Raw genomic sequence first — 72,089 nt, 5'->3', positions numbered from 1 at the left:
GCCTGTCTCGCTGCTCAGACTGTGGCCCTAGGAGGGGATGGAGAGATGTTCACTAAATTCTCAAAGGCCAAGAGCTATTCCTAAGGCTTTATCACTGGCTTACAGGCCCCAGATTCAGTCCCTGTCCTTGGGTGGCTCTTAACAGACTAGGTGTCCGGTATGGATCTGAACAAAGGATTGTCCTCTGCCCTCAAACCCTAACCAGTCCCTCCTTCCCCTCCATTTATTCTAAAATTTCCTTCACTAGGAACAAGGCCATCCAGGAAAGAGGGGTCTTACATGCTTGAATTGGAATCTTGCTAGTTCTGTGGCCTTGGGGGGTTGTGTCGCCTGGTTAAGCTTTAGTTTTCCCACCTGTAAAATGGGGATTAATTCTTACCTTATAGGATTGTGGGGATTTTAAATAAAGTATATAAAACCCTGAACCCAGTGCCAAGCACGCAGTATATAAAACACTGAATTGGAGGGTCAGTCCCAAGGGAAGGGGCTTCGGGAAGCCTGAGTGGCCCCAGAAGAAGAGGAGGGAGAGGAGTGGTTGCTAGGAGAAGGGATCCCAGGAGGGGTGCCCTTTGGCCCTGGGGGTTGCAGGTTGGAAGGGCTTCTAGACGGCAGGGGGGAGGGTGGGGGCTCCTGAGGCTGTCCTTGGGCACCTGGAGTATATCCTGGCCCAGCCAGTCACTGCTGAGCCCGTCATGTTGCCAGGCAGGCTGGGCCTCAGCTGTTACCCCAAGTAGGAAAGGTCAGGGACACAGCTCCTAGGATGGTGGAGGGACTCTGCACCCGGAGCCCCCAGCCCAGGGCAGGCCAGCAGTGGCGCTCCCTGCTGGTGCATATCAGAAACTGTATCTCTCACCTCCAGGGCGTGGTCAAGGAGTTCCGGAGCCCACCTGCCCGCTGAACCCAGCACAGAGCACGGATTTCTGCGGATCTGGAAACCGCCCCCCCCACACTGGCCCACTGCTCTAAGAACCTGAGGGAGGGGAACCCCTGGTTACAGGCTGATTCGGCAGACGTCTCAGTCCCCATGTCCCCGGCACTGCTTTCTGCTCGTGAAATGCCTTAAACCAGAGCTGGCCAACGCAGATGCCCACGGGGCCAGGTGATGTGGATGAGCGGGGTGGGCTAGGTGTGGGCAATGGCGAGTGGCCCCGAGCGCCGGAAGGTGCAGAGCGCATGTCCAGTCTCAAGGGGGCAGCGGTGCTCAGCACCAGCTGGTTGTTGCCATGGGAATAGGCAGGCTTGGGGTTGCCAGAGCTTCAGATACTTTAAAAATAGCTTGAAATCTGGACTTTGTGAAATTTTCCAATTGTGTAGGCGACCCCTCCTCCCACCTTCTGGAATCCCTTTGTCTTTTCTGCCTCTACTACCTATCGGAGTCACAGACTCCATCCAGTGATTCCTTGTAGAACAAGGTAGGATTTCCTCGGGGCTGTCCTCACATGTGCTCCCTGCCGGACCTCAGGGTTTGGTGAGAAGGGCTGTCGGGTGTTGGTTCATCCGGCAAACACATATCCAGCACCTGCTTGGTGCTGGGTCTGGCGCAGAAACGTGCGGAGGACGCGAGAAGTGAAAAAGACACAGAGCGTGGCCTGGGAGGGCCACAGAGTGCTGGAAGGAGAGTGGAGGGGACAGGTGTCTGTGGAGCCTGTGCCAGGGGCCAGGCACCCTGAGGACACTGTCCCACGTGCTTCCCCACCAAGGCCTCATATCAGAGCGGTGGTTCCCTGTCTGTAGTCAGCCATGACAGGGGTGGGTGGCTTTGGCTCCACGCTGCGTTCATGTTCTTTTATCATCTTTACACTCACTGTTCCCAAGGCCAGCTCTTCCTCTGCTCTCAGATGTCCCCTCTTCACAGAGGCCTTCCAGGATGGTAGAGAAGGGCCCCCAGCTCTAGGAACACATTCTCTAACAGGCTCCATGTGTCACTGCCCGGAACTGCGTACTTGTTTGCCTCTACCTCTCCTGCCCCCCAACCAGGAGGCCGTGAGGGCAGGGCCTGGCTCTGACCTGTTCGCTGCCAGAGTGGGCTTATGGTAGGAGCTCGCTGAGTTCAAGCACAGCAGGTTCCGCTCTGTCCACAAGCACCCCCCCCCCCCGCCATCTCTTTTCAAGAAGCAGTGTCCGCGGGGGCAGTTCTCAGCCCTGGACCCCATCTGCCTGGGCCTAGTGCCTTCACTTGCAAAATGGGCAGAAGGATAGTAGTTCTAATGTTATGGGGCTGGGAGGAGGGCAGGTGTGCGTAGGTCTGAACCCTGTGTGTGTGTGGGGTGGGTGGCCCTGGGTCCTGGCTGGGAGCTTGGAGCCCATCTCACAACTCCCCCTCCCCCAGCAGCACAGCGCATTTTTCCACTTGCCTTGTTTCCTGCCACAGGCCGGCTCTGCCGTTGACCTCCCTGCACTTGGCAGAGACACTGAGGGAAAAAGATGGGCTGAGGCTCCCGGAGCAGACTGTGCGGGAGAGAAGAAGCCACAGATGCAAGGGGGGGAGGGATGTTCGGAGCCTGAGAAATCCCAAAGCCACTGCCTACTCTTGGTCCCTGGGCTTCCAGTCTCCCCCTGGGGGGATGAATCTTCACCATGGTGTGGGCAAGGGCTCCTGCCTGTAGAGGGAGTGGTCTTGGGGACTGGTTTGTTGTTCAGAGAGGCCAACAAGCAGACATGTAGCCGCCTGGACAGGGGAGGCAGCCTGGAGCTGGAGGCTGCACAGGGGTGCAGGGAGAATGGTCCTGTGATTTCCAGTCAGGTGCCTTGTATCTGCTGAATGTACAGGGCATGGGACCATAGACGGCTGTCTGTCTGGGGTACAGGGGCAGTGGTGGCCTACCCCGGGGTCGCGTCAACACCAGTGCTGTTGACGAAATACAGCTGGTTAAGTTTCTCAGACTCGTAGAGAACTCAAAGCTGAGATTTAAGGTATCTAAGTAGGAGAACGGAATCAGAATCCAAAGGGATTGGAAGGGTGAGTGCTGGGCCTGCCGCTTTCTAGGTATGCCCCTTCAGTCAAGTCGCATCAACTTTCGGAACACTGGCTTCCCCATCTGCAAAATGGGGGCAACGTCACCTCTCCACTGGTGCCGTGAAGGTCGGTGAGACGACCTGTACGTGGCAGCCAGCTCGTGCTGGGGTATGGGATGGCTGCGGCTTTGTCTAGGGACAGTGGGAGCTCCTTGGGGCCAGGGGACTCGTCTTTCAGTGCTGTGTCCCCAGTGCCTGGTACGGCGTGGGCACCGAACAAATGTTTGTCAGATGAACGAACAAGATGAAATTTGACAGGGATAAATGTCAGTTCCTGGACTCGGATCCAAAGACCCAGCTGCACAGAGATGCGGTGGGGGGGCGGGGGGAGAAATGGCTCAGCCATCAACAGCACATGCGAGAAAAGTCGAAGGATTTAAGCAGGCAGAGATATTGGTCAGCATGAGGAAGCCTAACAAAAAACCAGGCAGGGTGAACTCGGGTAGCATCACAAGAGGCCCAAGGCTCAGAAGGAGGGAGGCCATCATGGTCAGACCAGCCTCCAGAGCCCTATACCATTCTGCATTACCCCTGTGGTGTGCTTGCAGGAATCAGGGCACTGAGCTTGGACAAGGGAAGTGCCCAGGGTCACAGGGTGACGCTCAGAGCTTGCCTGTTCCACCTGCGTGGGCGACCAGCACGTGGCTCCAAGCCTCAGTTTCCTTGTTCGGAAAGTGTGCCCGCCACAAGCTGGAGCTCACTTGGCTGCTGGGGAAGAGCAGGAATGGGGGTCCGAGTCTCGCTGGACTCACTCCCCCACACCTGCCCCGCTGATCTCCTCAGCACCAGGGTTGTTCACACGGGAGGACAACGGGCGGGCAAGCTGCGGGCGTCGGCACCTGTCTCTTGTGCCCTTGGAGAGTATTACAGGGCGGCCCCTCCCACCCTGACCTCCTCACTTTCCTCCTTTTGAGGCTGATCCTGGAGTCCAGCCACTTTACCCGCAGCCAGCTTCCTTCTCGTCAGCATGTTTTGGGTGTAGGACTGTGTGTGCAAAAAGAAAGCCTGGGCTCCGGTTCCTCTTCCGCCCACCAACCGCGCTGTGCACCTGCCGCGAGCCTGCCTCGGGGCCCGGTGCGCCCTCTGGTGGCCGTAGGGGGCACTGCGCGGGGCTCTGCGGGAGGTCTTGGAGCGGAGCCCACCGGAACCACGCTGCAACTCAGACAACCTGGTAAAAATCCTGGACGCTATCAACAGATGAATGGATAAATACAATGTGGTATATACACGCAACGGAACATTATTCAGCCTTAAAAAGGAATGGAATTCTGATACATGCTGGAACATGAGTGAGCCCTGAAAACATGCTTAGTGAAAATCAGACACAAAACAACAAGTATTGTATGAGTCCACGTATAGAAGATATCTAGAACGGGCAGATTTATAGGTATAAAAAGTAGAGTAGAGGTAACCAGGGACTGGGTGGGGGGAATGGGGAGCTATTGTTAATGGGTCCGGAGCTTCTGCGTGTGATTACGAGAAAATTTTGGAAATGAATGGTGGTGACGGTCACACAACATTGGGAAGGTACTTAATGCCACTGAATTGTACACCTAAAAATGGTTAGAATGGTGAATTTATGTTATATCTATTTTATCAGAATTTAAAAAGTACTGAGAAAAACCCTGGACCTGCCACTTAAAAGCTGCGTGACCTTGGTTAAGTCACTTCACTTCTCTGAGCCTCCGTGTCCCCATCAATACTACCTACGTCATGGCCACCACCCTGGTGCAAGCCAGCCCTTCCCTCGCCTAGAGGATTGCGAACAGCCTTCGTGATGGTTTCCAGGTTTCCCTCTTGGGCTTCTCACCCAAGTCTTTTTTTTTTTTTCTTTTTAAAAAGATTTTATTTATTTATTTGACACAGAAAGAGACACATAGAGAGAGGGATCACAAGCAGGAGGAGTGGGAGAGGGAGAAGCAGGCTTCCTGATAAGCAGGGAGCCCGATGCGGGGCTCGATCCCAGGACCCTGGGATCATGACCTCAGCTGAAGGCAGACGCTTAACGACTGTGTCACCCAGGTGCCCCATCCTACCCAAGTCTTTTCCAACTAAGCTGCAGAATATCTAAAACTATAAACCAGATCAAGTCCCTTGCCCGCTTAAAATTCTCCCCAGACTCCTCCCGTTGGCTGACAGATCTGGGTGGCAACCCCTCTCCTCTCTCAGCACTTCCTGTCCCCCCTTGTTCCCGAGCTGTCACTCCATGCTCCTTCCTGCCCCCAGGCCTCTGGCCTTGCTGGTTACTTTGCCTCGAACATGGATCTCCAGATTGTCTTGTTTTGCTGACTGCTTGTCACTGGGGTCTCAGCTCCTATGTGGCATCGCTCTGTACCACCCACTCCAATGTTGCCTCGCCTCCCAGTCTTATCGCGTGTATCCTGCTTTATTTCCTTTCTCTGTAACAGCAGCCATCATCTGAAATTGTCTTATCTTCTTTATGGAGCTTGTTTATTCAACTGGCTGGATTTCGTAGGGTGCAAGAGGGAAACAGTTCAATTTTTCTCACCCCACTGCCCTAGCACATGGTTTGTCTCTTCTCTCTTCCCCCTCCTTGAAAATATTTCAGGGGCGCCTGGCTGGCTTGGTCGGTAGAGTGTAGGACTCCTTATCTTGGGGTTGTGAGTTCGAGCCCTACGTTGGGTGGAGAGATTACTTAAAACTAAAATCTGTAAAAAAAAAAAAAAAAAGAGAAAAAACATTTCAGCTAAGTGTAGCTTTATCCATTTCCTTCTGATATTAGAACAATTTCAATTTCTGGCATCAAAAATTCTGATTCTTGACCTCAGCCGCAGCAACATCTTCCTAGGAACATCGCCAAAGGCAAGGGAAGCAAGGGCAAAAATGAACTATTGGGATTTCATCAAGATCAAAAGCTTTTGCACAGCAAAGGAAACAGTTAACAAAACCAAAAGACAACTGACAGAATGGGAGAAGATATTTGCAAATGACATATCGGATAAAGGGCTAGTGTCCAAAATCTATAAAAAACTTAGCAAACTCAACACCCAAAGAACAAATAATCCAATCAAGAAATGGGCAGAGGACATGAACAGACATTTCTGCAAAGAAGACATCCAGATGGCCAACAGACACATGAAAAAGTGCTCCACATCACTCGGCATCAGGGAAATACAAATCAAAACCACAATGAGATATCACCTCACACCAGTCAGAATGGCTAAAATTAACAAGTCAGGAAATGACAGATGCTGGCGAGGATGCGGAGAAAGGGGAACCCTCCTACACTGTTGGTGGGAATGCAAGCTGGTGCAACCACTCTGGAAAACAGCATGGAGGTTCCTCAAAATGTTGAAAATAGAACTACCCTATGACCCAGCAATTGCACTGCTGGGTATTTACCCTAAAGATACAAACGTAGTGATCCGAAGGGGCACGTGCACCCGAATGTTTATAGCAGCAATGTCTACAATAGCCAAACTATGGAAAGAACCTAGATGTCCATCAACAGACGAATGGATAAAGAAGATGTGGTATATATACACAATGGAATACTATGCAGCCATCAAAAGAAATGAAATCTTGCCATTTGCGACGACGTGGATGGAACTAGAGGGTATCATGCTTAGCGAAATAAGTCAATCGGAGAAAGACAACTATCATATGATCTCCCTGATATGAGGGAGAGGAGATGCAACATGGGGGGTTAAGGGGGTAGGAGAAGAATAAATGAAACAAGATGGGATTGGGAGGGAGACAAACCATAAGTGACTCTTAATCTCACAAAACAAACTGAGGGTTAATGGGGGGAGGGGGGTTGGGGGGGTGGGATTATGGACATTAGGGAGGGTATGTGCTATGGTGAGTGCTGTGAAGTGTGTAAACCTGGCGATTCACAGACCTGTACCCCTGGGGATAAAAAGATATTATATGTTTAAAATAAATAAATAAATAAATAAATAAATTAAAAAAAAATTCTGATTCTTTTAGGACATGTACGTTGAAGGATTTAGGAGTGTGCTGTGATGGCTGAAGCTTGCTTTCAAATGGTTCAGCCAAACCATGAACGTGTGTGTGCGCGCGCACACACACACACACACACACACACCCGTCAACAATTTTTGGGTGAGCATATGGGTGTTTATTGCACTATTCTTTCAACTTTTCTGTGTGTTTGAAAATTCTTGTAAAAAGTTGGGCAAAAAAGAAACTATTTTTGCCAAGTTAAAAAATAAGGCTTGTCCTCTCTCAATAGATATATTTATCCTCCATTCAATATCAGCTTCTCCAATGCGAGCCGACTAGGTTCTCAGCAGCTGGGACCTCTGTGGTCACAGAGGGTCTGCTCTCTGAGATTCACCTCCTTCCTCCGGGGAAGGCAGCTGCATTCTGGCTCCTGCAGAGGGGTCCAGAAGGGAGGAAGGGGATTCCAGGTAAAGGGTAGTGCTCCTTGATGACGCTGTTGTCACACAAGGAATGTGGATTGGTGGGCTTGCCCCTTGGAGGGCTCGGCCCGCGCTGATCCCCATGCAGGGAACGTCTGATCCTGGGGAGTGCTCAGACCCTGCCCAGTGCTCCTGACAAAGCCTCTTTCTATGCCTACAGGCAGCCCTCTTGGGTGAGGTCCCTTTGAGAACACTCCAGTCCAGCTCCCTTCTGGATGTCCACTCTGGCCATGGTGGGGGGCAGGTCTCCCCCTGCAGCCCTCTCTTCCCTCTCTTCTGCCAGGCTGGAGACTGTTCCAGATTTCTGGTCTCCATTTCCTCCCATCTTCTCTCCCTGAACTCTGCCCTGGAGACTGCAAGGCTCAGAGGGTCAACGGCTCAGCCAGCGCCATGGATGACAGTGTGGGGATAACACGCCACGGTCCTCTCTGGCAGCCTCCACCCCCCACGGTGGTGCTCCTGAGTCCCTCTCACCTGACTTGAGCGGTGGCGTGTTTTGGGGGTGTGTGCGTCAACACTCTCTCCCTCCTCCTGGGCTGACCACTTCCTTTGGAGAAAGTTCCAGCTCAGAACTGTCTTTCTTGAACTTTTCAACGTCATGGGCGTAGATTGGGGCTGGGGGGTGCGGATAGGACTTGCATTTGTTACCTCTCAGTGAGCCAGCCGAGGTGGCCCTGCGGGCTCTGGGGTCTCAGCAGAGAGCCCCGAGGGCAGGAAAGTCCTGACCGGAGGTGCTGTCTGCTCTAGTTACTTCTTGTAGTCTCTGCAGATGACCAGCACAGACCAGAGAGCTTCATCATTACCCACTACCGGCTGACCGGGAAAGCAGACAGAGGCCACACCGCGGTAGGTCGGGAGGTAGGATGCGCAGACCAGGAGTTCACAGCAGAGAAGCCCGGTGGACCCAGATCCCCGGGCCCGCCCCAGGCTCAGCCTCATCCCCACCTCTGCTGAACCAGCCAGACCCAGTGTTTATTAGGATTATTATTTAAAGTACTTGTTAGAGGGGAATGCCATGCAATCCTAGTTCATTCCAAGCCCACATCTGAGATGCTAGTGTCGGTTAGCTCCTTGTGACATTAAACTTCACGGGCCAGCCCCTCCTCTCAGCTCCTGCTTTGGAGGACATCCCCGCTGAGATGCCACATTGCTTTCTTCATTGGTTTCCTCGCACTCTTCGCTGGTACAGGGGTGTCCTCTGGCTGGGGGGCATGCTCGGCCACTGACTGGCCTTCCTTCTTGCGCACCCCCCCTCCCAGTTTGGTGCCAGTCTGTGTGATGGAGATGTCCATGTTGCTGTTTGCCCTGACCCCATGGGAACCATTTATCTGGCAGCCTCCTGGGGGTGCTGAGATGTCCAAGGTGGGGGCTGCATCTGGCGTTGATTTACTGGCAGCCGCCCAGCCTCAGTACCCAGACATTTGGCTTTACACACACACACACACACACACACACACACACACATTTTAAAGATGTATTTATTTTTATTTTATTTTGAAGATTTTATTTGTTTATTTGACAGAAAGAGAGACAATGAGAGAGGGAACGCAAGCAGGGGGAATGGGAGAGGGAAAAGCAGGCTTCCCGCTGAGCAGGGAGCCCAACATGGGGCTCGATCCCAGGACCCCGGTATCATGACCTGAGCTGAAGGCAGACGCTGAATGACTGAGCCACCCAGGCGCCCAAGATTTATTTATTTATTTTTAGAGGGAAAGAGGAGAGGCAGAGGCAGAGGGGGAAGGAGAGAATCTCAAGCAGACTCACCGCCGAGCACAGACCTTGACAGGGGGCCCGATCTCACAACACTAAGATCATGACCTGAGCGGAAATCCAGAGTTAGACTCTGAACCCCCTGAGCCACCCAGGTGCCCCTGGCTTCTGACTTATAGATGACAGGAGGCCTTTGGTTACATTATAGTTCTAGACACCTCCTCTACTCCTCACCTTCTTGTCCTGGCCGAGTGCCTACAGCCCCTGGGCCCACGGCCAACAACGTGAGCCAGAGAGGTGCCAGGGTGGTTGAGGGCAGAAGCTGGGTTTGCAAAGCCAACCATGAGTGGTGTCGGGTACGTCATTAGCTGCACCAGCTCTACACAGAGTAGGGACTGAATGGTCAAGCAACTTCTTCTGGCTGTGCTGCGCCTGTGTGTGTGTGTGTGTGTGTGCACACGCGTGTACACATGCAGGTGCACAAATATGTGTGTGCACACACACACATCGGGAGGGGTGGATTTCCATGTAGCTGGATCCTGAACTACAAATCAGGTGCTAAAAAAGAGCTAAAGATTTATTATACTGACCAGTTATCTCCTAAAACTCAGCGGCTGACGACAGCAATGATTTGTTTTGGCTTCCGCCTCTGTAGTTTGCCTGGGAGTCAACGAGACCCCGTCTTAACTCTTGCTGGGTTTAGTCAGCTCAACCTGGAAAAGAAAATGGTTCTGATAACAAAGGAGGAGCAGAGAGAGGACATGCGCACGTACTGTTGTGCGCTTGTGCGTGTGTGCGCATGTGTGTGCACGGTGTTGGTGTGCGCACGCGTCTATGTGTGATGGGCATGCGCGCTTGCGCGTGTCCGGTGGTTAGGTTGCAGGGTCAGGGGTGGGGTCAGACAGAAGTGGTGGTGGCTTTGAGGGGGAACGTGTGTTTGCACGGGGGTGTCAGGGAAAATACAAATTAAAAGTAACGAAACAAGGAGCACCGGGGTGGCTTGGTTGAGCATCCGTCGGCCTTCAGCTCAGGTCATGATCTCAGGGTCCTGGGACCAAGGCCCGCGGGGGGCTTGAGCCTGCTTCTCCCTCTTCCTTTTTTGCTTGCTACTCCCCCAGCTTGTGTTCTCTCTTGCTGTCAAACAAACAATAAATAACATCTTTTAAAAAATCCCCCCAAAAATAACAAAACAAGTTTAATTCTCCCTATTGAAAAAAAAAAAAAGGGAAGAGACTTTCTCCCTCTCTCTTCTTAGAGCATTCAGCTTAGAAACCTTGCAATTTTAAGTTCCGCCTCTTTAAAATATATGAAAATCTTTTCATAAGTGAAGACTCTTGCCAGCTCTACATCCCAGGAATGTTTCCTGAAGGACCTGGAATCCATCTCCTTGAAATGGAATCATGGAGGAAGAAAGCGCCGGTTTCCCCCTTTCCGTGGGGGAGTATCGGCCTGACTTCACCGGTGCCGGGTTCCAAGTTGCAAACCTACCTCCTGTCATAGAGATGGGAGGAAGGTATTTTTCTTCTGCGTGAAGGCAATTAGCAAACACAGGTGACTACCGTAATTGCTAGGAACGTTTAGCATGAACTGTGTGCGACTTGCTGTCAAGTCCTCTTGGTCGGGGATAGGTTGTGTCTATGTGTGTCCATGTGTGTACTGGGCCATCTACCTGGCCTTAGAAAAGGAGCGAAGTCTTCCTTTGCCGTCTCTTTGCCGGTCGCCCGTGATGTGCAGCGCATTCCTGCTGAACCCTTATTTAATAATAAACCTGCGTTCCTTCCCTTCTACTTTTGCAGAGAGGTGTTCTGGGTTGGCAGGAGATTTTGTCTAATTTGTATTTTCGCAGTCAGTGTCTAGGCGCCCTCCAGCGATTTTTTGGTGCACGAACGTGCATCTTTTCCAGAGAGAGAGAGGAAGCAGCATGGAAGTCTCCCAGCCTCCAGGGCCTCCTGGACCACTGGGGCCTCCTCCGCCAGCCTTCCTGGAGGCAGCCTCTCCCAGGGAACGGGGGGGGGGGGGGGGCGCCTGAATGAACGGTCACAGCGGCGGCTGCGCACCTCGGCGTGCCTCGGCCCATCAAGCAGTAGAAGCCAGCCTGACCCGGGCCCAGGACAAGAGCCCGGGGTGGGATCGCCGCTGCTGAGCGGTGGGAGGCGCCCACGCCTCCCCCGCGGAGACCCACAGCCCCGCGGCGAGGGAGCCCCGCCAGCCTCCGGATCGGCCCGGGACGGCTCGGCAGCGACGCCGTGTGGCCGCGAGGGGCGCCAGCGGCGGGACTGCCGCTTCTCTCCGTGTCCAGACTGACCCTGTGGACAGCTTCAGCTGGGGGCAAAGGACGATAATAAGGCAGCTGGGGCCCTGATCAACCGACTGGGGAAAACAGTCGCTATCATCTAACATTTCCTGACCACCAGCGAGTTATAGCGCGACAGGCATCCCTCATCCCCACCTGGGTCGGGGGATGGGGTAGGGAGAGGCTTGAGTTTGGCATCAAAGTGCCTGTTTCCCGCATTATTTGATATAATGCATCGACTGTTCAGTGACGTGTGTCGTGGGCTGTGTCAGGATGTCCCTGAAACAAAACGGCAGCACCAAAGCAGCCTCAGGAAGGCGTCTCACACCCCAGAGGCTACATCCCTTAGGTCAGGGACGGGAGGGGTCCCAGGGCCACTGGGCTGCATTCCTGGAGCTTTCCGTGCTGTGCTCCAGGGAACATCTTTTCACACATAGAGTCCGTGAAGCGGTGCCTCCCATTGGCAATGTGCCTGCGAACACAGGCCAGTGAGGGTTGGGCCCTCACTGGGTGTGGGAAGGGAGAGGATGGCTCTGATGTGTCCCAAGGATCTGGATCTAGAGGGCAGGTGCTCCTGGCACAGGAGTGGTACATGGATAATTCCTCGTGTACTAATTCCTGCCCATGGGCATACGTTGGGAAGCATTCTGTGCTTGGGTTGGGTGGGAAAGAGTGGTTGATTGGTTACTGTATGAGTTTGCCAAGGCTGCTGTAATGAATTTCCATAAATGTAGTGACTTAAAGCAACACAAATTTACTGTTACAGTTCTAGAGGTTAGAAGTCCGAGGGAGTCTCACTGGGCTTAAATCAATGTGTCAGCAGGGCTGTGTTCCTTCTAGAGGCTCTAGAAGAGACTGTTACCTTGCCTTTTCCAGCTTCTAGAAGCTGCCCACATTCTGTGGCTTGTGCCCCTTCCAGCAACCACATTGCTCCAACTTCTGCTCCCATCATCACATCTTCTCTGACTCAACCATTGATCCCATCCAGATAATCCAGGATGACTTTGATCCTGCAATTTTCTTGCAATCTCAAGACTGGCAAAATCCCTTTTGCCCTGTAAGGTAACATATTCAGAGATTTGGGGGATTAAGATGTGGATACTACTGACATTATTCTGTCTACCACAATTTCTGGTGTCTGTTTCTTACTTTGGGCTCTCTTATAAGCATAATGAGCCTGAGACATGAGCAAGTGGTTTTATTTAGGAGGTGGTCCCAGGACACACAAAAGGGCAGTGGGGAAGTGGGATGGGGAAGGGAGGGGGACCACTAGAAGGTGTATCATCAAGCCAGATACCCCTGTGGGCACCTGGAGCTGAATCCCACTGGGGAACTGCAGGAGACAGCATGGAGCTTGTGTCTGAGTTATTCCTGCACCCAGGCTGAGGGAGCTGCGGTATTTTGACATGAACTCTGGGCAGCGACGGGTGACAGATATTGTGCAAATAATTAATTCCTCTGCACTTGGAGGCTGCCCTGTTTGCAGAGAGCAGGCTCCAGGGGCCAGAGAAAGCCTGTTGGTAAGGCAATAGGGAGTCAGGCCATCAATGACTAAAATGGCCAAGACCAATGGGCTGTGGTCAGGGTGTCGACAGTCTCTGCCGGTCAGCTGTGGGTAACGGAGGAGGGTGTTGTGGTAGCATAGCAAGGCTCTGTGCACCTCTATATTCACAGGACTCCTAGGAAGGGCATGTGGCCAGGCCCACGAGTCAGTCCACCTGGTTTGCTCCACGGGTGGCAAGGGAAGCAGGTGTAGTCACCATCCCCTCTCACAGCCTGTTCACAGACACCATCTCATCTGACCTTCCATGAAATAGAGAACCCTGATAGGACCTTTGCTCACTTGGAATCAGGGTGTGAAGTTTCTGGCACCCAGCGGAGAAGGAAGGAGTGTGGGGATATTGCAGGAGAGGTGTGAAGTGGGGGGGTGCAGAGAGGTTCTCACCCAGTGCCTCATACCTCAACTAAGCCTTGTCTGCACTCACCGACTTTTCCCAGTGACCGTTCTTCCTCATCTTCTCCTTCCCCTCCCCCTCCTTTTCCTCCTTCTCTAGTGTGCATTTTTAGAATTACCATTTTTTGTCACGTTATAATTAGACTACATACTAAACACATGTCCAAACACCAGCTCTGACTTGTACCATCATTTACTATAACCCTTCCTTATGGAATTATTCAAACATATATTAAGATCACTCAGCTTCAACATTTATCAACATTTGGTAAATTTTGTTTCACCTATCTGCTCCCCTGCTCCATTTTATTCTCATTATTTAAAAGGACAATTTAGGGATGCCTGGGTGGCTCAGTCAGTGAAGTGTCTGCCTTTGGCTCAGGTTATGATCCCAGGGGTCCTGGGATCGAGTCCTGCATCAGGCTCACTGCTCAGCATGGTGTCTGATTCTCCCTCTCCCACTCCCCCTGCTTGAGCTCGTGCTCTTTCTCTCTGACAAATAAATTAAAAAAAATGTAGAAGGACAATTTAACATTACCATCATAGGGAGGAGATGATCTGAAACTGAACAAGGGTTCTTTAAATGGGAGAATTTTAGATGAAGTAGGAATATTTACTATCTTATTTTTTTCTCATTTTACTGCACGCTGTTGCGAACTTTGTCATAGGTCGGTGTTTGAGAACCACTTATCAAAACCTTTGTCCTAAGTGTATAGATAAAAGGACCAAGACCCAGAGAGAGAGAGAGAGAGAGAGAGAGCGCGATATGGCCAAGGTCACTCAGAGAGGAATGGCAGGGTAGACCGGAAGTGTTCTTGGAGCAAAGGCTCACCTAAAGCAAGATTGTGCAAATTATTTTTTCCCCCAGGAAATAAGAACGATCAGGAAGTGGCCCACGATATTATCCCCTCCCTGAATGCAGAGTTTGACCCTCTCTGGACATGAACATTTATTACCAGATTGAGGTGACCTTGAGGAGGTATACCAACTGTCTACTGCTGCATAACAAACCAGTCCAAAATGTAGACGTTTAGGGGTGCCTGGGTGGCTCAGTCAGTTAAGCATCTGCCTTCAGCTCAGGTCATGATCCAAGAGTCCTGGGATTGAGCCCCGCATCAGGCTCCCTGCTCAGCAGGGAGGCTGCTTCTCCTTCTGCCTGCTGCTCCTCATGCTTGTGCTCTCTCTCTCTCACTCTCATTCTATCTCAAATAAATAAATAAATAAAATCTTTATTTAAAAAAAAAGATGGAATCCGTAGCCTTATAATTATTTATTTATTTATAAATATTTTACTTATCTATTTGAGAGAGAGAGCATGCGTGGGGGCAGAAGGAGAGAGAGAGAGAAACAGACTCCCCATTGAACCTGACACAGGGCTCGATCCAGGACCCCGAGACCATGACCTGAGCCAAAGTCAAACGCTTAACTGACTAAACCACCCAGATGCCCTCCGTAGCCTTTTTATAACTTAATCTCAGAAATGACAGCTTATCACTTTTGCTGCTTTCTGTTTCACCCAAACGTTTAAAAACTAACGTTTATGATCCTGAATCATCAGTTACACTGACATCAAAGGCCTCAGCAGGCTCTTGGGTCAGATTGACTTATCCTCTCCTCCCTTTGTATTTGCTAATGAGGAAGGCTTCAAGAAGTTAAAACTGTTTCTGAAGTAAATGTAGCCTGTAAGCCAGAGTTCAAACCTGATCTGCTCAGTTCCATACCCCAGTTGTGCCCTTTCCACTGGGCCATGATCTTCTTGAGGGGAGAGTGGATTCTGTGAGGGACCCTCAACAGCCTATTGGTGGTCGGCTTCTTTTCCACTCAGTTGACTGGAATCAGTCTCCTGGGGGCTGTTGTAACAAAATACCACAAGTTGTATGGCTTGAAGCAACAGAAATTGTCTTGCCGTGCTGGAAGCTACTGGAAGCTACTGGAAACAAGTCCAGTAGCTTCCAGGAAGCAAGTCCAAAATGGAGGTGTCAGCAGGGTTGGCTCCTTCTGAAGTCTCTTAGAAGAGTCTGCTCCATGGGCCTCTCTTAGCTAGTGGTGGCCCCAGGCATTCCTTGGCTTTCAGATGCGTCACCCCAATCCTTCATCCTCACATGACATCTGCCGTGTGTGTGTCTGTGTCTTCCTGTGAGGACGTCTCTGGGGCTGGGTGAGGCGCCCTCACCTCATTCCAGTATGACCTCATCTTCACTAAATACATCCACAATAACCTCTTTCCAAATAAAGTCACATTCTGAGGTAATGGAGTCTGGGACTTCCACATATCTTTTTTGGGGAGACACAATTCAACCCATAACAGACTCTGAACAGAACTGAAAAGAGTAGAATTTAGGACATTTGAACTAGTTGGGAAAAATTACAGGCTGGAGGGGTATTTCCCTCAGCAAGTGTTCCTGTCAAGGAATCCCGAGCTGTTGACCAGGGTCGGGAGGAGAAGATGTCCTTAGGACACCAGGAGTGGGCTTATTCCAAGACATATCTTTGTGTGTGTATGTGCGTGTGTGTGTGTGTGATTTTAAAAATTTTATTTTATTTAAATTCAACTAATTGACATACAGTGTATTATTAGTTCCAGAGGTAGAGTTCAGGCACTCATCAGTTGCCTATAACACCCAGTGCTCATTCACTTGTGATTTTTTTAAAATTTATTTTTTATTATTAACATATACAGTATTATTTGTTTCAAGGGTCTTACATCATCAGTCTTACACAATTCACAGCACTCACCATAGCACATACCCTCCCAATGTCCAGCCCCAGCCACCCTATCCCTCCCACTTCCCTCCATTTCAGCAACCCTTTGTTTGTTTCCTGAAATTAAGAGTGTCTTATGGTTTGTCTCCCTCTCCCGTTTCATCTTGTTTCATTTTTTCCTCTCTCCCCCTATGATCTTCTTCTGCCTTGTTTCTCAAATTCCACATATCATTGAGATCATATGATAATTGTCTTTCTCTGACTGACTTATTTCACTTAGCATAATACCCTCTACTTCCATCCATGTCATTGCAAATGGCAAGATTTCATTTTTTATGGCTGCATAATATTCCTATACATACATACAGACAGACAGACATACCACATCTTTATCCATTCATCTGTCAATAGGCATCTGGGCTCTTTCCACAGTTTGACTATTGTGGACATTGCTGCCATAATGTCCAGGTGCTTGTAATGTGCAGGTGCCTGTTGAGATCACTACATTTATATTTTTGGGGTAAATACCCAGTAGTGCAATTGCTGGGTCACAGGGTAGCTCTATTTTCAACTTTTTGAGGAATCTCCATATTGTTTTCCAGAGTGGCTGCACCCACTTGCATTCCCACCAACAGTGTAGGAGGGTTCCTCCCAGCCATCTCTAAAGCCTCTTGGGCAGTGCCTTTTCAGATGAGGGACAGGCAGCCCCCATAGGAGTGGAGGGTGCTGGAACGCTGTAGAAGCTGGCTCATCTCACTCTGCTCCCGGCCAGGAGCTTGTACAGCAGAGATGAGCGTGTTCTGGAAGAAGGCTTCTTACTTGGCTATACGCACTCTTGGATCAACGATCATCTCAATGTTAGGTGGGATCCTTTCATCTAGTCCCGTGGTGAGTTCTTTAAATCTGGAGTTTATTAACAAAGCAAGAGGCTATATTGAGAGTGATGGAGACTCTGGTCTGAAATGAGAAGTAGGTAAAAATCCTGGATTTCCCTCCCTTTCCCTCAACTCCTCCCCCTCCCATCTAATCCAGCAATGCTGTTGGCTTTACCTCCCCAGTGAAGCCCAGTCCTTCCTCTTCTTTTGTCCTTTACTGCTTCTTTCCCAAGTCAAGCCACCTTCCTCCCTCCTTGGGACCGCTGCAGGAGTCTTCTGACTGGTTCTCCTCCTTCCATCCTTGTTCCCTACAGTCTGTTTTCCACCTAGCCTCCAGAGTGGTGTTGTAGAAACCTGAGTCCAAGCATGTGAGCACTGCATTAAAACCTCTCCTCATGCCCCTTGACTTTCAAAGTCCCACACAGTCTGGTCCCTGTTTACCTTCGTCTGACACCACTTGTATCAATTTATTTCTTCCTCGTTTCGATGCACAACAACCCAAACTTTTAGAATTTCTTTTAAAAAGGAAGCGAGTTTTCTTTGAGCCCCAGTGAAGACAGTTTCCCGGGGTTACACAATCTTCACAAAGAAGAGACTGCTCTGGAGAAGGAATGTGGGATACAGCGCCACATAGTTTTTTTATTGTTGTTCCCTCAAGAGTTACAAATCATCATGATGAAGGGCATTTCAGACAGGGATGAACTTTATCTTATGCTTTTAGCATATGCGCAGTTGCAGACCTCAGAGATGTGGAATGGGACTTGGGGAGCTTTTTAACCGTATCTTTAGTTTGAAATGTTTCTTTGAGGTCATTTGCTAATGAAACAGATGTACAGTGTGTGCTCAGGGCAGAAAGAGAGCCCATGCTTTGAAGTTTGGTGAAGTCATTCTGACCTGGGTAAAAATATAGCTTCACTGGGAGCCCAGGAGCAGGGCCCACAAATATTAGAAGTTGAAAATTAACTTTGTCACTTGATAAGATCTGTTCCTTCCTCCGTCCCTGTCCCCTCTTCCTCCCATTAGAATGTAAATCTTCAAAAGTGAACATCTTATCTGTGTGCTCATCATGAGACACAGAACCTTGCCCGGCACCCTGTGAGTGTTCAGCCAACCTGTTTACCATGCAGGTGACATAAATGAATTTAGGCAAGGAACCATGGTAATTCTGTACTTAGTTCTGACATCGACTTTTGGTCCTTTCCACTGACAAAGTGGTGAGAGTCCTGAGCCAGTGGTAGAAGGCATGATCAGGATTCTTCTAGGATCTGCTGATACTCTTTTAGGCATCCAGACAATGCTCATGTTTCCCACCCACCTCTGGTGCCCCAGGACCTTTTCCCACGTTGCCTTCCTGCTGGCCAGAGCCTGGCCTCAACCCTTACGTCAAGTACCAGATCTTTCCACTAGAGAGCATGCGAGCACAGTGTTAAGAGTTGGGGATCTGAAGGCGGTTCTTGTTTGCAGCTCTTCCCTTCCGGGTGTGTTTCTGAATGCAGACAGTGGGATGAATCCTTTGGGAAGATGATGATGCAGGAAGGCAACAGCCTAGTGATGGCAGAAGTGCAAGATGAGCCAGTGACAATATAATAATACAACACACGCAACGTGATGGTTCAGAATTAGTGGTTTTCCTGTTTTTTTCCTTTGTTTTGTTTTGTTTTGGAAGTGGGTTGCCTAGGTTCCAAAGTGAAAAGGAGAGGAGGGAGCATATCTCTTCTCTTTGAAGACAGTCTAGAGGTTATGCACATTATTTATGCTCACATCCCATTGTCCAGCAAACACTGCTGCTAAGGATACATCTACAAGATAGGCTGTGAGACGTAGCCATTTTTTTCTGAGTGGCCAAAATTCTGTAGTATGGAAGGAAGGGAAAATAGATATTGGAGGCTTCCTGGCAGTTTTGACCACAGATCCTCAAACCAGCTGAGGTTAAAGAAGCAATCTGGGTTGCAAATGAACTGATTTGTAGTTAGAGGAGGGGATTCCTGAGGTGATTCAGATCCAAGCCACTAGGGGCGCCTGGGTGGCTCAGTGGGTTAAGCGTCCACCTTCGGCTCAGGTAGTGATCCCAGCGTCCTGGAATTGAGTCCCGCTTGGGGCTCCTTGCTCAGCGGGGAGCCAGCTTCTGCCTCTCTTGCTCCCCCTGCTTTTGCTCACTTACTGTCTCTGATGAACAACTAAAATAAAAATCTTAAAAAAAGAAAAGATCCAAGCCACTAGTTTTTAGGCTTAGCTTTCTTCTTTGTTTGTAGTTTACTTTGTTACATCAGGTAGATTTTTGAATTTCACAAACTGGATCCTCCCCCCCACCCCCCTTGGTGTTCTTTTAGAATCTTTAGGATTATGCAGAACTGGTCAGTTAGCATTATTTAAATCTTCTGTTTGCCCTCTGAGCATCTTACTATATGTTAATGGAGACAGGTGGAATTTTTATCTCCTAGGGCAAGAGGGATGAAGCCTGCCGGGTCAGCTCTCTCCTTTTTACGTTTGGCTGATTCATCACTTTGGAACACACCCTTGACCCCTGCCCCTTGTAGTTGGCTGTTTTAAGGGACTGCTAGCTGTTGGAGCTCCAATTTACTTGATTTATCATTGATGCCATCCTGTTCTTCATACACTCCATACTCTTTCCAGATTATTTGATTTCTTTCTTTCTCTACTTAGACAAGTGAAAAAATGCATATTAATTATGGAAAGGAATACACCTACACTGGAAGAAACAAAAGGCTCAAATATGTAGATTCTCCTTGTTAACAACAATCAAGTCCTTTTCTTCTGTTTCTCCCCCTCATCGTATTAACCTTTCCTTTTTGAATGTTATTTATTTATTTATTTGAATGTTATTTTAATTCTTGGAATTTTACACACATACCTTCAAAAGTTGAACTTTTTTCAACTAACCATCCTTCCCCTTTATTCTTTTCATCCCATCCCTCCTTCTTCTCTTCCTCATTGTACTTCTTGAGCCAAAATTATTTCAACATTGCAAAAGGGAGCCCCTATAAACTGGTTTGTTGATTCTTTAAACATTGCTGTAGGAATGCCTGAGAGCTCAGTCAGTTAAGCGTCTGAATCTTGATTTTGTCTCGGGTCATGATCTCATGGTTGTGAGATCTAGCCGGTGTCAGGCTCTGTGCTGCGTGTGGATCCTGGTTGGGATTCTCTCTCCCACTCCCTCTGCCCCTCACCCCTCCCCTTCTCCAAACAAAAGAAAAGAAAAGGAAAGAAAAAATAAAATGTTGCCCTAGTATTTTCACAGCATCATTGCTTTCTGGAAACTGGCGTGTTCATCCTGTATTTTTCCTGTTTCCAAACTTAATGTGAACTTTTTTCAATAAGCCCTAGTTCCTTTCAGTGGAGGACAGCATTCGTGATGAAAATCTGGGGTTTTGGGGCACCTGGGTGGCTCAATGGGTTAAAGCCTCTGCCTTAGGCTCAGGTCATGATTCCAGGGCCCTGGGATGGAGCCCCACATCGGGCTCTCTGCTCAGCGGGGAGCCTGTTTCCCTTTCTCTCTCTCTGCCTGCCTCTCTGCCTACCTATGATCTCCGTCTGTCAAATAAATAAATTTAAAAAAAATCTTAAAAAAAAAATCTGGGGTTTTGCATGAGTGTTGGTGGTAGGTAAAAGCACCATTACTGTGGGGCTAATTTTAGTGATAAAGCTGGAAAAGATACTCCTTTTTTAAGTTTAGGAACTCATGCAGTGTTTATGTTTTGTGATATGCCTATAAAAGAGGTCAGTTGTTCAAAAATACTCGATTGGACTCTTAGGGTTGCTTCCATGTCTTGCTATTCTAAATAACACTACAATGAACGTGAGAGTCTGTAAATCTCTTCAACATCTGAGAGAATGATTTCGTTTCCTTTGTGATTGCTGGATTGTATGGCAGTTTCATTTTAAATTTTTTTAAAAACCTTTACTCTGTCTTTTTTTTTTTTTAAACTTGAAGTTAACCCCGGGAAAGGGGATGTTCAAACAGAACTCGCAGAGAACATTCTAGTTTCATGTTGTAGTAAGTAAGGAATTTGACCAATTTAATTGTAGACCTTTTTTTTTTTTAAGATTTTATTTATTTATCTGATAGACAGAGATCACAAGTAGGCAGAGAGGCAGGCAGGGAAAGAGAGAGGAGGAAGCAGGCTCCCCGCTAAGCAGAGAGTCCGATGTGGGGCTCGATCCCAGGACCCTGGGATCATGACCTGAGCCAAAGGCAGGGGCTTTAACCTACTGAGCCACCCAGGTGCCCCTACTCTGTCTTTTATAGTGGCTGTGCCAAGTTACATTCTTACCAAGAGCACACAAGGGTTACCTTTGCTCCACATCCTTGCCAACGATAACTTCTTGCTTTCTGATTAGAGCCCTTCTAACAGGGGTGAAGTGTTACCTCATTATGGTTTTGAATTGCATTTCCATGCTGATGAATGATGTTGAGCTCCTTTTCATGTCACCCTTAGCCATCTGGATGTCTTCTTTGGCAAAATGTCTATTTATTCTTCTGCCTATTTTTTAATTGGATTTTTTTTTTCTTTTTGCTATCAAATTGTATGAGTTCCTTGTAAATTTTGAAAATCAACCCTATATCAGACATACAACTTGCAAATATTTTCTCTCAGTCTGTAGGTTGCCTTTTCATCTTGTTAACTGTTTCTTTTGCTTCACAGAAGCGTTTTAAGTTGATATAGTTTCACTACATAGAGATGATGGTCACACAACTTGTAAATGTACTTCGTGCCACTGAAGGTACACTTTTAAATGATTAACATGGTTAATTTTATGTCATACATATTTCACTACAATTAAAAATAATTACTACACACACAGACATGTATTAATAAATCACATTATAGGAGCCTCGTAACAGTGAGTTTGGCTTAAGAAATTTATCTTCCTTCAACAAAGTGAGATCTACAAAAATATTGAAATGTTGGAGTTTATCAGACACATGAGAACAATAAACCTTACTATAGCTAAAAAGGAAAAACAAGATTGAAAATATTTGCTGGGATAAGAAAATTTATAAAATAACATGATTGTGAAAAAAGTAGGGCTTTAAGAAATGAAAAATACAAATGATGTATTTGGCAGCAGAATGGATTCCGTTTTCCCTGAGATCCTACAGAAAAATGAGCCAACTGAAGGATACAAGAAGAAAACTGTATTATTAGTTTAGTTGACTCCAGCAGTTCTAGGAAAAAAAACTTTCACATTCAAGAGATTTAACATTATAAAAAAATTTCTTGCTCACTCAAAAAGTAAGTACTGTAAGTTAGGCAGATTTCCTTGGCTGTTCTCCTCAAGTAAAGATCTGGATGTCTTTCTAGGAATGAGTTGGACATCTTTGAGTCTTTTTCTTTCTTCCAGACCAGGGTGTGTGTGTATGTGTGTGTGTGCACGCATGCATGTGCACAAATGCAGTTTTTCAATAAGTAAAAACTAAAAAATAGTCTGGGGTTGTAATAGATATTATTAATTTAATTTATAATTAATTTCATTTACTACATTTATTTAAATAGGTTTTGGGGCATCCAAACTAGACATAAAGCTTTCAAAGATGATGTCAGGCATTGTGCTTCATAACACTAGAAAAACCACTTGGCTGATATTAATAGTAAAAAAAATCATCTCTAGATGATGAAAATAGGCAAAGTTTCAAGATGCCATTTTCTCTTCATTGCAGGTGTGGGTAGAATTAATTCTCAGCCAATGAAAAGACAAATTGGATGTAATCATTTTAGATTTTTCTTTCTTAGCATTGGTTTTCAAAATACTTGGGACATCTGGCTATGTGCTATGTAAGAATTTTGTTTAGAGAATTTCCATGAAGATCTAGTTAAAATCTTGAAATGAATTTGCAGAATTACTATCATTATCATGCTACTTATTAACTTGTGTTTCAACATCAGTTTCTCCAACGCTTTCTGTACTTGACCCTCAGTCAATAGTGTGTATAAATGAGACAACAAACAAATTAAAATTCCAAACAGTCCAAACCATCACCAAGAATGGCAGTTCAGCTGAGCGGGAAATTCTCTAAGTCGTGAGCACATTCATCTGCTCTTGACCAACTGTTCCACTTTGTCACACAGAATTCTTTTGGTTCCATTAAAAAAAGACTAATACGTTAAAGCTAGTGTGTTAATGGAGACAGAGGAAAAATTAAGACAGGCTTCCAGTTTTAGATAAGATTTGAAACAGCCATGACCTGTTGGTATCGTTCCTCAAGCCCAGCCCTAGAGGTGCCAGAGAAGTAAGAGAGAGAAGTTCATGGATAAACTCCAGTAAAACCTGGGAGAAAACTGCGAGGAGGCAGAGGAGGTTGGATCACAGAGTGTGGGTGTGTACACTAGCAGGCAGGTGCATAAATAGGCTCTCTGTGAGAAGAAGACTTTTCAGATATATTATTCCTCACCCCATATAACTTAGGGTGGATCATTTTCCTATCTCTACTATCTTATCTTCCCCACCAGCTTTATTCAGATATAATTGACATATGACATTGTGTAAGTTTAAGGTGTACAATGTGATGACTAGCTATATGTACACGTTGTTGAATGTTTTCCACAATAAGGTTAATTAACATATTCTCATAATTACTGTTGTGCAATTACTATTATTCTGATGGAACATTAAAGCTGTTCTCTCACAGCAATTTCCAAGTATGTAACACAGAACTGTTAACTATAGTCACTGTGGTGTACCTTAAATCCATGGAATTTATTTTGTAACTGGAAGCTTGTACCCTTTGACCAACGTCTCCTCATTGTATCCACCACCCCCAACCCTGCTACTGGCAATCACCTCTGCTCTCTATTTCTATGAGTTCAATGTTTTTGGGTTCCACACACAAGTTATGCAGTATTTATCTTTCTCTGTGACTTATTTCACTAGGCACAATGCTCTCAAGGTCCATCCAGTTGTCATAAATGGCAGGATTTCTCTATTTTTGATTGGCTAAATAATATATAATATATCATAATAACAGTACATAAATACTATATATTTTTTAACCATTTGCCCATCAGTGGACACTTAGGTTGTTCCATGTGTTGGCACTTGTGAGTAAGGCTGCAATAAATATGAGAATACAGAGGCACCTGGGTGGCTCAGATGTTAAGCATCTGCCTTTGGCTCAGGTCATGATCCCAGGGTCCTGGGATCGAGCCCCGTGTTAGGCTTTCTGCTCACCGGGAAGCCTGCTTCTCCCTCTGTCTGCCTCTCCTACTTGTGATCTCTCTCTGTCAAATAAATAAATAAACCTTTTAAAAAAAACATGAGAATACATATATCTCTTAAAGATAGTAATTCGATCTCCTTTGGTTATATACCCAGAAGTGGGATTGCTGGATCATATAGTACTTCTGTTTTACATTTCTTGAGGAATGTTTATAGTGTTTTCTACAGTGGCTGCACCAATTTACCTTCCCACCAATAGTGCCTAAATGTTTCCTTTTCTCCACATCCTGACCAGCATTTATTATGTCCTGTTTTTTTGGAAAATAGCCATCTCAGCAGGTGTGAATGATATCTCATTGTGGCTTTGATTTGAGTTTCCCTGAGGATGGGTGATGTTGAGCAATTTTTTCAATACTTGTTGGCCACATTTATGTTTTCTTTGGAAAAAGGTCTATTCGGGTCCTCTGCCCATTTTTTACTTGTTTAATTGTTGTGGTTGTTTGCTGCATGAATTGTATGAGTTCCTTATGTATTTTGGATACTCACCCCTTGGATGTACGGTTTTCAAATATCTTCTTCCAGCCTATAGGTTGCCTTTTCATTTTGTTAATTGTTTCTTCTGTGGTTCAGAAGCTTTATAGTTTGATAGAATCCCACCTGTTGATTTTTTTTCTTTTGTTGCTTGTGCTTTTGGTATCATATCCAAAGGCCATTGTCAAGGAGATCTTCTCCTGTTTTCTTCTACTAGTGTAATCAAATAGAGATAGGTCATACTGGAACAGGATAGACCCTAATCCAATGACTGGTGTCCTTAAGAGAAGAGAGAAATCTGGAACACAGAAGCACATAGGAAAATGCCATGTGATGATGGTGGTAGAAATTGATGGGTCTACAAGCCAAAGAAATCCAAGAATTGCCAGCAACAATCAGAGGCAATGGACGATTCTCCCTTAGAGCCTTCAGAGGGAGTACGGCCCTGCTGTTACCTTGACTTGGACTTCCAGTCTCTAAAATTATAAGAGAATAAATGTCTATGGTTTTTAAGGCACCAAGTTTGTAGTACTTTATTATGGCAGTTGTAGGCAGTCGTTCTCTTGGCATCCCACACTCTAAGCATACTGACCTCTGCCAGCTTTTCAAATATTCAGGCTGTCTCCCACCTATGAACCTTCAAACAACCTGCTTCTCTTAGCTGAGTAACATTTCCATTAATTATTACCCTACCAACTCTCACTACTTCAGTAACTGACAAATATCTTTCAAGGGTCAGCTTAAGCACATGTCTTTGCAGTCTCTGGAGATTTTATTAGGAAACCTGCTACATTATCATTTTACATTCTATTAGTCATGTAGCACAATGATTCTTAACTTTGGCATATTTCAATGTCCTAGGTAGATCTTGGAAATTCAAATCCTCACGGCCATGCCCAGTTTCTTATTTAACTGATCTCACTTGTTGATGTTTGTGAAGATACCATTCAGTTGAGGGAGCTACCACGGAAGTGGAGGAAATGGTGACACTCTTCTGAGGCAAGGGAAACAAAAGCAAACATGAACTATTAGAACTTCATCAAGATAAAAAAAAAAAAACCTTCTACACAGCAAAGGAAAGAGTCAACAAAACTGAAAGGTGGCTTACCAAATAAGAGAAAATATTTGCAAATGACATATTGGGTAAAGGGTTGGATCCAAGATATATAAATAACTTATCAAACTCAACACCCCAAAAAACAAATAATCCAACTAAGAAATGGGTAGAAGAGGGGCACCTGGGTGGCTCAGTTGGTTAAGCATCTGCCTTTGGCTCAGGTCATGATCCCAGGGTCCTGGGATTGAGCCCTACATTAGGCTCCTTGCTCAATGGGTAGTTTCTCCCTCTCCTTCTGCCTGCTGCTCCCACTGCTTGTGCTCTCTCTGTCTGTCTCTGTCAAGTAAATAAATAAAATCTTTTTAAAAAGACAGGGGTTTAAAAAAATCAGTAAAAGAATTGAACTTTATCATGCTGATCAGAGGCTGTCATTCCTTTGTTTCATAATAGTCACTTGTAGGACAAGGTGTAATAAAGATTCTGTTCAATAAATTATCCTGAAGTAGGAGTTTCAAAGCCCAAAGTTGAAGTGTCACTTGAAGATATTAAATAGGTACTTATATACCAAGAGATAAAACAAATTTCCAAGTTTTTTGATTGAAAGAGTTCAATCTTGCAAACAAGTCTACCAATGAGAAGAATAGGAGTCTCTCTTTTTTTGAGATAACATTTGATTTAATTAGAGTTCAAAGTTAGTTTAGCTATCATCAAAATCAATTGTGAATATTATTTATTACTCATGAGATATAAGGAGATTTTGCATATTTCATCTTGAAATACACTGCTAAATACTGACATTAATCCACGAGCATATGATTTTAGTTGAATGTAAATTGCTTGAAAGACATTTGCAGAATTCTATCAAGTGTTCTCTCTCTCTCTCTTTTTTTTAAAAGATTTTATTTATTTATTTGACAGACGGAGATCACAAGTAGGCAGAGAGGCAGGCAGAGAGAGAGGAGGAAGCAGGCTCCCTGCTGAGCAGAGAGCCCGATGCGGAGGCTCGATCCCAGTACCCTGGGATCATGACCTGAGCTGAGCCGAAGGCAGAGGCTTTAACCCACTGAGCCACCCAGGCGCCCCCAAGTGTTCTCTTTTTTAAATTTAATTATTTTATTTATTTATTTATTTTTTATACTTGGAGACTTTAAAAATATTCTTTTAGCAATTGATGTAACTAGTAGCTCCCAAAATTCAGTAACTATAGAGAAAATTTGAACACTATTTTTTTTTAATTTAATTATTTTTATTAACATATAATGTATTATATATCCCAGGGGTACAGGTCTGTGAATCATCAGGTTTACACATTTCACAGCACTCACCATAGCACATACCTACCCCAGTGTCCGTAACCCAACCACCCTATCCCTATCCTCTACCCCCAGCAACCCTCAGTTTGTTTCCTGAGATTAAGAGTCTCTTATGGTTTGTCTCCCTCCCCATCCCATCTTTTTTTTTTTTTAAATATATTTATTTATTTGACAGCAGGAGGGATTACAATTAGGAAGAGAGGCAGACAGAGAGAGGAGGAAAGCAGGCTCCCTGCTGGGCAGGTAGCCCGATATGGGGCTCCATCCCAGGACCCTGAGATCATGATCTGAGCTGAAGGCAGAGGCTTAACCCACTGAGCCACCCAGGTGCCCTCCCCATCCCATCTTGTTTCATTTTTTCCTTCCCTACCCCAACAATCCCCCACCCTGCCTCTCAAATTCCTCATATCAGAGAGATCATATGATAATCATCTTTCTCTGATTGACTTATTTTGCTCAGCATAATGCCCTCTAGTTCCATCCACGTCATTGCAAATGGCAAGATTTCATTTCTTTTGATGGCTGCATAGTATTCCATTGTATATATATACCACATCTTCTTTATCCATTCATCTGTGGATGGACATCTAGGCTCTTTCCATAGTTTGGCTATTGTAGACATTGCTGCTATAAACATTCAGGTGAACATGCCCTTTCGGATCACTACATTTGTATCTTTAGGGTAAATACCCAGCAGTGTAATTGCTGTGTCATAGGATAGCTGTATTTTCAACTTTTTGAGGAACCTCCATGCTGTTTTCCAGAGTGGCTGCACCAGCTTGCATTCCCACCAACAATGTAGGAGGGTTCCCCTTTCTCTGCATTCTTGCCAACATCTGTCATTTCCTGACTTGTTAATTTTAGCCTTTCTGACTGGTGTGAGGTGGTATCTCATTGTGGTTTTGATTTGTATTTCCCTGATGCCAAGAGATGTTGAGCACTTTTTCATGTGTCTGTTGGCTATCTGGATGTCTTCTTTTCTGAAATGTCTGTTCATGTCCTGTGCCCATTCTCGATTGGATTTTTTGTTCTTTGAGTGTTGAGTTTGATAAGTTCTTTACAGATTTTGGATATTAGCACTTTACCTGATATGTCATTTGCAAATATCTTCTCCCATTCTGTCAGTTGCCTTTTAGTTTTGTTGACTATTTCCTTAGCTGTGCAAAAGCTTTTTATCTCGATAAAGTCCCAATACTTCATTTTTGCCCTTGTTTCCCCTAGCTTTTGGTGATGTTCCTAGGAAGAAGTTGCTGCAACTGAGGTCAAAGTGGTTGCTGCCTGTGTTCTCCTCAAGGATTTTGATTGATTCCTGTCTCACATTGAGTTCTTTCATCCATTTTGAGTCTATTTTTGTGTGTAGTGTAAGGAAATGGTCGAGTTTCATTCTTCTGTGTGTGGCTGTCCAATTTTCCCAACATCATTTGTTGAAGAGAATGTCTTTTTTTCCATTGGACATTCTTTCCTGCTTTGTCAAAGATTAGTTGACCATAGAGTTGAGGGTCTACTTCTGGGCTCTTTATTCTTTTCCTTCAATCTACGTGTCTGTTTTTGTGCCAGTACCATACTGTCTTGATGATTACAGCTTTGAAATAGAGCTCGAAGTCTGGAATTGTGATGCCACCAAATTTGGCTTTCTTTTTCAACATTCCTCTGACTTTGGGGTCCTTTCTGGTTCCATATAAATTTTAGGATTATTTGTTCCATTTCTTTGAAAAAAATGGATGGTATTTTGATAGGGATTGCATTAAATGTGTAGATTGCTTTAGGTAGTATAGACATTTTCACAATAGTTATTCTTCCAATCCATGAGCATGGAATGTTTTTCCATTTCTTTGTGTCTTCCTCAATTCCTTTCATGAGTACGTTATAGTTTTCTGAGTACAGATTCTTTGCCTCTTTGGTTAGGTTTATTCCTGGGTATCTTAGGGTTTTGGGTGCAATTGTAAATGGGATCGACTCCTTAATCTCTCTTTCTGCTGTTGGTGTATAGAAATGCTACTGATTTCTGTGCCTTGGTTTTATATCCTGACACTTTACTGAATTCCTGTGTGAGTTATAGCAGTTGTGGAGTGGAGTCTTTTGGGTTTTCCACATAAAGTATCATATCATCTGCAAAGAGTGAGAGTTTGACTTTTTCTTTGCCGATTCAGATGCCTTTTATTTCATTTTGGTTTTCTGATTGCTGAGGCTAGGACTTCTAGTGCTATGTTGAAAAGCAGTGGTGATAGTGGATGTCCCTGCCGTGTTCCTGACCTTAGGGGAAAAGCTCTCAGTTTTCCCCATTGAGAATGATATTCACTGTGGGTTTTTCATAGTTGGCTTTGATGATATTGAGGTACATACCCTCTATCCCTACACTTTGAAGAGTTTTGATCAATAAAGGATGCTGTACTTTGTCAAATGCTTTTTCAGCATCTTCTGAGAGTATCATATGGTTCTTGTTTTTTCTTTTATTAATGTATTGTATCACAATGATTGATTTGTGGATTCTGAACCAACCTTGCAGCCCAGGAAAAATCCCACCTGGTTGTGGTGAATAATCCTTTTAATGTATTGTTGGATCCTACTGGCTAGTATTTTGGTGAGAATTTTCGCATTCATGTTCATCAAGGATATTGGTCTGTAATTCTCCTTTTTGAAGGGGTCTTTGTCTGGTTTTGGGATCAAGGTAATGCTGGCCTCATGAAATGAGTTTGGAAGGTTTCATTCCATTTCTATTTTCTGGAACAGTTTCAGGAGAATAGGATTAATTCTTCTATAAATGTTTGGTAGAATTCCCCTGGGAAGCCATCTGGCCTGGGCTCTTGTATTTTGGGAGATTTTTTAAAAAGATCTTATTTATTTACTTGACAGACAGAGATCACAAGTAGACAGAGAGGCAGGCAGAGAGAGAGAGAGAGTGGGGAAGCAGGTTCCGTACTGAGCAGAGAGCCCAATGTGGGGCTCCATCCCAGGACCCTGGGATCTTGACCTGAGCTGAAGGCAGAGGCTTTAACCCGCTGAGCCACCCAGGCGCCCCTATTGGGAGACTTTTGATGACTGCTTCAATCCCCTTACTGGTTGTCAGTCTGTTCAGATTTTCTATTTCTTCCTCATTCAGTTTTGGTAGTTTATATGTCTCTAGGAAGGCATCCATTTCTTCCAGATTGTCAAATTTGCTGGCGTATAGTTGCTCATAATATGTTCTTATAATTGTCTGTATTTACCTGGTGTTGGTTGTGATCTCTCCTTTTTCACTCATTATTTTATTTATTTGGGTCCTTTCTCTTTTCTTTTTGAAAGTCTGGCCAGGGGTTTATCAATCTTATTAATTACTTCAAAGAACCAGCTCCTAGTTTTGTTGACTTGTTCTACTGTTCTTTTGGTTTCTATTTTATTGATCTCTGCTCTGATCTTTATTATTTCTCTTCTCCTGCTGGGTTTAGGCTTTCTTTGCTATTCTGTTAAGGAGGTAAAAGTTAAAAAAAATTAAAAAATTAAAGTAAAGTGACTGTTATTGTATACTGTCTCTGTTCCTTTCTGGTCTATATTACTTTTGGGCTCTCTCTTCACTTCAAATATCCCTTTTAATATTTCTTGTAGGGCTGGTTTGATGATCACAAATTCTTTGAGTTTCTGTTTGTCCTGGAAACTTTTTATCTCTCCTTTTATTTTGAATGACATCCTAGCTGGATATAGTATTCTTGGCTGCATATTTTTCTCCTTTAGCCAGTCCTTTCCAGCCTGCCAGGTCTCTGTGAATAGGTCTGCTACCATCAAATATTTCTACCCTTGTAGGTTACAGAACTCTTGTTCCTAGCTGCTTTCAGGATTTTCTCTTTGTCTCTGAGATTTGTAAGTTTCACTATTATATATTGGGGTATTGACCCATTTTTATTGATTTTGAGGGGGGTTTTCTATGCCTTCTGGATTTTGATGCCTGTTTCCTTCCCCAGATTAAAGAAGTTCTCAGTATAATTTCCTGCAATATACCTTTTGTCCCCCTCTCTCTTTCCTCTTCTACTGAGATCCCAGTTATTCTAATATTGTTCTGCTTTATGTTATCACATCTCTTTAATTCTTCCCTTGTGATCCAATAGTTGTTTATCTCTCTTTTTCTCAGCTTCTTTATTATTCATCATTTGGTCTTCTAGAACATTAATTCTCTCTTTGCCTCATTTATTTCAGCAGTTAGAGCCTCCTTTTTTTTTTTTTTTTAAATTGCATCTCATTACTAGTATTTTTGATTTTGACTTGGTTAGATTTTAGTTCTTTTATTTCTCCAAAAAGGGATTCTCAAGTGTCTTCTATGCTTTTTCTTTTTAAAGCCCAACTAGTATCTTTATAGTCATTATTCTGAACTCTAGTTCCAACATTTTACTTATGTCCATACTGATTAGGTACCTGGAAGTCAGTACTGCCTCTTGTTCTCTTTTTTGAGGTGAGTTTTTCTGCTTTGTCATTCTGTCCAGAGAAGAATAGATGAATGAGAGAACAAAATACTAAAATGGCAACATCAACTCCAGAGAAATATACACTAAACAAACTAGAAGAGATCCAAGACTTGGGGGTGGGAGGTGGAGAGGAAAAAAAAAAAAAGGAAAAAATAAGAAAGAGAGAAAAGAAATAGAAAAGAAAGAGAATATAATCAGATAGGTAAACAGAATAGAGCAATACACTGGATTCTGTGTGTATTTTGGTCTGTTTTTTTATTTTTTTATTTTTTTATTTTTTATTTTTTCAAAGATTTTATTTATTTATTTGACAGAGAGAAATCACAAGTAAGCAGAGAGTCAGGCAGAGAGAGAGGAGGAAGCAGGCTCCCTGCTGAGCAGAAAGCCCGATGTGGGGCTCGAACCCAGGACCTGGGATCATGACCTGAGCCGAAGGCAGCGGCTTAACCCACTGAGCCACCCAGGCGCCCCTTGGTCTGTTTTTTTAGAAAACTAGATCCCAAAATTTTAAAGAAAGAAAAATTTATATATGTACAAAAATAAAATTAAATACAGTAAAAGGATAGACTGTAACTGTAAAAATGAAAATTAAAAGAAAAAAAAAGAACAAAAGAGAAAGAGAAAGAAACAACAACAGCAAAAAGGAAGGGATATAAACAGACAGGTGAATAGAACAGGAGGAATATACTATCTCTTGAGTGTATTTTGGTCAGTTTGTTAGGGAAGCTATATCTCAAAATTGTAAAGAAAAAAAACATACAAAAATAAAATTAAATACATTGGAAGGATAGAATGTAACTGTAAAGATGAAAACTTTAAAAAAAAGGACTTAACAAAATAAAACAAAAAACAAAAAAAAAGAAGAAGAAGAAAAAAAGAGAGAATATGATCAGGTGGGTGAATAGAACAGAACCATACACTAGATTTTGGATGTATTTTGGTCTGTTAGAAGAAACTGCATCCCAAAACATTAAAGAAAGAAAACAATATATAAAAATAAGATTAAATACAATGAACAGATAGAATGTAATGTAAAAATGAAAAATTAAAAAAGATTTGTTAAAAGGAGTTGATAAAATGAGAAGTTGGTTGAAAAAGAAGGAAAATAGGGTGCCTGGGTGGCTCAGTTGGTTGAGCGACTGCCTTCGGCTCAGGTCATGATCCTGGACTTCCAGGATTGAGTCCCGCATTGGGCTCCCAGCTCCTTGGGGAGTCCGCTTCTCCTCCTTCTGACCTTCTCCTCTCTCATGCTCTCTCTCACTCATTCTCTCTTAAATAAATAAATAAAATATCTTTAAAAAAAAAAAGAAAAATAAGGAAAATAATAAAAAAGAAAAAGAAAGAAAATTAAAAAAATTGAAGTCGAAAGACCAAGGAATCACGGGGAAAAAAGCTGTGAGTTCTATGTGCTGTATTCCCCTAGTGCTGGAGTTCTGCAGTTCTCACTGATCAGTAAACTTGGTCTTGGCTGGATGTTCTTACTGATCTTTTGGGGGAGTGGCCTGTTGTGTTGATTCTCAAGTGTATTTGCCCCAGGTGGAATTACACTGCTCTTGCCAGGGGCCAGGTTAAGTAATCTGCTCAGGTTTGCTCTCTGTGGCTTTTTTTCCCTGAAGGCTTTCTGTGTGCCTTTATAGGATGAGGATGAAAATGGCTGCCTCCCAATCTCTGGTCCTAGAGGAGCCAAAAGCTCAGGGTCCCACTCTTCAATGAGCCCTCAGAGAAAAGCTCACTTGGCCTGTGACTGTTTCTACCTCAGACACATGACCCCGTTTGGAGTCTCCAAACTCCCTGTTTGGAGACTCCTGGGGCATGCTTCCCAGCCACTCCTCCCAGAGGAAGAAGGGAGGTCTTCCCGATTCTGCTGCTGATGGGCCCCTGCTCAGAGAGCAGTCCCTGACTGTGCTGCAGTTCATCATTTATGATAACCCCAACCCAACTCCTGGGCTCACTCTTTGCAGCCGGCTTCCCTGCTCCAATACCTGGGAGTTCTGTTGCACTCAGGCACCACTGACTTCCTGTGACCCCAAGGATCCTGAGATCACACTGCCCCAGCTAGTGTTCCATCCCTACCTAGCAGCTTGAGTGCTGTCACTTGCTGGAAAAGACTTCTAAAAGTTCCATTTTTGTGCTCTGCTGCTACATCACTTGGTGGTAGCTGGCTGATAGAGGCTCCCTCCCCCCACAGTCTAACTTCCCATATATTTCCTTGGATTCACTTCTCTGTACCTCTTATCTAGCAGAAAGTGGTCTCTTCTCTATTTGTAGAGTTGCTATTCTTTTCTTAGACCTCTGATTGAGTTTGTAGATGTTCAGAATGATTAGATAGCTAGCTAGATGAATTCCTAGGACCAGATGAAATTAAGGTCTTTTATTCTTCTGCCTTCTTGGACTCTCTCTGCCCTCAAATCTTTTGAGGCAGGTGGATATTTTCAGTAAAGTCACAGATATAATTATTTAGCAAAATACTTAGTAGCTGACAACTGAACTTGCTTAAAAGACTACTCAGTGAATGATACTGACCTTACAGCCTCCTGAGATACTGAGATGGTTGACCTTACAGGCTCCACCTAAAGTAGACTTTAGGTGGAAATACACCTGTTCAAGGATCTGCTGTTATTTTCAGAAAAGGGATGTGTGAATATTCAAAGGTAAACTGCTTTGTGATGGTTCTGTGCAAAGAGCACATAGAAGGGATTTTTCTTCATTAAGACTGAATTTTGGTTAAAGGTTGATGAAAGCCATCCTTAGTTAAAGCAAACTGGAATACTTTTGTAACTGAAGTTCTGCTTCAGTTTAGATCATACCATAACAGTGATTTTAAGATTTTCAAAATGAGGAAATTTCAAAATGGAGGAAGGAAATATTATTCTGTAATAATTTATTTTACCAGATTTATTGAGTCATCCAAATACCATTTGGGACTCACTTTCCCTACTATTGCTATAAATAAAACAGTGTTGTGTGTTTATATGTATTTGTATGTTATATATTTATTTATGTTTATAAGTGAAACATGATGTCAGTTTCAAGGTCTCATAATCTAGTTAATAAGAGACAGGTACATAAATAACTACACTGCAATGTGATAAGATAATTGTAAGGAAGATAAACAATGAGGTCTGGAAAAATTTAAAAGGCAATGTTTAATGAGTCCAGAGGAGGGGCTGGATCATGGACCAGGGTAATGATCTTTATAGAAGTGAACTTTTAACTACTCTTGAAGGAAGATATTGAGACAATAAAGCAGTGGTTGAATGTTTGGGGGAAAAAATTTCTAACCAAGGGAATAATAAGCACACAATTATAGTAAAAGTTAAGTAATATTTATGCACTTATAAGACATTCAAAAGCTAGAAGCTAAAGAATATACAGGACAATAATGGGAGAAGATAGTTTTATTTATTTATTTATTTATTTCAGTAGGCTCCACACTGGGTGTGGAGCTTGAACTCATGACCCTGAGATCAAGTTCAAAATTCAATGTATTTGTATAAATTCATGTAGTGGTCCTATCAACAGACAGATAAATTGTATCATCCCAGAATTATTTTGTGCTCACTCTTCAGTCAAAGTATCCCTTAACCCTCACCTCTCCAGTACAAATTTTATTAGGAACTAATTTTACTTTTTGTTTTGTTTTTGCTCAGTGTAGTATATATGAGATTCATGCATATTTTTGTTTGTATCAGTATTTTATTTCTTTTTATTGCTGAATAGTTTTATATAGTATGGATGGAAAAATATTTGCAAAACATATATCTGATAAGGGCTTAATATCCAAAATATATAAGGAATTCATACAACTCAATAGCAAACCCCTCAATTTAAATTAATTTAACCCAATTTAAAAATAAGCAAAAGACCTGAATAAACATTCCTCCAAAGATGACTTAGAAATGGATAAAATGGATAAAATACAAATCAAAACCACAATGAGATATCATTTCACACTGTTAGAATGGTTAAAAAAAAAAGAAATAACAAGTGTTGATGAGGATGTGGAAAAAAGGGAGCCCTCATGCACTGTCGGTAGGAAGGCAAACTGGTGCAGACAGTCTGGAAAACACAATGGAGGATCTTAAAAAAAATTAAAACAGAACTACCATGTGATCCAGTAATTCCACTGCTAGGTATTTGCTCAAATCACTCAGCCACCAGAAAGGATGAATACTTATCATATACAATGACATGGATGGAACTGGAGGGTATTATGCCGAGTAAAATAAGTTAGTCAAAGAAAGGCAATTATCATATGGTTTCACTCATATGTGGAATGTAAGAAACAGCACAGAGGATCACAGAGGAAGGGAGAGAAAACAGAATGGAAAGAAATCAGAGAAGGAGACAAACCATGAGAGACCCTTACTTATAGGAAACAAACTGAGGGTTGTTGGAGGGAAGATGGATGGAGGGCAGGGTAATTGGGTGGTGGGCATTAATGGAAGGCATGTGATGAGCACTGGGTGTTATATGCAACTGATGAATTATTGAACTCTACATCTGAAAATAATGATGAACTATATGCTGGCTGATTGAATTTAAATTAAAAAAAAAAGAAAACAAAAACACCAATTCAAAAAGTTGTATGCATTCCTACACTTACTGCAGCATTTACAGTAGCTAAGATACAAACTATACATACAAACTATAGGTACAAACTATAGGTACAAAAAAACTTGGAATGGCTATATTAGTATGAGAAAACACGTGCTTGCAGACCAGGAACGCTATCAGAGATAGTGTTCTCTGATGGTGATTTTGGCCTCATTCATAAGGACAAAATCACCATGGGGCGCCTGCGTGGCTCAGTCGGTTAAGCGTCTGCCTTCAGCTCAGGTCATGATCCCAGGGTCCTGGGATTGACCCCTGCATTGGGCTCCCTGCTCAGCAGGAAGCCTGCTTCTCCCTCTCCCCCTCCTCCTGTTTGTGTTCCCTCTCTCTCTGTGTCTCTCTCTGTCAAATAAATAAATAAAATATTTTAAAAAAGAAAAAAGGATGAAATCATCAATTAAGGATTCTAAACACGAGCACAGAACAGATCCTCAAATATATTACATAAGCAAATAAATAAACCCTTGCACGGACTTACCACGTCCTTCCTCCTGTATTTACATTGTGAGGAATCTAGTAACATGAGTTCCTGGTGTAATTTAAACAGAAGTTCAAGAGCAGTCACCGAAAGGTAATTGCACCACATGCCACTTTGTTCTAATTAAAAACAAAGGATTGGGGCACCTGGGTGGCTCAGTGGGTTAAGCCTCTGCCTTTGGCTCAGGTCATGATCCCAGGACCCTGGGATTGAGCCCCCTCATTGGACTCTCTGCTCAGCGGGGAGCCTGCTTTATCCTCTCTCTCTCTGCCTGCCTCTCTGCCTACCTGTGATCACGGTCTGTCAAATAAATAAATAAAATCTATAAAAACAAAGGATTGTAGGGCACCTGGGTTGCTCAGTCATTAAGCGTCTGCCTTCGACTTGGGTCATGATCCCAGGGTCCTAGGATCGAGCCCCAGATTGGGCTTCCTGCTTGGCAGGAGGCCTGCTTCTCTCACTCCCACTCCCTCTGCTTCTGTTTCCTCTCTCACTGTCTCTCTCTCTCTCTCTCTGTCAAATAAATAAAGAAAATCTTAAAAAAAAAACCCAAAAAACCCCTCAAAAAAACAAAGGATTGTATATCTTAACTATTTTAATCTAAATTCAGTACCAAGCAAGAAAAACACTTGCTTTTTGTTCTTTCCACAGAAAAATTACACAGCCATTCACTTTTTGTCTTTCAAACTCTGTATTTTGAAAATGGCTGAGGACTGCATTGACAAGCTTATTCTAGCTTATTTAGAGAGTTGTGTACATGCCAAAGTCCAATTCTCACTCAGAAGATCATTGAGGACAAGCACACTTAGAGATTAAAATTTTAAACAGATATCTTTGCCAACAGAAATGCCTCTGGTAAATAATTTTCTCTGTGACTTCACTAAAAAATTAACATCTCCTGATTCCAGAAGGACTGGGGATACTCCTTCCACGTCTCTGTTGTAGGAATGATTGACAAGAAACTGGCACTGGCTTAGTGTGAATTAATAAAAGGAAACAGTTTTCTCCCTTTGAATTTATCTCTTTAAAGTCTTCTCTTGAAGATCAACTGTTCACACTCAATGGCCTTTCAGGAGCTCCTGGATCAAGTTGGTGGCCTGGGGAAATTCCAGATCCTTCAGATGGTTTTAATCGCTCCCTTTTTGATGATGACAATATGTCAAATGTTTTTGGAGAACTTCACTGCAGCCATTCCTGGTTATCGCTGCTGGGTGCGCACCCTTAACAATGACACAGTTTCTGATAACGATACTGGGATCCTTAGCCCTGATACCCTCCTCAGAATCTCCATCCCACTGGACTCAGACTTGAGGCCAGAGAAATGTCACCGCTTTATCCATCCCCAGTGGCAGCTTCTTCATCTGAATGGAAATGTCACCAACATGACTGAGCCAGACAAAGAGACCTGTCTAGATGGCTGGGTGTATGACCAAAGCTCCTTCCCCTCCACCATCGTGACTGAGGTAAGAGGCCCTGTTTACCTCTTTTAAGTATACAGTCTGGGTTTTAATTTATTTGTTTGTTTGTTTATTTATTTTTTATTTTTTTGTTTTTGGGTTTTTTTCTTTTTTTTCTTTTATTTATTTTCAGCATAACAGTATTCATTGTTTTTGTACCACACCCAGTGCTCCATGCAGTCCATGCCCTCTCTAATATCCACCACCTGGTTCCCCCAACCTCCTACCCCCCCACCTCTTCAAACCCTTCAGATTGTTTTTCAGAGTCCATAGGCTCTCATGGTTCACCTCCCCTTCCAATTTCCCCCAACTCCCTTCTCCTAACTCCCCATGTCCTCCATGCTATTTGTTATGCTCCACAAATAAGTGAAACCATATGATAATTGACTCCCTCTGCTTGACTTATTTCACTCAGCATAATCTCTTCCAGTCCCATCCATGTTGCTACAAAAGTTGGGTATTCATCCTTTCTGATGGAGGCATAATACTCCATAGTGTATATGGACCACATCTTCCTTATCCATTCGTCCGTTGAAGGGCATCTTGGTTCTTTCCACAGTTTGGTGACCGTGGCCATTGCTGCTATAAACATTGGGGTACAGATGGCCCTTCTCTTCACTACATCTGTATCCTTGGGGTAAATACCCAGTAGTGTTTGTTTGTTTATTTATTAATTCATTGAATGTCTTCTCTTTTTAAAGATTGTATTTATTTATTTGACACAGAAAGAGAGAGAATAAGCGGGAGAGAGATAATAAGAGAATAATAAGAGAATAAGATATTAAGAGAATAAACAGAGAGAGAGGGTGAAGCAGGCTCCCTACTGAGCATGGAACTTGAAGCAGGGCTCGATCCCAGGACTTTGGAATCATGACCGAGCCAAGGGCAGACGCTTAACCACCTGAGCCACCCAGGTGCCCTGGGTGTTTAGAATAACAGGATGAACATGGTTCAAGTCTTGAGTTACTGTGTAGGTACTGTAGCCAACTCTCTTTCATTCTTCTAGCAAATTTTACTTAACATAGAGTGCAATATTGGTTTCTGGGGTAGAATTCATTGATTCCTCACTTACATACAACACAGTGTTCATCACAAGTGCCCTCCTTAATACCCATCATCCATCAAGCCCACCTCCCACCCACCTCCCTCCATCAACCCTCAGTTTATTCTTTATAGTTAAGTAACACTTATACCTTGTTTCCCTCTCTCATTTTTTCTTTACTCCTTTCCCCTATGGTCACCTGTTTTGTTTCTTAAATTCCACATATTACTGAGATCATATGATATTTGCTTTCTTAACTGCCAAATACGTTGAATTTGAGGTCAGTGAAATCAACCAACTAGACACGGATTTCACTAAATACAGTTTGAATACTAATGATTAGACAAGTAAGTACTTGATATAGTGTGTGAAAAGTTATTTTTTGGTCACTTGTTCTCAGCCTAGCCGCAAATTGGAAATAACTGTATTAATTAAAAAAAAAAATCACCATGCCCTGGCTACTTCTCAGAGAAAAAAATCAGAGTGTTTCACTTAAGGTAGGAAATGCAGGCAACAGTATTTTAGAAAATCTCCTCAGAGTTTTCAGTGTGTGGCAAAGATTGAGAACCGCTGAGGTATGGAATGCCAAGCACATATAGAGATGGGCCCCAATATAACCCAGAAGATTTAGTTGAGGATTTCTGGAGGAAGTCATGCTTAAATTGAGACTTGGGTGATACATGTAAGTAAATGTAGGAAAGGAAGGCTGGAGAGCATGTCCACTGATGACTGTTGCAGCAAGTAAACACTGGGGGATTGTAAGCTGCTGTGAAACTACTCTGTGTTGACTTCCTTCTCTTCCAGTGGGACCTAGTATGTAATTATCAGTCACAGAAATCCGTTGTTCAATCCCTATTCATGGCTGGAATGCTAGTGGGAGGCCTCATAGGTGGTCATCTCTCAGACAGGTGAGTGTCTCCGGATCATACTGCCCTTATTCTATGGTGTTTTCACCAGCTTATGATTAACTCTTTCATAAAGAAGTCTTTATTGGGTTCCAAAATGCAATTTACACTGTTGTGGGTTGCCTTGGTTCCTTAGGAGCTAGAGATGGAAGTGGAGAATTAGAGTCTGAATGATAAATGCCATTTTGTTGTCACACATATCTTTGTACAGGACACAATGACATCTCCATAAAACCTATGGGCATTTCAGAACAGTATTTATCAGAAGATACCATCATACTTCATTTACAAAGATGAGAAGGAGTTACCTATGGGCAGGGAGAGAAAGGTACTCTAAGATAGGGGGTTCAGCTTGTCTAAAAACATGAATATGGAGAACAGCATTGGAAGCCTTCAGCAGGGCTTCTCTGTTAAGTCCCTAATGGACCCAGTGAGTTAAGTGCTTATAAGTTTTCAGACTGATCTTCATGGCATGGTTGTCCCATTTTAATTAATAGACATTGATATAAAACACAATGAGTTTATCTTTGTGTACGGCTTAAGAGAATGGTCGAGTTTCATTCTTCTACATATAGCTGCCCAGTTTTCCCAGCACCATTTATTGAAGAGACTGTCTTTTTTCCACTGTATATTTTTTCCTGTTTTGTCGAAGATTATTTGACCATAGAGTTGAGGGTCCATATCTGGGCTCTCTACTCTGTTCCACTGGTCTATGTGTCTGTTTTTATGCCAGTACCATGCTGTCTTGGTCATCATAGCTTTGTAGTAAAGCTTGAAATCAGGTAACGTGATGCCCCCAGTTTTATTTTTCTTTTTCAACATTTCCTTAGCGATTCGGGGTCTCTTCTGATTCCATACAAATTTTAGGATTATTTGCTCCAGCTCTTTGAAGAATACCGGTGGAATTTTGATTGGAATGGCATTAAAAGTATAGATTGCTCTAGGCAGTATAGACATTTTAACAATGTTTATTCTTCCGATCCAAGAGCATGGAATGGTCTTCCATCTTTTTGTGTCTTCTTCAATTTCTTTCATGAGTGTTCTGTAGTTCCTCGAATACAGATCCTTTGCCTCTTTGGTTAGGTTTATTCCCAGGTTTCTTATGGTTCTTGGTGCTATAGTAAATGGAATCGATTCTCTAATTTCCCTTTCTGTATTTTCATTGTTAGTGTATAAGAAAGCCACTGATTTCTGTACATTGACTTTGTATCCTGCCACGTTACTGAATTGCTGTATGAGTTCTAGTAGTTTGGGGGTGGAGTCTTTTGGGTTTTCCATATAAAGAATCATGTCATCTACGAAGAGAGAGAGTTTGACTTCTTCATTGCCAATTTGGATACCTTTTATTTCTCTTTGTTGTCTGATTGCTGTTGCTAGGACTTCTAATACTATGTTGAACAAGAGTGGAGAGAGTGGGCATCCTTGTCGTGTTCCTGATCTTAACGGGAAGGCTGCAAGCTTTTTCCCATTTAGGATGATATTTGCTGTGGGTTTTTCATAGATAGATTTGATGAAGTTCAGGAATGTTCCCTCTATCCCTATACTTTGAAGTGTTTTAATCAGGAACGGATGCTGGATTTTGTCAAATGCTTTTTCTGAATCAATTGAGAGGACCATGTGGTTCTTCTCTCTTTTCTTATTAATTTGTTCTATCACATTGATTGATTTGCGAATGTTGAACCATCCTTGTAGCCCAGGAATGAATCCCACCTGGTCATGGTGGATAATCTTTTTAATGTGCTGTTGGATCCTGTTTGCTAGGATCTTGTTGAGAATCTTAGCATCCATATTCATCAGTGATATTGGTCTGAGATTCTCCTTTTTGGGAGAGTCTTTGCCTGGTTTGGGGATCAGGATAATGCTGACTTCATAGAAAGAGTCTGGAAGTTTAAAATGGATAAAAGACCTCAACGTGAGACAGGAATCCATCAGAATCCTAGAGGAGAACATAGGCAGTAATCTCTTCGATATCAGCCACAGCAACTTCTTTCAAGATATGTCTCCAAAGGCAAAGGAAACAAAAGCGAAGATGAACTTTTGGGACTTCATCAAAATCAAAAGCTTCTGCACAGCAAAGGAAACAGTCAAGAAAACAAAGAGGCAACCCACGAATGGGAGAAGATATTTGCAAAGGACAGTACAGACAAAAGATTGATATCCAGGATCTATAAAGAACTCCTCAAACTTAACATACACAAAACAGATAATCATATCAAAAAATGGGCAGAAGATATGAACAGACACTTCTCCAATGAAGACATACAAATGGCTATCAGACACATGAAAAAATGTTCATCATCACTAGCCATCAGGGAGATTCAAATTAAAACCACCTTGAGATACCACCTTACACCAGTTAGAATGGCCAAAATTAGCAAGACAGGAAACAACATGTGTTGGAGGGGATGTGGAGAAAGGGGAACCCTCTTACACTGTTGGTGGGAATGCAAGTTGGTGCAGCCACTTTGGAAAACAGTGTGGAGATTCCTCAAGAAATTAAAAATAGAGCTTCCCTATGACCCTGCAATTGCAGTACTGGGTATTTACCCCAAAGATACAGATGTAGTGAAAAGAAGGGCCATCTGTACCCCAATGTTTATAGCAGCAATGGCCATGGTCACCAAACTGTGGAAAGAACCAAGATGCCCTTCAACGGACGAATGGATAAGGAAGATGTGGTCCATATACACTATGGAGTATTATGCCTCCATCAGAAAGGATGAATACCCAACTTTTGTAGCAACATGGATGGGACTGGAAGAGATTATGCTGAGTGAAATAAGTCAAGCAGAGAGAGTAAATTATCATATGGTTTCACTTATTTGTGGAGCATAACAAATAGCATGGAGGACATGGGGAGTTAGGAGAAGGCATTTGGGGGAAATTGGAAGGGGAGGTGAACAATGAGAGCCTATGGACTCTGAAAAACAATCTGAAGGGTTTGAAGAGGTGGGGGGGTAGGAGGTTGGGGGAACCAGGTGGTGGGTATTAGAGAGGGCACAGATTGCATGGAGCACTGGGTGTGGTACAAAAACAATGAATACTGTTATGCTGAAAATAAATAAAAAAAAGATTAAAAAAAACATAATGAGGTGGCATTGAAGTTACATTAAGAAATAATTGTGGCTAAGTCTGGCTGTTTGAATTTGTAAAAAAATAAAGGGGGAGTATTGAGGCTTTTTAGAGATAAATTTTTGCAACCATATGAAGTAATTAGTCTAAAGACTTTTCATGTCATCATTTGTGTTGTGAGAAGTTTGGGGTGTCCTGCACCTGGCAGTGCCCACCGTGAAGTGGCAGCTAACCATGGAAGGCACAGACTCAGGTCTTCCTTGGAGGAAATGGAGATTTACAGTATCCCTTATTGTCTAGTAGAAAAGCGTCATTTAATCTTTCAGGTGAAAATTGAGAACTCTGATTATATCACCCTAAAAGTAATTCATAAAAGATATCAGGGTCAAAGTGTTGATATTGACTAATCTTTTGATGGAGTCCTTTTTGATGATTCATCATAAAATGCTGACTGATGAGTTTATATGAGCTTATATAAGGTAGTTTATATTAATTCATATAGGCTAGTAGATGTGTATGTGTCTATGGGGGCGGGGGAGGAGGAGGTGGATATGACAGGATAGGAGAGTAGAAAATTTGGTGAAGAAGACTGAGCCTTATAGCTAAGCTACAGATTTTGAATTAAACATAAGTAAAAAGCTTCTGGACAATCGTCTTGGCACCAAAAGTACAGGCAATGAAAGCAAAAATAGACAAGTGAGATTACATCAGACTAAGAAGCTTCTGAATGACAATAGAAACAATCAACAACATGAAAAGAAAATCTACAGAATGGGAAAAATATTTGCAATCCATATATTTGATAAAGGATTAATATTCACAATATAAAGGAAACCACTATAATAAAGAGCAAAAACTGGGGCACCTAGGTGGCTCAGTGGGTTAAAGCCTCTGCCTTCGCCTCGGGTCATGATTCCAGGGTCCTGGGATCGAGCCCCATATCGGGCTCTCTGCTCAGCAGGGAGCCTGCTTCCCTTCCTCTCTGTCTGCCTCTCTGCCTACTTGTGATCTCTGTCTGTCAAATAAACAAAATCTTAAAAAAAAAAAAATAAAGAGCAAAAACAAAAACAAAATGAGTAACTAGATTAAAAATTATGGAGAGGAGAAGGGAGTTAGGGGAAATTGGAGGGGGAGATGAATCATGAGAGACTGTGGACTCTGAGGAATTAACTGAGGGTTTTGGAGGGGAGGTTGGGTAAGCCTGGTGTTAGGTATTGTGGAGTGCATGTATTGCATGGAGCACTGGGTGTGGTGCATAAACAATGAATTCTGGAACACTGAGAAGAAATTAAAAAAATAAATAAAAATTTAAGAAAATAGGCAAAGGAACTAAACAGATATTTCTCCAAAGAAGACATAGAAATAGGCAACAGGCATAAGAAATAGTGTTTAATATTTCTGACCATCAGGGAAATGGAAATCAAAACTGCAAAGAAATATAACCTTACAACAGTTTGAATGGTTATTATATCCAAAAACTTGTGTGAAGACCAATGTCAAGGAGATTTCTCTCTCTTTTTTTTCCCTTTTAACTAGGAGTTTAATGGTTTCAGGTCTAATTCTTTTTTTTTTTTTTTTTTTTTTTTTTGAATAGAGAAAACAATTCACAGCATTTATTCAGGTTAATTCATTTCACTCAATAATCTGTCATAGTATCGCTGTCACCATTCATATTACTGTTATTACTGTTTCTTTTTCAAGAGGACCATGCTTTTAAAAACTCTGTTGGATTTCCATGATGTTTAACTCGATGGTTAAAAATTTTTTTCTTGAGGCACCTGGGTGTCTCAGTAGGTTAAGCTCAGGTCTAATTTTTAAGTCTTTAATCCATTTTGAGTTAATTTTTGTAAGTGCTATAGATGGGGGTCAAATTACATTTCTGCATGTAATTTAGCCAGTACCATTATTGAAGAGAACATCTTGTTCCCATTTTGTATTATTGGATCCTTTATCAAATATTAGTTGACCATATTACTGAATTTTTAGATTAGCTTTAACAATTTTTTGGTTGAGTATTTAGGATTTTCACTATATAAGATCATATCACCTGCAAACAGAGGCAATTTAATTCTTTGTTTCCAATCTGATGTCTTTTATTTATTTTTTCTTGCCTAATTGCTCTGGCTAGGACTTCTGGTGCTATGCTGAATAGAAGTGTTATAAGTGGGCACCCTTATCTTTTCCTGAACTTAGAGGAGAATCTTTCAGCCCCTTACCGAGTAGAACGTTAGCTACAGGCTGTCATATATAGCTTTTATTTATTTCACAGGTTTTGGTATGTCGTCTTACCATTTTTATTTGTTTCAAGATTTTATTTATTTCTGTTTTGATTTCTTCTTTGACTCATTGGTTTTCCAGTTGTTTAATTTCCATATATTTGCAAATTTTCCAACTTTTTTTTCTGTATTTCTAGTTTTATCCCATTGTGGTTGCAGAAAACACTTGATATAATTTTAATTTTCTTAAATTTTCTTGACCTAACATATAATCTGTCTTGGAGAATGTTTCATGTGCACTTGACAAAAATGTGTATTTTGCTGTTGTTGGGTGAATGTTCTATGTGTGTTTATAATGATCATTTTTTCTAAAATACAGTTGAAGTCCAATGTTCCCTTATTGATTTGCAGTCTGGATGATTTATTTATTGTTGAAGATGGAGCTACTATTTTTGTGTTTTTTTTCTGTTTCTACCTTCAGACCTGTTAGAATTTGCTTAATATATTTAAGTGCTCTTATGTTAGGTGCATATTTACTTATGATTGATGTATCTTGTTAATGAATTGAACCTCTTTGTCTCTTTTTTTTTTTAAATTGGGGAATTCAGTCCATTTGCATTTAAAGTAATTATTGATAGATAAGTCTCATTAATTCCATCTTATTCATTATTTCCTGGCTGTTTTGTATGTCACTTATTCCTTTCTTCCTCGTTTGCGGTCTTCCTTTGTGCAAGATCATTTTCCTTAGTGGCATACTTTGGTTCTCTTCCCTTTATCCTTTGTGAATCTAATGTAGTTTTTCATTTGTGGCTACTATGAGGCTTACAAAAAATATAGATATAACAGTTTATTTTATAAGTATAAAATAAATGAATGAAAAAACAAACCTTAAGTTCATTCACATATAAAAACTCTACCCTTTTACTTCCTCTTATTTATGTTTTTGTTACATTAAGTGCTCTTATAAAAAATAAAATATAAGATGGTGAAAGAAACCTTTTGCAGTTAATATGTATGATGGCATAGGTTGTAATGATGATTTCACAGTCTATATTTAATTCCAAACTCAAGTTATAAACATTAATTATGTACCGGTTTTGTATGTCAAAACAGAAAAGCAAAAAAATTAAATAATATATGGGTACTAGGTCTGGTTTTTGATCTGGAGTGCCATTGTTTCTAAGTCCTCTTAGGTGAAAGAACAAGGACATGCAAGTGTGTATTCTAACCCATGTATATAAATGTGCATAAATATTTCTATGTGTAATCATCTGTATGTATATTAAGATACACATGAGTTCATACTAATGTTTCCAACTCTAATCTATCACTATAATGACCATTCTAGTCTCCTTCCCTTGCTTATCTGTGAATCCCTCTCCATAAGTGAAAAATCTGTGTTCTACCAACCATCATCCACATAGTCATTTGTTCAATTCCACATGTGCATCAGCATCAGAATTGTTAACCTGTATCTTTCTTGGGAAACAACTTTATCAATTAGATTATGTGTAGTTTCTTTAGTTTTATATATTTTAGGCATGTCAAAAATCATTTAGAATTTTGCATGCTATTGAAGTTGGCATCAATTCAAACTATATTTTTAAAATTTGGGATGTTAAATGTCATCACCATAGTAACCACAAAGAACATATCTCATAATAGACACAAAAGGAAACAAAAGAGACTTGAGGGGACACCTGGGTGGCTCAGTCGGTTAAGCCACTGCCTTCAGCTCGGGTCATGGTCCTGGGGTCTTGGGATAGAGTCCCGCATCGGGCTTCTTGCTCAGCAGGGAGCCTACTTCTCTCTCTGTCTCTGCCTCCACTTGCTCTCTCTCTCTCTCTCTCTGACAAATAAATAAATAAATAAATAAAATCTTTAAAAAAGAAAGAGACTTGAAATGGTACATAGAAAAAATCAAGGAAACATAAATGAAGGCAGTGATGGAAGAAATGAATAATGAAAAAGGTGTAAGACATACAGAAAACAGCAAAATGGCAGAAGTAGTTCCTTGTAAAAAACTAATTTAAATATGAATAGATTCAATCCTTCTAACAAAAGGCAGAGATTAGTACAATGCATAAACAAAACATCATCCAGCCATAATAAAACATGGTGCAACCATATGCCGTGTATGAGAGATTTGTTTTAGATCTATAGACACAAATAGATTCAAAGTGTAAGAATGCAAAGAGATATTCCTTGGAGGGCATGTATTGCATGGAGCACTGGGTGTGGTGCATAAACAGTGAATTCTGGAACAAAGAAAAAAAAAACAGTAATCAAAAGAGAGCTGGGTTGGCTATAATAAAAGACAAAATAGACTAAATAAAAATTTGTTACAAGAGACAAGGATGTTATATATTGATACAAGAGTCAGTTCATCAAGAAGCTGTAACAATCATAACCACATATGCATGAAAGAAAAAAGTTCCCTAACATATGTTTCAATGATTGGCATAATTGAAGAGCAAACTAATTCTCTAGTAGTAGTTGAAATCTTCAATGCCTCACATTGGTTGTTGTTTTTTTTTTACTTTATTTTTTATTTGTTTGTCCACTATTTATTTATTTATTACAAATTATGCAGAATTTAAAATGAATGCAATTTTTATGAATGCTGCTTGATGAGTTTTGACAAATGCATAAACAAGTATAACCACCAGTTCAACCAGCCATGATGGAAATATGAAAATTTCTATCAACCCAGATGGAACAGTTGAACATTTTTCAGGCAATTCGTATCCCTAAACACTATGCTAATTTATATCAGCATAGAATTTTATCGGTTCTAAGACCTCATATAACAGTATTTTTTGTGTGTTTGGCTTCCTTAGCTGAACTCAAAAATTGAGATTCCTACATTTGGTTGGATTTCATTTCAGTTCTTTCTTTTCTTTTCTTTTTAACTTCTGAACTTCAGCTAAAAGCATTCTCTTTCAGGACATAAGTCTTCATTTTTCTTGGATAAATGTCTAAGAGCAGAATTGTTGCTTTACAGTCTATTTTTAACTTTATAAAAATACCTGATTTCCAAAGTGGTTGCTTCATTTGTAACTTACACTGAAAAATTATGAGATTTTAGTTATTCTGTTTCTTTAAGAATATTTGATAATGAGATTTCATTATTTATCAATACTAGTGGCTGTAAAGTGGTATTTCATTTTTTGAATTTGCTACTTTCCAATATCTAGCAATGGCAATCTCTTTTAAATGTGCTTGTTGGTTATTATTTTGTCTTACTTTGTGAAGTCATAAGTGTTTTGCTTTTTTGGTTTGTTATCTTTTTATTGATCTGTAGAAGTTATCAATATATTCTGATAAAGTCTATCAGATATATTTTTTCTCAATCTGGCTTATAGATTTTTCTTTTTTAAAAAAATGATTTGTTTGGAAGAGCAGTTGTATTTAGTTATAATATAGTCTAGTCTATTATTTTTTCTTTTATTCTTAGTCATTTTTGTCTTATTTAAAAAATTTGTTTATCACAGGGTTACATTATATTTTCCTATACTTTATTTCTTATACTTTAACTTTTACTTGTGTCTGATATCAGGTAGAAGTTTGAGGGATTTTTTTGTTGTTTATTTGTTTTTCTTTCACTCAGTTTTTCCAGCATCTTGTGTTGAAACTTTTTTTTCCTTTCCAGGTACTTGCCTTGATACCTTTGTCAAAAATTAAGAAAGTTTGGGCAAATAAAATGTGGATTAGTTTGCAAATTATTTGTTCATATTAATTGTATTTATTTGGTTTATTGCTGTTATATATAATTTTCTTTTACTTTAAAGATTTTTAGTAATATTTCCACTTTCATTTCTAATCTTGGAAGTCTTTATTTTTTCTCTTCTATTCTTTATCATTCTTCCTGTTTTTTTTTTCAAATTAACAAAATTATTAACATATAATATATTATTAAGGAGGGCACCTGATGTGATGAGCACTAGGTGTTACACAAAACTGATAAATTATTGAACACTACATCTAAAACTAATGGTGTACTATAAGCTGGTTAACTGAATTTAAATTTAAAAAAGAATCAGAGTTGAAGAATATAACAACTGAAATAAAAAACACATGAGAGGAAATCAACAGTAGATTAGTGGATGCAGAAGAACATATCAGTGATCTGGAAGACAGGGTAATGGAAAGCCCCCAAGCTGAACAGCAAAAGGGGAAAATAATTTTTTAAAAATGAGGATAGGTCAGGTCACCTGGGTGGCTCAGTCAGTTAGGCATCTGACTCGATTTTGGCTCAGGTCATGATCTCAGGGTAGTGAGGTTGAGCCCTGCATCGGGGTCTGTGCTTAAGCAGGGTGGAGCATGCTTAAGATTCTCCCTCTAAAAAGAAAAGAAAAAGAAAAAAAAAAAAGAAATTAGGGAAGAACTAAATAAATGGAAACTATCCCATGTTAGTGAGGTAGGAAGATGTAATATTAGGAATAAGTCAGTAGTACTTAATGCAATCTATAGTTTTTTTTTTTAAATCCCTATCAAAATCCAGCATTGTTTTTTGCAAAAATGAAAAAGCTGAACTTCAGATTCAGATGAGATTGCATGGGGATCCAAATAGTCAAACAGTTTTGAAAAAGAAGAATAAATTCAGAGGACTTATGTTTCCTGGCTTCAGAATTACTACCGAGTTACAGTAAATGATCACTATGGTTTTGGCATATGGATAGACATATAAACAACTGTAGTAGAACTGAGAGTCCAGAAGTAAACTCATACATTTATAGCCAACTGATTTTTGAATAAGGGTGCCAAGGGCATTCAATGTGGGAAAGAACATGTTCTTCAGCAAATGGCATTGAACTGAATTTTCACATAAAATAGAATGAAGTTTACAGAGGGATACCAGCTCACACCAGTCAAATTGGCTAAAATTAAAAAGTCAGGAAACAATAGGTGTTGGTGAGGATGTGGAGAAAGGGGAGCCCTCCTACACTGTTGGTGGGAATGCAAGTTGGTCCAACCGCTCTGGAAAACAGTATGGAGTTCCTTAAAAAGTTGATAATGGAGCTACCCTATGACCCCGCTATTGCACTAGTAGGTATTTACCACAAATATATAAATGTAGTGATCCAAAGGGACATATGCACCTCAACGTTTATAGCAGGAATGTTCATGATAGCCAAACTATGGAAAGGGCTCAGATGTCCATCAACAGATGAATGGATGAAGAAGATGTGGTATATATATACAATGGAATATTATGCAGCCATCAAAACCCATGAAATCTTGCCATTTGCAATGCCGTGGATGGAACTAGAGGGTATTATGCTAAGTGAAATAAGTCAATCAGAGAAAGACAATTACCATATGGTCTCACTGATTTGAGGAATCTGAGAAACAAGACAGAGGCTATTAGGGGAAGGGAAGGAAAAATGAAACAAGATGAAACCAGAGAGGGAGACAAAACATAAGAGACTCTTAATCTCAGGAAACAAACTGAGGGTTGCTGGAGTGGAGAAGGGAGGGATGGGGTAGCTGGGTGATGGACACTGGAGAGGGTATGTGCTATGGTGAGCACTGTGAGTTGTGTAAGATTGATGAATCACAGACCTCTACCTCCAAAACAAATAATACATTATATGTTAATAAAAAAATAGAATCAGGTTTATCCCTGCCTGATGTTCTATGCAAAAATTAGCTCTAAATGAATCAATGATCTATAAAATTCTTAAAATAAAGCATAGAAATAAATGTTTACAACCTTGTATTTGGCAATGACTCTTAGACCCCCCCAAGAACACAAACAACAAAAGAAAAATAGGTAGATTGGATTTCATAAAAATTAACATTGTCATTATCAAGAGAGTTAGAAGACAACCTACAAATCAGTGAAAATATTTGCAAATCATATATCTGAAAAGGGCTTAATATCCAGAATACATAAAGAACACCTACAACTCAACAACAAGATGATAAATCATAAAAAATCAGCGAATATCTTGAATAGATATGTGGAGAAATTGAAACCCTTGCGCATTGATGTTGAGAACAGAAAGTGGTGAAGCCACTGTGGAAGACAGTTCAAAAATCTAAACAGAATTGCCATATGAACCAGCAATTCCCTTCCTAGGTGTATACTATAAAAAATTGAAAACAGGGACTTCAACAGGTAGTTGTACACTGATGTTCATGACAGCATTACTTATATAGCCAAAGGTGAAACAATTCAAGTATCCATCAACAGATTAATGGATAAACAAATATTTTATATATATATATATATATATACATATATATATACACACACACATATATATGTATATATATATAAATGCTATATTATTCATCCAGAAAAAAGAATGGCATATGGTACAACACAAACAAACCTCAAAACAGTCATGCTAACTGAACTAAGACAGGCACAGAAGGACAAATGTAAACATTGCCTTCTATGAAATAGCTAGACTAGGCAAATTAGTGGAGACAGAAGATAGATTAGAGATTACTAGAAGGAAGAGAGGGAAGGGAAGAATGAGGAGTTGTTGCTTAATGTTTATAAAGTTTTTTGTCTAGGGTGATGAAAATGGAAATAGTCATGATCGTGAAATATGATGAATGTAATTAACCACTGAATTGTACATCTGCAAAAGATTAAAATGGCAACTTTTGTATTATATATATCTTACCACAATACATATATTGAAAACTGTCTCCAACTATCATTGTGAATTATATTTCAGATTTTGTCAATTTTGATTCATGTGCTTTGTAATTTTTTGAGTGTATATACATTTGACATTTTCAGTATTATTTCTGCAAATGTATTCTGTTTTGAAATTCATTTTATTTGATATTAATATAAAGACTGTGGTGTTCTTCTTTTTGCTATATGAATTGTATATCTTTTTCTATCACTGTACTTTCATCCTACAGTATTTTAAGTACGATTATTGACAGTGTATATATATATATATATATATATTTTTTTTTTAACCTATTCTGGTAATCTCTATTATTTGATAGACTGGGCTATTAGCAATACATTTGGTTGTGATTGTTGTTATGGTTTTGTTTCAGTCTACCATTTTATTTATTTATTTTTTGTTTTCTGTCTTATTTCTTGGGTGATGATAATGATTATGATGTGGGACCACTTGTTTTCATTCCTATGTTTCACACCTTTTGCCTTTTTGGGGAAATTATTTGAATATTTTTGGAATTCTTTTTCAAATATTGCAGAGGAATTCCTAATCCTAAACTTTGTCCATGTATTTTTCTTACTGAGCATGCAGACGAGCATATTTTATTTAGTCCCACTTGTTCCCACTAAGACTCCATTTTCCTGATGCCTAATGATTCACAGAGTTTCCTTTTCTTTGTCCTTCATGTTTCTCCCTTCAGTCTACATTTCATGTAATTCTTTCCTCTGAGAAATTTCTATAATTTTCTTTCTTTGAGCTGTGGCACTCTTACATTCTGTTCTAGATAAAGCATGTTGCTTGAGGCCTATATATCCAGATTTAACAGAGTCACTCTTACACAACCGTTAAGCAACTTTGATTGTTCCACTGATGTAACAATCAGTTCCATATCAGTTTAACCTTAACCTGTATGGTCCTAGAGACCCAAGTACACAGTTAGCTCTCCTGTGTTCTAGACGATTGACAGACTCTCTACTATGCTAAATACATATGATAGTACAATGGATGCTCATAGTATATTACAATTTCCAGTATTTTTTCTTTTTTATATGTTATCACTTGGTATGAAAGGCCTCCTGGTGATTGAATAATGAAGTTTTGTTACTGTTTGTCTACATTATGAACACAGATATTATTTTTGAGATTTCTGTTGTTTTAGCTCTTCATTTGTCAAACTCTCAGGTACAAAGAATCACTTGTTAGAATATTCTCTAAATTTCAGAATATGCTTTTGGTTTTCTTAATTTTTGTTTTTGGTTTTTTTTTTTCTGCACAAATTCTCATTGTTCCTGTAATCTAATCTGACTCTGTTTCTTAGGTTTGGGAGAAAGTTGATTCTCAGGTGGTGTCTCCTACAGCTTCCCATCGTTGGGACCAGTGCAGCTTTTGTTTCCAACTTCCACATTTACTGCTTACTTACTTCTTGTCTGGCTGTTCTTCCATCATCATCTTGGCAAATGACGGTATGCTCAGTAAGTCAACAATTTTGTTCTTCTCCATTATCCAAGCCTTGAATTTGACCTTGAACTTTCACCTTTATCTGACATTAATATCCCAATTGGGTTTTCTTTCAGTCACAGAGTGGGTAAGGCCTCCATCTAAAGTAATGGCAATAATAGTGATATCCTGTGCCCTCAGTGTGGGACACATACTCTTGGGAGGACTGGCATTTGTCTTTCGAGAGTGGCGCACTCTGCAGCTGGTGGTGTCTGTACCTTTCCTTTTCTTCTTTTTCTCCTCCAGGTATGAGCCTTCTTTCTCATTTTGCCTTATGGGAACCTGGGACAAAAATGAGGAGAGATTATGCTGAGTGAAATAAGTCAAGCAGAGAGAGTCAATTATCATATGGTTTCACTTATTTGTGGAGCATAACAAATAGCATGGAGGACATGGGGAGTTAGGAGAAGGGAGTTGGGGGAAATTGGAAGGGGAGGTGAACAATGAGAGCCTATGGACTCTGAAAAACAATCTGAAGGGTTTGAAGAGGTGGGGGGGTAGGAGGTTGGGGGAACCAGGTGGTGGGTATTAGAGAGGGCACAGATTGCATGGAGCACTGGGTGTGGTACAAAAACAATGAATACTGTTATGCTGAAAATAAATTAAAAAATGATTATTAAAAAAATGAGGACTGAACTGCAATATATTGATTTTCTTATTTCCTGGACCCTTTCTTATTGTCTGGACCTAAAACCCATGCCTTTCATCTGTTCAGTCTGTGCAGTTTCATAAGCAGAACAGGAGTAATAAGGACCTTTCTGTCTGGGAGTCCTAGGTATTTTTGGTTTTGTTTTGCTTTCAGTCCTACCCAGTATAGTGGTCATAGAGTTATTCCAGTATTATTTTTCTTAATATAAAATATAGACTCAAATATTTCAAAAATAAATTCTTTTAATTCTTTTTTTTTTTTGGCTTTGGAGTGAATCAAGTTATGGTAGTTTTCAGATTTTCATTTTTGTAGGTGAAGTTGAATAAAAGGAAGAGGCAGCAAATTTATTCATAAAAGAGCAGCATGGTTTCTTTAGTACTAAAGTTTGGCATGCAGATTGGATGATTGACATCAAATGTTCAGCACTCCCTTCTCCCTTAAATAATTTTAACAAATATTTATTTATGGGTAACTTCATTCCTGTACTTAAAACCATCTAAAGGAGAGTCAGGTTTAGTTCATCATGGAGACACACTATAGATTTCATACAATGAGAGGAGTTCAGAGATGGAGGAGAGTGTAATCCATGCCAGACTCATCCATTATACCATTATATCCTCATAATAATCCTACAAGGAAGATGGTACTACTGCCCCCATTTTATTGATGAGAAAACTGAGGCAGATGTAAATAAGTGACTGACTTACATAGTAAGTTATCAACATAGCTGGTAGTGGCAGGAGTACTTCTTTGTTGGGTTTTACATTTACATTATTTAGGGACTTATTTTTTTTTAAAGACTGTATATTATGAGCACAAATTTGGTAGAACCAAATCATGCATGAGGAACTCTCAAGCTTAAGCTTCCTATGCTTCTTTGAAAATCTGCTGAGTAAGTAGACAGGCGAGTTGCCTCCAGAGTCTATGTTTCTGACCATAAAGATGTACTGCAATGGACTGGTCTTTCTTATATTTTCCTAGTATTTGTGAATTAAAACTTGAGTTTCTATTCCTAACCCAAGAAGTGGTGGATATTAGATGGAAGGTAAAAAGCATCCACAGTCAATAATCATATGACAAGTAAGCAAGAGAGACTTGACTGCACTTGTGTGCTCTTCTTCCTTCAGGGGGCTGGTGGAATCTGCTCGGTGGCTGATTGTCAACAATAAACCAGAGGAGGGTTTGGAGGCACTAAGAAAAGTTGCATACACAAATGGAATGCAGAATGCTGGAGATGCCCTGACCATGGAGGTGAGTAGGAAACGGAAGGTGGTTACCGGGTTAGGAGGAAGACTAAGCAGACTCCACCTACTTCTTCTTCTTCTTCTCCTTCTCCTTCTCCTCCTCCTCCTCCTCCTCCCCCTCCTCTTCCTCCTTCTTCTTCTTCTTCCTTTCTTTTTTTTTAAAGATTTTATTTATTTATTTGACAGAGATCACAAGTAGGCAGAGAGGCAGGCAGAGAGAGAGGAAGGGAAGCATGCTCCCCGCTGAGCAGAGAGCCTGATGCAGGGCTCCATCCCAGGACCCTGAGATCATGACCTGAGCTGAAGGCAGAAGCTTAACCCACTGAGCCACCCAGGTGCCCCTCCACCTTCTTCTTACTGAGATAGACAAACTGTTTTCCTATAAGGGGCAGCCAAGAAGGCGAGCTCGGTTCCCTAGTCTTTCATGGCCACCTTACACAGAAGCTGCTTTGAGCACTGTGCAACCCATCTCTTCCTTTAGTTCACTTCTTGATCTAAATCTATAACCTATAACTCTTGTGGATGACCTGCACCTCTCCGTGGCCTCATTTCCTTTCCTTTTTTTCTCTTTCTTTTTTCAAAATTTTATTTACATTCCGGTTAGTTAAAATATAGTGTAATTTTGGTTTCAGGAGTGCAATTTACTGATTCATATGACACCCAGTGCTCAACACAACAAATGCCCTCCTTTAATATCATTTTTGCTGCCAAGGTCAAAGAGATTGCTGCCTGTGTTCTCCTCTAGGATTTTGATGGATTCCTGTCTCACATTTAGGTCTTTCATCCATTTTAAGTTTATTTTTGTGTAGGATGTAAGAGAGTGGTCCAGTTTCATTCTTCTGCATGTGGCTGTTTAGTGTTCCCAGCACCGTTTATTGAAGAAACTGTCTTTTTTCCATTGGATATTCTTTCCTGTTTTGTTAAAGGTTGTTTGACCTCAGAGTTGAGGTTCCATTTCTGGGCTCTCTCTTCTGTTTCATTGATCTGTGTATTTGTTTTTATTGAAATTTGCTATTTACAAGGATGTGGATGGACCTAGAAGGTATTATGCTAAACGAAATAAGTCCATCAGAGAAAGACAAAGACCATATGATTTCACTCATATGTGGAATTTAAGAAACAAAACAGATGAACATAGGGGAAGGGAAAGAAAACTAAAATGAGATGAAGATTGAGAGGGAGACAAACCATAAGAGACTCTGAACCCTAGGAAACAAACTGAGGGCTGCTGGAGGGAGGTGGGTGGGGGGTAGGGATAACTGGATGAAAGGCATTAAGGAGGGCAGTTAATGTAATGAGCATTGGGTGTTCTATGCAACTGATGAATCACTAAATTCTACATATGAAATTAATAAAAAATATCATTTTGGTGTTTAATATCCTTGAGTCTTCTTTAACTCTCTACATCTTCTTTCATAGCCCGTTCACACCTGTGATTGCATGTACAATAAGTTATGCTGGAAAGAAAGGGAGTGTATCTCTCCTGTCCTGTTGGGTGCTGGTGCTCACCACAATGCCTGACACCATGTTGGCAAATGAAACATGTTTGTTGCTATTAAAGGGTTTGAGATCCAGCATGCAGGACGAGCTGGAGGCAGCACAGACCAAAGTTACCATTTGGGATTTGTTCCACACCTCCATCCTGTGTAAGAGAACCTGTATCCTACTATTTGTGAGGTGGGTTTCACAGAGTGCATGACAACCTCAAAAAGGGGGAGACACGAATCTATTTATTTCAAAGGTTCTAGCAGTGTTGTGGGTGCAGGGTGTGCTGATTTGAAGATAAAAGTTGAGGAAAACAGACTGGATACTGCTGAGCTGGGAGATGGGCAAAAGGTTATAAAGAGACTCACCATATGATGAGGAATTAATTGCATCATATTGCTCCATTCTCATCCCTGGAGACTGATGCTGGGGCTTCCACGACAATACAGATTTTGACATTTAGTTTCCTTCACTTTTTCTTATAATTTTCCCAAATTTTTATTTAAATTCTAGTTAGTTGACATGCAGTGTAATAAAATCTTACTAGCAGTAATATGAATAGATTGTGAATATATATAGCTTGATAAACATATCAATGGGGAAAAATATAAGCAGCCCCTAGATCAAGATAGAAATTCTAATTCCCCAGAGAGTCCCCTCATAGATCCCCTGCAGTGAGAACCACCAGGACACTGGGTCAGCTCTCATTCCCTCCTCACTGTCTGCTTGCATGCCACATAAAACTTACCAACAGTTCTGCTCCCCATTACCACAGAGGTGTGTTGCCTAGTCTTGACTTTCACATGATAATTTGTAGATCCCCAGTGGGAACCTGTGATTATATTTCCTATGGTACAGCTGGTACATGTTTTCTTGAATTCTGACATTTTCTCTTAGCCCTAGAAAATCATATATGAGCCTTAAATTCCCTAAAACTGTGCCAGACCTCAGGAGAAGGTGCCCCCCAGATAAAGGGGGACACAGGTAATCTCTTCGCAGCTTCCGTCACTAGTTGACCAATTTGAGCAAGAACTAGTTGAGTTCTTCACAGTATTGGGGTTGAAGGAGAAGGAGGACTCACAGCATCCTGACGACACTCAAAAAAGAAATTCTTCTCCCTAGATTTTAATCTTTGTATCATCCAGTTTGGTGATTGGGACAGTTTAAGTTTCCCAGTCATTGCCAACTCTTCGCTTAGGGACTCAGACGAAATAACAACAGAAGGAGTATTGTCTATATATATTGCCAGACAATTATTTATGGTAACTTTAAAATTATCCTTAAAATAGTGTATTATACAAATCAGACTAGGTCTTTATTCTTTAACACCAATCACTAGCTGTCTGGGTTAATGTAGACATCAACTGCAACACGTAGGCTTTAAATCTTATGGCATGTGTCTTTCCTCCTTTGTTCATTACAGATGTGCAATCACAATACCCTTTTATGGCATCATGATCAATCTACAGCACCTTGGGAACAATATTTTCCTGTTCCAGGTGGTCTTTGGGGTCCTCACTGCCATTGTCCTATGTCTTCCTCTTTTAGTACGGAATCATATGGGCCATCGAACAACCCAGACACTTTTCATGTTCCTGGTGGGACTTTCTGTTTTGGTCAACACGTTTGTGCCCCAAGGTGAGAGAAGTCTGGACTGTAGGGGAAAGAAGTGTCTTTTCCCCCATCCTCTAGGGATTGTACTGGTCACACTTGTCTGAAGCAAGGAGTAAAGAGAAGTGCCAATTAAGAGCTAAGCATTCCCCCAAACTGATCTGAGGGTTTAAGGCAAATCCTGCTAAGAATTTGTTGGGAAAAGAGTCAAAGGTCCATAAGGGGCAGCTCAGACATATATTTCTTTTCGTCACATCCTGGAAGTATCTAGAAACTGGTGTCTTTATTCCTGACAGTTTCTTCAGGATAGCAATTGATCACTTACCTTTTGGCCTTTCACATTTTTAGTAACAAGCATGAAGGGCCTAGGTTTTGCAATTATATCTCAGGTGAGGACACAATGGTCACTTGTTCTGGTTGGGCTCTTGTCACCAGCTTTGAAGACTAGTCAATTTCCTGATTGCTCTGTATCCACATGTGTGTGTATGGTCTTAGGTCACCACAATAGCCCTTGCTTATGGGAGTCTTCTTGACTTCCAGGAAATGAAAAATTTCCCTTTTTTCAAATAGTGAAGGAGTGTACAATAGGAACAGGGAATTAAGCAGATTAGAAGTCTAGTCCATTCCAGTTAGATGACTTTGTATGTTAATAGAATGATGGTATGTAATGACCAGGAGATCCTTACTGGGCATTATGGTTCAGCTATATCCCAGTGCAGGAATGTACCCTACAGCATTACAGATTGTGGACTCTACTCCTCAGAATATCATTAATGATACAGGCTTACTCCCTTACAATAGAGTCTTTTCTAACAGTATAAAGCTATAATTAGATTTCTTTTCATATTATTTGGAACTTATCTTTATTGGTTCCCAAATTCTGACATTTTTTTCCCAAATAGAAGTTTCCATTCTTGGTTTCATAAGAACCTGGGATCTTCCTGGTTTTATCAATGAAAATCCCTATTGCTAAAATCCCCTAATTCCCAGGAAAACCAGGATGACTTGTCACTTTAAATTCTGCACCTTTATTTTAAAGTTTAGACAACTGTAAAGTTGTCAAGTTTAGAGCTAAATCTTAGACCCAGTAATTGTCCACAGGACTGTCCCACCTTCTGCAATAGGGCTGTAATACTGGGCAGAATTAGTAAAAGCAAATTTCTGCCAGATTCAACTCTTCATCTCCTTCTTTAGAAAATCTAAAGATTTTCAGGTGTGAAGAGAGATTTGCTGCAATTAACCCAGGTAATTTTATGTGCTTTTTAGCACCTACATTGACAACTCTACATTTCTCAATTTATCAACCACCCCACTCTCTCTGGCACTATAAAATTTTCTATAGTATAGCTTAAACAAACCCACACCATACAAGGTGGGTTTTTTTTTTTTTTCCTGGCTAAACTTTGTGGATGCTGATTCCTTCAGCCCAGATTTCTTAGTCTCACTGGCCTTTCTCTCTCCAGAAATGCAGACCCTGCGTGTGGCTTTGGCAAGCATGGGAATCAGCTGTGCTGCTGCTTCTGTCACTAGTTTTTCTGTCCATATTTTTGAGCTCATCCCCACAGTGCTCAGGTATGATTTTTTGGACATTCTGCCAGGGCATGAAAGAGGACATTCTCAGCTAATAGGCACTTATTGCAAGAATGAACACAATAAGGCTTTTTTTAAAATTAAATTTATTTTTTTTCTTTTTTGCTCACTTTATTTATTTATTTATTATAAACATATAATATATTTTTATCCCCAGGGGTACAGGTCTGTGAATCGCCAGGTTCACACACTTCACAGCACTCACCTTAGCACCTACCCTCCCCAATGTCCATAACCCCACCACCCTCTCCCGTCCCCCCTTCCCCAGCAACCCTCAGTCTGTTTTTTGAGATTGAGTCTTTTATGGTTTGTCTCCCTCCCAATCCCACCTTCTTTCATTTTTTCTTTTCCTATCCCCCAATCCCCCCACATTGCATCTCCACTTCTTCATATCAGGGAGATCATATGATAGTTGTCTTTCTCTGATTGATACCCTCTAGTTCCATCCACGTCGTCGCAAATGGCAAGATATCATTTCTTTCGATGGCTGCATAGTATTCCATTGTGTATATATACCACATCTTCTTTATCCATTCATCTGTTGATGGACATCTAGGTTCTTTCCATAGTTTGGCTATTGCGGACATTGCTGCTATAAACATTCGGGTGCACGTGCCCCTTCTGAGCACCACGTTTGTATCTTTAGGATATATACCCAGTAGTGCAATCACTGGGTCATAGGGTAGTTCTATTTTCAACATTTTGAGGAACCTCCATGCTGTTTTCCAGAGTGGTTGCACCAGCTTGCATTCCCACTAACAGTGTAGGAGGGTTCCCCTCTCTCCGCATCCTCGCCAGCATCTGTCATTTCTTGACTTGTTAATTTTAGCCATTCTGACTGGTGTGAGGTGGTATCTCATTGTGGTTTTGATTTGTATTTCCCTGATGCCGAGTGATGTGGAGCATTTTTTAATGTGTCTGTTGGCCATCTGGATGTCTTCTTTGCAGAAATGTCTGTTCATGTCCTCTGCCCATTTCTTGATTGGATTATTTGTTCTTTGGGTGTTGAGTTTGCTAAGCTTTTTATAGATTTTGGATACTAGCCCTTTATCTGATATGTCATTTGCAAATATCTTCTCCCATTCTGTCAGTTGTCTTTTGGTTTTGTTAACTGTTTCCTTTGCTGTGCAAAAGCTTTTGATCTTGATGAAATCCCAATAGTTCATTTTTGCCCTTGCTTCCCTTGCCTTTGGCGATGTTCCTAGGAAGATGTTGCTGCGGCTGAGGTCGAAGAGGTTGCTGCCTGTGTTCTCCTCAAGGATTTTGATGGATTCCTTTCTCACATTGAGGTCCTTCATCCATTTTGAGTCTATTTTCATGTGTGGTGTAAGGAAATAGTCCAGTCTCATTTTTCTGCATGTGGCTGTCTAATTTTCCCAGCACCATTTGTTGAAGAGGCTGTCTTTTTTCCATTGGACATTCCTTCCTGCTTTGTCGAAGATTAGTTGACCATAGAGTTGAGGGTCTATTTCTGGGCTCTCTATTCTGTTCCATTGATCTATGTGTCTGTTTTTGTGCCAGTACCATACTGTCTTGATGATGACAGCTTTGTAATAGAGCTTGAAGTCTGGAATTGTGATGCCACCAACTTTGGCTTTCTTTTTCAATATTCCTTTGGTTATTCGAGGTCTTTTCTGGTTCTATATAAATTTTAGGATTGTTTGTTCTATTTCTTTGAAAAAAAATGGATGGGATTTTGATAGGGATTACATTAAATGTGTAGATTGCTTTAGGTAAAATAGACATTTTCACAATATTTGTTCTTCCAATCCATGAGCATGGAACATTTTTCCATTTCTTTGTGTCTTCCTCAATTTCTTTCATGAGTACTTTATAGTTTTCTGAGTATAGATTCTTTGCCTCTTTGGTTAGGTTTATTCCTAGGTATCTTAGGGTTTTGGGTACAATTGTAAATGGGAATGACTCCTTAATTTCTCTTTCTTCTGTCTTGTTGTTAGTGTAAAGAAATGCAACTGATTTCTGTGCATTGACTTTATATCCTGACACTTTACTGAATTCCTGTACAAGCTCTAGCAGATTTGGAGTGGAGTCTTTTGGGTTTTCCACATGTAGTATCATATCATCTGCAAAGAGTGATAGTTTGACTTCTTCTTTGTTGATTTGGACGCCTTTAATTTCTTTTTTGTTGTCTGATTGCTGAGGCTAGGACTTCTAGTACTATGTTGAACAGCAGTGGTGATAACGGGCATCCTTGCTGTGTTCCTGACCTTAGCGGAAACGCTTTCAGTTTTTCTCCATTGAGAATGATATTTGCAGTGGGTTTTTCATAGATGGCTTTGATAATATTGAGGTATGTGCCCTCTATCCCTCCACTTTGAAGAGTTTTAATCAGGAAGGGATGCTGCACTTTGTCAAATGCTTTTTCAGCATCTATTGAGAGTATCATATGGTTCTTATTCTTTCTTTCATTAATGTATCTCATTGATTGATTTGCGGATGTTGAACCAACCTTGCAGCCCTGGAATAAATCCCACTTGGTCGTGGTGAATAATCCTTTTAATGTACTGTTGGATTCTATTGGCCAGTATTTTGGTGAGAATTTTTGCATCTGTGTTCATCAAGGATATTGGTCTGTAATTCTCTTTTTTGATGGGATCCTTGTCTGGTTTTGGGATCAAGGTGATGCTGGCCTCATCAAATGAGTTTGGAAGTTTTCCTTCCATTTCTATTTTTTGGAACAGTTTCAGGAGAATAGGAATTAATTCTTCTTTAAATGTTTGGTAGAATTCCCTTGGGAAGCCGTCTGGCCCTGGGCTTTTGTTTGTTTGGAGATTTTTGATGACTGTTTCAATCTCCTTACTAGTTATGGGTCTGTTCAGGTTTTCTATTTCTTCCTGTTTCAGTTGTGGTAGTTTATATGTCTCTAGAAATGTATCCATTTCTTCCAGATTGTCGAATTTGTTGGCATAGAGTTGCTCATAGTATGTTCTTATAATTGTTTGTATTTCTTTGGTATTGGTTGTGATCTCTCCTCTTTCATTCATGATATGATTTATTTGGGTCCTTTCTCTTTTCTTTTTGATAAGTCTGGCCAAGCGTTTGTCAATCTTATTAATTCTTTCAAAGAACCAGCTCCTAGTTTCATTGATTTGTTCTATTGTTTTTTTTTAAGTTTCTATTTCATTGATTTCTGCTCTGATCTTTATGATTTCTCTTCTCCTGCTGGGTTTAGGCTTTCTTTGTTGTTCTTTCTCCAGCTCCTTTAAGTGTAGGGTTAGGTTGTGTATTTGAGACCTTTCTTGTTTCTTGAGAAAGGCTTATACTGTTATATATTTTCCTCTCAGGATTGCCTTTGTTATGTCCCACAGATTTTGAACCGTTGTGTTTTCATTATCATTTGTTTCCATGAATTTTTTCAATTCTTCTTTAATTTCCTGGTTGACCCATTCATTCTTTAGAAGGATGCTGTTTAGTCTCCATGTATTTGGGTTCTTTCCAAATTTCCTCTTGTGATTGAGTTCTAGCTTCAGAGCATTGTGGTCTGAAAATGTGCAGGGAATGATCCCAATCTTTTGATACCGGTTGAGACCTGATTTATGTCCCAGGATGTGATCTATTCTGGAGAATGTTCCATATGCACTAGAGAAGAATGTATATTCTGTTGCTTTGGGATGGAATGTTCTGAATATATCTGTGATGTCCGTCTGGTCCAGTGTGTCATTTAAGGCCTTTATTTCCTTGTTGATCTTTTGCTTAGATGATCTGTCCATTTCAGTGAGGGGAATGTTAAAGTCCCCTACTATTATTGTATTATTGTCAATGTATTTCTTTGATTTTATTATTAATTGGTTTATATAGTTGGCTGCTCCCATGTTAGGGGCATAGATATTTAAAATTGTTAGGTCTTCTTGTTGGACAGAACCTTTGAGTATGATATAGTGTCCTTCCTCATCTCTTATTATAGTCTTTGGCTTAAAATCTAATTGATCTGATATAAGGATTGCCACCCCAGCTTTCTTCTGATGTCCATTAGCATGGTTCATTGTTTTCCACCCCTTCACTTTAAATCTGGAGGTGTCTTCGGGTCTAAAATGAGTTTCTTATAGGCAGCATATTGATGGGTTTTGTTTTTTTTATCCATTCTGATACCCTGTGTCTTTTGATTGGGGCATTTAGCCCATTAACATTCAGGGTAAGTATTGAGAGATATGAATTTAGTGCCATTGTATTGCTGTAAGGTGACTGTTACTGTATATTGTCTCTGTTTCTTTCCGATCTACTACTTTTAGGGTCTCTCTTTGCTTAGAGGACCCCTTTCAATATTTCCTGTAGAGCTGGTTTGGTGTTTGCAAATTCTTTCAGTTTTTATTTGTCCTGGAAGCTTTTTATCTCTCCTTCTATTTTCAATGATAGCCTAGCTGGGTATAGTATTTTTGGCTGCATGTTTTTCTCATTTAGTACTCTGAATATATCATGCCTGTTCTTTCTGGCCTGCCAGGTCTCTGTGGATAGGTCCCCTGCCAATCTAATGTTTTTACCCTTGTATGTTATAGACTTCTTTTCCTGGGCCGCTTTCAGGATTTTCTCTTTGTTGCTAAGACTTGTAAATTTTACTATCAGGTGACGAGGTGTGGACCTATTTTTATTGATTTTGAGGGGCGTTCTTAGCATCTCCTGGATTTTGATGTTTGTTCCTTTGCCATATTAAGGAAATTCTCTACAATAATTCTCTCCAATATACCTTCTGCTCCCCTCTCTTCTTCTTCTTCTTCTGGAATCCCAATTATTCTAATGTTGTGTCATCTTATGGTGTCACTTATCTCTCGAATTCTCTCCTCATGGTCCAGTATTTGTTTGTCTCTCTTTTGCTCAGCTTCTTGATTCTCTATCATTTGGTCTTCTATGTCACTAATTCTTTCTTCTGCCTCATTTATCCTAGCAGTAAGAGCCTCCATTTTTGATTGCACCTCATTAATAGCTTTTTTAATTTCAACTTGGTTAGATTTTAGTTCTTTTATTTCTCCAGAAAGGGCTTTTATCTCTCTGGAGAGGGTTTCTCTAATATCTTCTATGCCTTTTTTGAGCCCGGCTAGAACCTTGAGAATCGTCATTCTGAACTCTAGATCTGTCATATTAGCAATGTCTGTATTGATTAGGTCCCCAGCCTTCGGTACTGCCTCTTGTTCTTTTTTTTTTGTGGTGAGTTTTTCCGCCTTGTCATTTTGTCCAGATAAGATTTGCTTTCTCCTCCTCTGGAATTCTGCTGTCCTCCTTGGTGAGTGAAGTTGGTTTTGGCTGGGTTTCTTGTTGATCTTCTGGGGGAGGGGCCTGTTGTAGTGATTCTCAAGTGTCTTTGCCCCAGGCGGAATTGCACCGCCCTTACCAGGGGCCGGACTAAGTAATCCGCTTGGGTTTGCTTTCGGGAGCTTTTGTTCCCTGAGCGCTTTCTGTAGAGTTCTGGAGGATGGGAATGAAGATGGTGGCCTCCCAGTCTCCAGCCCAGAGGAGCTGAGAGCTCGGGGTCCCGCTCCTCAGTGCGCCCTCAGAGAAAAGCACTCAACTGCCCCCATCACCCTGGCCTCTGGTCGCGCTTGTAGGAAAGCACTCAATCATCGCACTTGGAGAAAAACACCCAGTCGTTTCCATCTCCATGGCCTCTGGCCACACTCCGAGCTCACCCAGCCTGCGACCTGTTAAAGGTAACCCGGAGCTGAGAGCTCACTCCTCGGCTTTGTCACTGTAGCTGGCTTCCCTGCTCTAATACCTGCGAGCTCTGCAACACTCAGACACCCCCAGTCCTTCTGTGACCCTGTGGGATGTGGGGTTATGCTGACCCCGTGTGGGCTTCTCCCCGGTTTAGCCTCTGGAGTGCTGTCCCTCAGCGGAACAGACTTTTAAAAGTCCTGATTTTGTGCTCCGTTGCTCCGCCGCTTGCCGGGAGCCGGCCCCTCTCCCCGCGGTCTATCTTCCCGTCACTTTGGATTCACTTCTCCACAGATCCTACCTTTCAGAAAGTGATCGATTTTCTGTTTCTAGAATTGTTGCTCTTCTTCTCTTCGATTTCCCGTTGGATTTGTAGCTGTTTGCAATGGTTAGATAAGCTATCTAGCTGATCTCCTGCTATCTGATGTCATCTCAGCCTGCTACTTCTCTGCCATCTTGACTCCTCTCTCAAGGCCTATTTATTTTTTTTATTTTTTTTTAAAGATTTTATTTATTTATTTGACAGAGAGAAATCACAAGTAGGCAGAGAGGCAGGCAGAGAGAGAGGAGGAAGCAGGCTCCCTGCTGAGCAGAAAGCCCAATGTGGGGCTTGAACCCAGGACCTGGGATCATGACCTGAGCCGAAGGCAGGGGCTTAACCCACTGAGCCACCCAGGCGCCCCTCAAGGCCTATTTATTATAGGGGCATCTGGGTGGCTCAGTTGGTTGAGTGTCCAACTCTTGATATTGGCTCGGGTCATGATCTCAATGTCATGAGATAGAGCCCTGCATAGGGCTCCGTGCTAAGCATGGAAACTGCTTGAGATTCTCTCCCTTCCTCCTTCTGCTCATCCCCTTCCACACTCTCTCTCTCAAAAAAGACCTGTTTATTATAAAAGCAATAATTTGTAATTTTAACAGTAATATGATAACAACATTTTAGCCAAAGTTTATTGAGAACTGACTTTATGTCATGCATTGTGCTGAGTAGTGCTTTATTATTTATTTAGTTAGTTATTTTTATTATGTTAGTCACCATATAGTAGTTTTTGATGTCATGTTCCTTGATTCATTGTTTGCGTGTAACACCCAGTGCTGGTGATGAGCAGTACTTTAATGCATCATCTCATTAATCTTCCAGACAACTCATCAGGGTAGGTGCAATATATAACGTTTGTGTAAAATTATGAAATCAAATTATGAATTTGAGCCTAACAAAGACAGGTAGGAAATCATAGAGCAAATCTAAAAAACAAGTGTTTGTCACCAAACCCCATATATTTAACAATTGTGTTCTAGCATCTTCCATCTTTTACAAAGTCAGAATAATGTATCTCAGGTTGCATGTGTAGATTTTTATCAGATTATTATGTATTGTTGTTTGACCCACAGGGCACGAGCTTTAGGATTAGAAACAGTGGCTAGTAGGTGTGGGGCAATGCTGGCTCTCCTCTTGATGATGCTAATGGTGTATCTTTCCATTTTGCCCTGGATCATCTATGGAGTCTCGCCCATTATTGCTGGTCTTGCTGTCCTCTTCCTACCTGAAACAAGAAATCTGCCTCTGCTTGACACCATCCGTGATGTGAAAAATAAGTGAGTAAATCTTCTAGCCACCTCCTGGGAGGAACTGTATGCCTTAGGTCTTTGGGTGAGGAAGGCAAAACACCACACGAATCCTTCAGATCACTGAGAAGGTTCAGCTTTGCCTGGGATACTTCTGTCTCAGGCCACTGCCTTTCATTAGTGGCAGGGTCGCCTCTAACCCCTGTAAATTCCAATCTAGATTGCAGAAATCCCCTCTGCCCAGATCTCATCAGTAGTTTCAGTGGTGAAGAGATGAAAATTAGCTCTGTTGTGATGGCACATACTACCTACCTTCATAAGAGACACACATTCATGATGGTATTTCATGATTCTGAGATCCACAGGACACTTGGATATGAAGGGGTAAGAAATACCATTGCCAATAAAGGAATAATGTTAGGAAGATTGCATAGAGTTAAAAAATATTTTGGAAGGATAATAGAGGAAAGAAATCTTGTTTAGGCATCTTGGTATTCAGACAATTTTGCTGCCATGAGTAATGGAAAGATTGAGGATAGAGAAAATAAAAACTAGCAAAATATTTTAAATGAGAAAAAGGGTATATTAGTTTCCTGGGGTCTCCATACTCAAGTTCCACAAACTGAGTGACTTAACAGCAGAAATTTATTTCCTCAAAGTTCTGGAGGCTGGGAGTCTGAGCTCAAGTGTCAGCAGGGCCACATTCCCTCTGAAGTCCTTAGGGAAGGGTCTGTTCCAAGCCTCTATTCCAGCTTCTGGTATCTTTGGCTTGTGGCAACATAACTCCAATATTCACATAGCATTCTTGCAGACAGGTCTCTGTGTTGAAATTTTCCCTTTTGTGATACCAGTCATAGTGATCAGGGGCCCAACCTACTCCAGTATGACCTCCTCTAAACTAATTATATCTTCAACAACTATATCTGAATGTGATAATTTCACATTCTGAGATACTGAGATTTAAAACTTCAATGTATGAATTTGGGGATGGGGGAACACAATTCAATCCAAACAAATGAGGGAGTTTTCTTAAGATTATCAATCTACTTCTTGACTTTCCAAAGGTGTCACTGGCGGGAAATCTGAAAAGACCAAGTGAGAGTAGCAACTTTTAAAACTGTTTTCTTGGGTCTTACTGCAGGAATTTCTTGGATCTGCACAGGCAGCAGATACTTTTCCAACATTAATATCAATATGCCATGAATTTTGTTGGGTTTTAAAAAGCCAATAGTTGGAGGATTAGTTTGTACTTGTGCACGGAAAGCACACAAACTTATTTTTATCTTTGTTTTTTTAATATTTGTTTTTGCTTGTTGAATGGTTGATTGGTTGACTGATTGTTTCTGTTTTGTTTTTCTAGCAAAGAATTCTCAAGAAAGGTAAATGAAATAAATTCCTTCATAAAAGTGACAAAATTTTAAGGTGTTTCCATGAGCTGACTGGTGAGGAAAAGAAATACTATGAAATAAAAATAAAACACAAGAATGTTCTTTTATATCTACAAACTACCAAGAAAAGTATACTGGAAAACAAATCTCACATTTATTACATTAATTTGCAGTTAAATAATTTTTGGGAACATGTAATTCTATGAATAATCTAATATTTTTGGAAAGTGGTTGAAAATTTCGAATTTATTGGTAGATTATTAATACACATTCAGAAACAAAGGAAAACCATGGAATTAAGATGTAGCTGGCTGAGAGAAAAGGGATTATATGGGTGATGGGGATTAAGGAGAGCACTTGTTGTGATGAGCACTGTGTATTGTATGTAAGTGTTGAATCACTATATTGTACACCCGAAATCAGAAATTAATATCACACTGTATGTTAACTAACTGGAATTTAAATAAAAACATGGGGGAAGAAAGAAAAGGGGACAGAAAACTTATTGGAAAAAAATTAGCTAAAAACTTCTCAGATCTGAAGGAAACAGATATCCAGATCCAGGAGGCACAGAAAGTCCTACCCCCCAACCCCAAATTCAACCCAGGAGGTCCACACCAACACACATAGTAATTGAAATGGCAAAAAGTAGTGATAAAGAAAAAAAATTAAAGCAGCTAAACAAAAAGATAGTTATCTACAAGGGAAACCCCATCAGACTATCAGCAGATTTTTCATCAGAACCTTTGCAGATCAGAAGAGAGTGGCATGATATATTCAAAGCACTGAAAGGGAAAAATATGCAGCCAAGACTACTGTATCCAGCAAGGCTATCAATCAGAATAGAGGGAATGATAAAAAGTGTCCCAGACAAACAAAAACTAAAGGAGCTCATGACCACTAAACCAGCCTGGCAAGAAATATTAAAGGGGATTCTTTGAGTGGAAAGGAAAGACCATAAGCGAGATTATGAAAAGTAAAAAACACAAAAGCAGTAAAAACATTTTCAAAAATGCTTTTACTTCTTGACTTTACTTCTTTTACTTTTCTTGACTGCAAAAATCAGTCAAGAGATTTATAAAATAAAAGGTTGTAAAATAGGACCTGACATATTTAAAACATGGGTTGGGGGAAGGGAGTAAAGAATGGGTTCAAATTTAAGTAAAGAATGCATTCAAACCAGCAACTTAATGTAGATTGCTAAATGCAGAAGATGTTATATACAAACCTAATGAGAACCACTATTTGAAAACCAGTAATAGATATGCAAAGAATAAAGAGAAAGGAATTCAAGTATATCACTATAGAAAGCCAACAAACCATGAAAGAGAGCAAGAGAAGAAACCATCAGAGAAAATCTATAGAAACAACCACAAAACAAGTAACAAAATGGCAATAAATACACACCTATCAATAATTACTCTGAATATAAATGGAGTAAATGCTCCTGTCAAAAGACATAGGGTTACAGAGTGGATAAAAAAAGAGTGACCCATCTATATGCTGTCTACAAGAGACTCATTTCAGACTGAAAGACACCTGCAGATTGAAAGTGATGCCAATGGACATCAGAAGAAAACCAGGGTAGCGATACTTATATTGGACAAAATAGACTTAAAAACAAAGACTCTAATGAGACAAAGAAGGGTACTATATAATAATAATGGGGACAAGCCACAAGAAGATATAAAAATTGTAAATATGCACCCAATATGGGAGCATCCAAATACATAAAACAGCTAATGACAAACATAAAGGAAATAATTGATAATGGTACAATAACAGTAGGGGACTTTAATACCCCACTTATGTTGATGGATAGATCATCTAAGTGGAAAATCAAGGAAGCAGTGGTTTTGAATGATACACTGGACCAGGGGGTTTTAACAGACATATTCAGAACATTCCATCCTAAAACAGCAGAATACACATTCTTTTTCAAGTGCACATGGAACAAGTTTCAACAAATTAAAAAAAATTGAAGTCGTACCATGCATCTTTTCTGATCACCGTGTTCTTAAACTAGAAATCAATCACAAGAAAACACCTGGAAAAAGCACAAGTACATGGAGGTTAAATAACATACTACTAAAAAATGAGTGGGTTGACCAAGAAGTTGAAGAAGAAATAAAAAATTACATGAAAAAGAAAATGAAAACACAGTGGTCCAAAATCTTTGAGATGCAACAAAAGTGCTTCCAGGAAAGAGGTTTATAGCAACACAAGCCTACCTCAAGAAGCAAGAAAAATCTCAAATAGAAAACCTAACCTTGCACCTAAAAGAACTAGAAAAAGAACAAACAAAAGCCAAACCCAGCAAAAAAAGTAAAAAAATAATAAAGATCAGAGCAGAGATCAATGACATAGAAACTAAACAAACAAACAAACAAAACAAAACAAAAAACAAAAAACAACCCAGTAGAACAGATCAAGGGAACCAGGAGCTGGTTGTTTGAAAAGATCAACAAAATTGATAAACCTCTAGCCAGAGAAAAAAGAGAGAGAGGGCCCAAATAAACAAAACCACTAATGAAAGAAGACAGATACTCAACACCACAGAAATACAAATAATTGGAACAGAATATTATGAAAACCTACATGCCAACAAATTCAACAACCTAGAAGAAATGGATAAATTCCTAGAAACATATTATCTACAAAAACTAAAGCAGGAAGAAATAGAAAATTTGAACAGATGGATTACCAGCAATGAAATTGAATCAGTAACCATAAAACTCCTCAAAAAACCCGAGTCCAGGACCAGATTGCTTCACAGGTAAATTGTACCAAACATTTAAAGAAGACTTAATACCATTCTCAAACTGTTTCAAAAAATAGAAGAGGGAAGAAAACTTCCAAATTCATTCTATGAACCCAGTATCACCTTGGTACCAAAATTAGATAAAAGAAAGAAATACAAACAAGTCAATATCTCTGATGAATATAGGTTTGGGTTTCAAGTTCAGATGGCAGAGTAGTATGGAGATCCTATGCTTGCCTCATCCCTCAAACACATTCTGAACACCCCGAGAAACTGATGTGAATACTGAGAGAACAAACTGCGCAGCTAGAGGGGGAAAAAACAGCCACATCAGAAGGTAGGAACTGCTGAGAGTTGATTTGGGGGGAAAAAGAAGTGTGCTTTTCTGCATAGGGGAGGGAGCCCTCATCATGGAGAGGAGTGTGAGAGGAGAGAGAGAGAGCGAGCGAGCGAGCGAGTAGGCAGGGGATTGCACAAGAAAAACTCTTCTCCAAAACCACTGACTGGGAAAAGGAGAGGGGCTGACTACCACAAGTCTTTAGAAGCAGAGGAACTCAAAATCCGAAGTTCAAGAAGTTGCTGGGGTCCTGCCTGGCTGCGCAGCTGTGCTCCAGTGAGGAAGGACGGTAGAGACCAGGGAATGGACAGCGTGCTCTGAGGATCCTCCGGGTCCCCAGAGTAGGAACAGTTTCCCTCCTTGGAGTGCATTTGGGAGAGGTAGCACTGCC

At 41.1% G+C, this 72,089-nt stretch overlaps 1 protein-coding gene across 1 annotated transcript; it reads left to right on the top strand.

The window, feature by feature from the left end:
• Positions 1–37,619: 37,619 nt before the first annotated feature.
• Positions 37,620–68,633, top strand: LOC111150042 (solute carrier family 22 member 10-like). Its single transcript, XM_022507362.1, is given in 11 exon segments — positions 37,620–38,021; positions 39,862–39,965; positions 53,225–53,322; positions 53,325–53,378; positions 53,481–53,649; positions 55,180–55,303; positions 56,858–56,973; positions 58,205–58,419; positions 59,856–59,964; positions 67,039–67,242; positions 68,573–68,633. Coding segments are annotated over 11 exon segments (1,656 nt in total).
• Positions 68,634–72,089: the final 3,456 nt, after the last annotated feature.

Source organism: Enhydra lutris, unplaced genomic scaffold (assembly GCF_002288905.1).
Source record: "Enhydra lutris kenyoni isolate GAN:26980312 unplaced genomic scaffold, ASM228890v2 scaffoldscaffold22, whole genome shotgun sequence".
Lineage (NCBI taxonomy): Eukaryota > Metazoa > Chordata > Mammalia > Carnivora > Mustelidae > Enhydra > Enhydra lutris.
The sequence above is the reverse complement of the archived record's forward strand: the minus strand, read 5'-3'. Positions and strand labels throughout refer to the sequence as shown.